Source organism: Anser brachyrhynchus (genome assembly GCF_964034855.1).
Source record: "Anser brachyrhynchus genome assembly, chromosome: 3".
Taxonomy (NCBI): domain Eukaryota; kingdom Metazoa; phylum Chordata; class Aves; order Anseriformes; family Anatidae; genus Anser; species Anser brachyrhynchus.
Genome location: NC_137696.1, coordinates 25,917,953 through 25,990,041, shown reverse-complemented (window position 1 = coordinate 25,990,041; position 72,089 = coordinate 25,917,953). Strand labels below are relative to the sequence as shown.

Sequence of the window (72,089 nt, the reverse complement as noted above, 5' to 3'; positions counted from 1 at the left end):
ATGACTGAACTTGCACAGATGTTGAAGAAAGACTTTTCGTTCTAGCGGGGTTTATGTATCCTTCAAAGACTTCAGAAAAAAAAAATAGTACAGTTTAAAAGATATTAGACTTCAGTTCTTCATTAAGTTTGCTCGTATTTTGTCCTTTCCTTCGGAAGGTGCTCATAGAAGGTATTAGGTTGACAGACTAGGAGATGATCTTCCCTTTTTATCCAGCTGTCCTGACAATGTACTTCTTCCCTAAGAGACCATTTTGAAGGGAACCAGAAGGTAGGTTGATTCCTACATTATGCTTCTCTGCCAGTAACTGCTTATAAGGAGATGACTTAATTCTGGCTATGAAGGTGATGGGATTTTGGTCTGTCAAACTCATGGCTGCAAGTTGAGCTTTTAGTAATTACATTAATCTTCAGATAATATGCAGGTACTTGTTTGGTTTAAGCATACAGAGAAATCAAATGCATACAGAAATAAAATATATATATTTTTAAATGCCATGTTCTTGCTTTGTCTTATAGTACTACTTGCTCTGTGGGCATAGCCCATGGAATTATTATCTTTACAGCTATTTTGCAGTCATGACACTGTTATTACCATGCAGGAATGGGAAAAATATTATCTTTTTTTTTGTGTGTGTCAGTTTTCATTAAATTGCTAACATTTTAATACCAAATAAAGAGTGGAGACTGTCAGCCTCTTCACGCTTTATTATCATTGCTAGGTGAACATGAGAGGTTTTTTTCACAGATATTGAACTGTGAAAAATGATTTTTTTTAAAGGATAAACAATTCCTGTAGAACATTCAGTACATTAATCCTACTGCAGCTTGATGTAGCTATACCTGAATTTGATCATTTCTTTAAATCCTGAAATCAGTTGGTTCTAAGTTACTTTTCAATGACATTTAACAGTTAGACTTAAAAATACAGAAGAATGCATTATAAGTTTTACCCAAAATGATTATGGCAGTCATTTGAATAAAATACAGATTTTGCAAGCTGTAAAGCATATCATTATACTATATACTGGTCTAACTAAGGTTTGGTTCACAAACTACAGTGCTCTAACCAAGTCATTAAATCTATCTAAAAGGGCCTCATTTGAGAAGCAATAAAATTTTTAATCATTTTATTATTAAAAGAGTGTTTAATATGTAGCTAATTAAATGCCAAAGGCAGGTTATCTGAGTTTAACCTTCAAAAAGAAAATGATGTATCAAAGTCTGCCTCTGGCATCATGGGATAGAAATGTCATCCTCATAATCATTGCGTGACAACTAGCTGGTGGCCTTTTCTAGAGCTATAGTTAAATTACCTGATTAAATTAATAGCCATTTAGGTGTTTTAGGAACTGCACAGACCTATACTAAATGAAAATTAGGTCCATTACATTTTCTGAGTGGGCTAGATAGACCCTAAAATAAAACACGTATGCCATTGTCCACATTACTTAGATTAAGCAATTAAAAGCCCTTTCTTAAAAGCTACTAATTTTCCATAATGTGCCAAGAACCAGGTTTACACTAATGATCTGAGAGAGTTTTTCTGCTTTTTCCCCCACCTTTCTTGTTTATTTTACTATTAAAAAGTCTCAGGGATTTGTGTATACATGTTAAATATACCTCAAATTTACAGGTATATGTGGGTGTTGTGCTGTATAGGCTTCTCCTAAAGCCTGACCTCCTGGGAGAGGTGTAAGGGAGGATGTTGAGTGTTTAGACAAAGTCCCACTAAAATCTCCATGGTCTTTTCAATATGGGCTGGAGTCTTCAGCACTGGACTTGATCTCCGTGAGAAGACAAGGTTTTGTCTGTCACAGTTGGGTGAAATGACAGGTGAAGAGCACAAAGGTTGGTGTGCTAGATGAGGTGCTTTCAACTACAGCAGACTGACTTCTAAGACTCCAGAAAGGGTATTTATTTTGTCTTAATATTCTGCTTGAGAGACAGAAAGAAGAAAAAAAAAAAAAGTGTATTCATTTTAGATAAGGTCTAGATGGTATCTTAAAATTTTATTACATAGTTATTTGCAGATGGCTCGATTTGTGTGCAATATTCAGTAGGAAACAGTTTTTTTGCTCATTGTTATGCAAGTTTGGTTTAAGGGGATAGTAACTAGAGAAGGTGGCAGGAACTCCTGCAGACTGGCCCAGGCTCTGATGTAACACCAGTAAATTGTAGCTGTGATTCTGCATCCTTGAAAGTAATGAGCGGCCTTGGCTCCCTCAAGATCTGGACCTGGAAAGCCCCTGTCTGCATGCCCACCTGTAAAATGAGCATGGCTATACATATTCCACTGGGAAGATGGCTGTGAGAGATGACTCTCTATTTGAGCTTACTGAGACCAGTCTACATTGTTGCTCAGTTGCTCATTCAGTTGCATCTCTTCATAAAATCCTAAATGATTTCCCAGGGAAGAATGGTTCAATATAATATGATTTAGTATTTCATTTTTCTATAACAATTAGAAAGGTAATATTAAAATATTTATAACCATTCCAGAAATTTTAAATTACGTTTATATTTTTGTATGTATTTTGGTTTTGAACTCTGCTGTGTAAGTAACTGTTTTTACCAGTGATGTGTCAGTAATATAAACAAGAGGTTCCTACAGAAATGTTTCAACTTTGTGATAAATTATGAACAGTATGTTTGTAGATGTTCTTGAGGTAAATTAATTGTGCAAAATAGCAGCAGTAGGTTTACTTGCCATTTAAGCTTAAGTGAAGCTTAAGGACTTCCAGAAGAGAACATTACTTTTGAATCAGTGTCACGTCTCATTGCTACTGGATTATGAGGACCACAAAATCTGGTCTGGTCAAGAAAATCACCATCCTGACCTCCCATTGTTATGCTGAATCGTATTAGGACTGTATGTAAGTAAAAATATCTGTTTAGAAGCACTCTCAGTACTTACAGAAAATGTCTTTTAGTGTCTATCCTTAAAAAATGAAAGCTAACAACAACAAAAAAAATCCCAATACATTTTAGGTGAATTTACCTTGCTGTACAGATGCTATGGTTTTGAAGGCTACCAGGACTATCACTCAGTAAATGGTGATGGGTATCCGAAGATAGAGGTACAGGATAAGGAACAAAGTTGGACTGAGAGTGGATAGGTATGAGAAAGGGTGAATCTTTTCTCTTTGAAATATTTAAACTGTCATCCCTCATTTCAATGTTTTTTGAGCCAAAGATTTGTTGCTGTTAGTTTTATTGTTTCTTTTGCATGTGACTATCTATATGTGAATATGTGTTTTACAGAAGAATAACATGACTCACTCCCTTTCGATTATTTCTAGGAGCCCATAGAGTAAAAATTGTTTTTGACAGTGATGATTAAACAGTGTCCAAAGCAAGGGTGACCTCCACAAAAGACAGATGCCTCTAGCACGTCCCTGGACAGGTATTGTCTCAGTTTTTGGCTCCAAGCAAGGATGCTTCTTTCTTTGGTACCTGCAGCATGACTCCTCATCTCTCAGTACTGGCTCTGTTATTATCCCACCTTACAGAAATATAAAAACATGTTGAAAGGGGTGTAAAATAACATCTGATGCTTCAACATCAAAAGCAAAGGAGTTGTTTCCCCAGCCCTATGGGTAAATGCCTGTCTCGTTGTGCCCATGTCCATGGTACAACAACATCATGGGGATGAGGAAGGTGCTGTGGCTACCTAAAATAGCTCAAATAGGCACTTGGACAATGATTTTGAGTGGGCAGCATGTCATAATACATATAGCTGGGATTTGGCAGAGGCTGTGACCCTGTCTGATTTGAAATGGACATTGTGTAATTCTTAGGTTGGCATTGGAGCTAGATGATCTTTAAGGTCCCTTCCAACCCAAACCATTCTATGATTCTATGACTAGATCTTAGAGAAGATGAAACTGCTGGATAAGATAAAAGTTTCAAGAAAGCCTCCATTTTGAGCTTTTGAAAGACCAATATGTAAATTAGTTGTCCCCATACTGAGCAGTGGATTTACTCTGATAATCCGTATTAGCATCAGCATGAACTGCTTGTTTAAGTGTAGTTCTGCACTGTGTAGAGAGATGAAGACCACCAAACTGCTCTGATCCTGCTGCAGGAGATGTATCCTGAAACACCAGCAGCAAGCTGTGCTAGTGGTAAGAGGTGAGATAAGTTTGTGTGATGAAGATTTAATGTACAGAGCTAGCTGAAGCTGTCATAAAATAGCAATTTTGTATTGGCATTTCTTTCATCTGGAGAGCCCAACATGTTGGGAGAACATTAAAACACTAATCTTAACAGAATTTAAATATTAACCCTATTTTAGTGCTCTTCCTGTCATTGCTAGCATTTAAACTAAGGCATAGATATAAATGACTGTCTATTAAAATTTTGAATCTTTTGTAACCCAAACTTTAACAGAGACTCACTCCACAGATCAAACAGGCAAAGACAATGCCTTGCCCAGGGCTCTTCACCATCCACATACAAGCTGCCTGATTTTAAATAAAGGAAATGAATTTCTTAGAAAGATTCAAGACAAAGGATGAGAAATACAAAGTAGTGACAAAGATGCAGTGGTGTTTTTTCCTGTTAAGAGACCTGTGGGAGAGAAGCAGTCAAAAAATCCTGAAGGAGAGTATCAAACACAGGTCCTAGCTGAAGAAAGTACCACAGAGAAAAAAAAAAGAGTTTGAGCAGTGTCAGTGCTTCAGAAATACGTATTTTAGGTGATTTTTCTCTAACAGTAGCTGACTGATGTATGCTGTGCTCCTTAAAATGGCTTTAATTCTTCTGTTAAATTCCCTACTTTGTGAACTTTTTAGTTCTAGCCTGTGTTCAGTGACATCCGGTAAACACAAAAACATCCCACAGGCTTCTCTCTGATGCTTTTGGGTTTGTGTTAAGTGCTGCTGCTCCACTATCCACTAAGATGAAGGTGAGCCCAGTTTCAGCTTTTATGAAAATAGTTACTAATCTTTCTCTGGAACAGTTCCTACTGCCCTTTGTAGAAAGTGAGCTTAAGGATGATAGCAATAATTAATTTTAAAGTTTTCAAAATTTTCTCTCTTCTTTGGTGAAGAATCATATTCCTGTGCTATACTGAGTCTTGCCATATGAAGTAAACCATCCCACTGGCTTCACAGGAGCTACTCAGAATGAGATAAAATGAAAAAAATTGGGCAGCAAATCATTATTCTGGCTAGGAAAATGTGCTTTAATCTGTAAAATATTAACTGTAAACATGAGTCAATGAGTTATCACTGCTAGACCATGATTTTAATAATAGGATATTAGACTTGATAAGCAATGCAATATGCCACAACTGATGTGTTAAACATTAGAAAAAATGCTCATGGAAAGAGAACAGTGACAGATCTGTTTAAAAAATAAATACATAATTTTTAAAAAAATGAAGAAAAATTGCAGAGTGCAATTGAATGTTTAGGATATGATTGGAGGTCACTTACTACCACCAGGGTACCGAAAGTGCTGAAATAAAAACATAAGTGATTTTAAGTGTAATTATAGTGATTCTGTCAGAACATCTCATTTTCAAAGCCATTGCACTGTTAAGAAAGAATTGTCTTTTCAATGCTAGTGGCAGCTATGCTATCCAAGTTTCCAGGTATTCCTGTTTTTCTCTTATGAGAGGAAATACATAAAGAAAAATCATACACACAATTTGGATATTTGGATATTTTTATTTCTTCCATTGATGCCATTAAGTAATTCTGTATTTACAGTATTACAGCAGAGACCTGAATATTTCTGTGGCACAAGAACAGGTCTTTTGCTCATTGACCAAATCCCTTTAAGTTTATAAAGGACGGTGTATGTGTGGTCCAGATACTCTGTACACGCTAACCCATGTCATGGATTTTAATGGAGAAGGTCTAGACAGAGTTCATACAAACAGAAACATGAGAGCATGGGAGCTTCTGAAAGGGTGGTGAGCTGGGAACTGCATGTGGTAAGAGTTGTGCCAATTATTCCAAAGCGCAGATCTACATTCCTGGTTGATATAGCTAAGACATTATCAAAGAGCTGTCAGTGGGCATTGTACATGTCCGTATGGGAACATAGTATGTTAATCCTGACCATTTCCATGAATAGAAGATGCTTGGTCTCCACAGAAGAGACCCTACCCCATCTGTTCCTATGCTGAAGCCATCCAAATTTGGCACAGAGCACCCAGAGATGCTGCTGAAACCTGGCCATTCTTCATATGGCTGGAAATGGGCAGGGCTTTTTTTCAATATTTCACTGAAATAAGCACACTTTCTTCCCAATTGTCCCATGGGTAGAGTTATTCAGCACAAGGAGGGGGTGAGAAGTCCGCTGTGCCCAAGAATGCCTAAGAATTTGAGTATTTACTAAAATGTCCTAACTTTTTGATTTTGCCCCATCTTTTGGGAAACTCTATGTAACTAAGCTCAGGGGGCTTCTGAAAACAGACAGTTTTCTGTGCTAAATAGAAACAGAAAGTGTAAAAGTCCAGTCACAAGTGTTTCTGAACTGTTACAATAAATTCCACCTTTTTCAGAGTTTGAAGTTATCTGGGTCTTCAGCATGAACCCAGTAAAAGCAATGATCTAGCAATGAAGATCAGCCCTGGGTTCAAACACACCATGCCACAAATAACTGGCTTTGGGTTTGGATCTGCTCCAATAGGGGGTAAGGATTTTTTGTTTGCTCTTATATTTGGTCCAGTAATTTTCCAAACTTCCATAAAAGGCTTGTTTTGATGTTGGCAGAAAGTTCTGGGCCAGTTTCTGGAAGACAGGGTTGTTTACTTTTAGTTTGAAGCAGTGGTTTATCTCATCAAAACTGCAATATGTATGATTAGCTACCTTTCTTCTTCCTGATGCAGAATAGTGTTTTATTTTAACCTTTTTTTTTTCCTTTTTTAAACCATAGCTTTTATTTTTTATTACTGTTATTTTTAACACAGCTTTTGTTGAGTGTCTTGCCTGCTCCTTTAAATACTATCTGGGAGATACAAACATGCATTACCTATCACCATTTTTGAACAGTATATTTATAATTTTTATTATTTATGTTTCTATCTTGCAGTGTTGATGCAAATATATTAAATACAGTTAAGCCCTGTGTGCTTTAGCATCTGTGGAATATCATCACACCTCCAAGGCTAAGCCTGAAGCTAAAGCATTTAAGAATTTATATGGCCATTCTTTTTCTCTCTCTGTGGCATTAGAGAGAGGAAAAAAAAAAAAAAGGCAATAATGGAATGCATAACCTACATCCATAGAAAATATTACTGGCCTATTTATGATTATGATTCACGGTTTGGTCACTAGAAATATACTGTTCTGCAGGTTATGCCTTTAGCAGTTATTTGTTAATGGCAACTCCTACACACATTTTCCTGCAAGTGTTTTGGATTTCAGGAGAGAAACTGTGTCCTTCAAACAAGTTATTTCTTTGAGGGATCTTCCTGTAAGTGGGTTCCGCTGTGTATTGACTACTCATAATATTTTCTGTTATCATCTTGTCAGGGTTCAATTCATTACTCCATTCATTATTCAATTTGTTGGGCCATGAGCATCTGAATAATTGAAAACTGCAGAAGTATTATAAATTATAGTGTCTCCGTGAAATCCCAGTTTTAGGGTTTATGACTTGACTTTAAGAAATCACTCTCTGTTGAAAGTTGGCATATGAGGTCTCATCTTTAAAGCAGAATCTTATCAGTGTGGTGGTTTTTAATATCTTTATTGTTGCATACTTAAAAACTCAGGTTGCCTAAGTATATTAAATTATGGACTTTTTTTTGAACAGTTTATCTATTTTTTAATTACTATTGCCATCTCAGTGATGTGGTCTGGGGACAGATAAAGAAATTAATTTATTTTGAGGTTAATAAGCAATTTACAGCTGTTAATTAAAATTCCTTTATTTCTTTTTTTTTTTCCCTCTTCACTAAGTAGACTTAATATAGCCCCACCATATTAAAGACAAAATATTTTTGTGGTCTTTTGCAGGTCAATGATGTTCCTATGCAGGAATATAAGCTGACATTTAGCTGTTATTTTAAATAAAGTGCAGTATGTCTGACTCAAATGTGTTTTCTGATTTTATTTTTAGCTGCTCTGTTTTGATTTGGGGTAATATATCTCTATTCTCTAGATAAATTATATTAAATAGCATCACATTTATTTAAGAGAAGAGCTATTTAATTTCTAGAAACACAAATATAAAATAGCCTACATTCTTCTCTTGATTATGTTCCTGAAAGATCAACAGAGTTGTACCACGGCTGTCTGTATTTCTTGCTCTTAATTCTAAAGATTGCCTGTCATTTAAGCATTGCGTACATTTAGGTTGTAGGCCAAATTTGGGAAGAAATGCTTGAAGCAATGAATTTGCTTTCTGTGTGGCTCTGACATTAAGGTTACAAAATATTTTTTAATTTATTCCTGTGCTGATTGTTGCTAGCCTCATATGCTTCAAAAATGACTACTATGATGATCTAATTTTGCTATTACAATATAGGAAAATTTTATTATATAGGAAAATTTATAGTCATGCTATTGGCAAGCTACAAGATAGCAAGGATGATGTGATGAAGACACATATATTAATTATATGAACCATATTCTTTGGTTTAGCCACAACCTTTTGCAGAAGACAAGAGAAGGACATTTTCCTGAGAAGACAGTGTGATACCCATTGTCAGCTATCAGAGCTTGATTTTGTAGCCCAAACCTGAATGCATGGCACCCTTGGAGGTATCTTGTCTGTCTTGTACTCCTCTGGCTGTTGGTCCAACAGGGTACAAGGCTCCTTAGCTTTATCAGCCCTCTCTGTGCAGGTGCCTCTACCTTACAGTCCAGCTCTTGGCCAAAGATGTGAATGTGTTTTGCCACAACATTAAGTGTTTGCCCATTGCGGCATGTCCTGCCCTTCTTTTGACCACATGAATCTTTTCACTGTGCTCTGGATCTTCTGTACTTCTCTTTGTACATTCCATCTTCCCATTCTACCACCTCTCTTCACTGCTTCACTGGTAGCTCCCAGATTTTCTAACAATTATTTACTTTCTCACTTTCTGAATTCAAATGTCTTCCATAATCAAATAAAAACAATAACAACTCTCCCATAGCTAAGATTTTTGATGTTACATTTACACAAACCTATATAATATAGAATCATTTAGGTTGGAAAAAACCTCTAGGGTCATCGAGTCCAACCATTAATCTACCAAGTCTACCACTAAACCAGGTCCCCAAGCACCACATCTACACATCTTATGAAAACCTCCAGGAATTGTGACTCAACTACTTGCTTGGACAGTACATTCCAATGCCTCACAACTCTTATATAATGTGTACACACATTATGTACAAGTCTTCAAACAATTTCTGCATATGCATATACATATTTGTGTATGTATATACTCATAAAATGCTTATAATCTGGAAAACACGATTCTGACCAAATATCATCTAATGCAACTTTTATCTCATCTTCCCTTAAAACATCATTTGTTTACTTTTCTTGGCCTTTTAGGTCTGTAGATATGTGGCTGTGTATTTCTGTATCAACTAGGGTGATCATTCTCCCATCAACTTGGAAGACTTGGGGTCTCTTATACAGCAAACAGCTGACTGCAAATTTACAGCCATAAAATAATTCACCTAGAAGAAGCAAAAATGGAATTGCACAATGATTTGTAGAATCTGCGTCTCTCCACAAAGAGAAAAGTAAAGAAATAAAGTTGCTACATACTTATTTCCTACTGGTGTCTATTGCTATTTCTCCAACATGGAAGAAGTAAGTAGAGAAGTAAATTCATCCGTTTGTGATTTAAAAATTATGAATTCCCACTGTTACACAAAAATTGTATTAATTATTTGCCACAGTCAAAGTTCACATCATGGAAAAACAGAAAAAAGCAGCTCAGTGTTGGTGTGACAATGGCAAGTTATCTTAATGTGGTTGTTGTTCTTGTGCCTACAGGACTGCCTGCAGTTTGACCTTAGGAGTTCTGAGCCTGCTGGAGTTTTGCTTATAAATTTATCAGTTCCTGAACTTCCTTCCTGTGGTCACACTTGTGAATCACTGTGAGAGGCAGCACCAAAAATGTCTTCAAAACTAGTCAGCAACAATATACTAAGGACCAACACAAAGAGAGATGATGCCCATGGTTTGTTGTGGGCAGGCACACAAAGGCCGGGTAAAGGTTTAATGATGAGACCACACAGGAAGGTCACCATAGTCTGTGTTCTGCTTTTACTTAGCTAAATAGCTGAATACATGTACAGATGCTCAGCAGTCCTCTGCACACTATCTTCAGTGAAAGTGAAGCCAGCAGATACCTTTTGTATTTATATATATATGGTAGGAAAAGGGCAAGTTTTCTACCTGCATCTGAAACCCTTATGGGCAACTTGATGGTATTTTTGTTTGGATATGCAGTTGGTGGGTCTCACAGATCATGGGAAATATTCTAAGTGACTCTGTTGATTTGGGAAAAATGCTAGGGAAACTACAAGAACCAGATGGGGGACACAAGTAAAGACGTGGCATCAGTTTGAGCCACAACTTCAGTTACCCCTGCCATCCCTGCATTGCTTAGGGACAGTGGCACGGCGCAAAGTATTCCAGCATAACCATACCCCAGAGTCTGCTTCTCAATATTAAGCTTAATATTGAACACCCAAAACGATAGAGGAAGAAGAGTGATGTTGGGAGTGGTGGGAAGGAACATGTGGGCATGTGCAATTGCAGTAGGATAGGAGATGGCAGCCTTGCATAAAGAGGTTCCAGGTGTGGGATCCCATGGGGTAGGAAGTGGAGGAGATGACCTCCCCTGAGAGGGATAGGAAGGTTGCTCAAAGCCCCTGGAGTGGAAATTCGTGAAGGGCTTGTGCACATTGCACCAGAGTGAGGGGCTTAGAAAGACATTCAACAAGCTCATGATGTATAATAAAAGAGGTGTGACAAAATGAAGGTTTCTGGACCTGTGGAGGTACAGGTGGGCTATGCCATGGGGAGTGACCAAGTGTAAACCCAGTGTGGAGCTGGGGAGTGTATACAGCATTGAAAATGAAGCGGAACGGGAGGAGGGAGGTTGATGAGCAATGGAGAGGGTTAAAAGGTTAGCAGTGAAGTGTGCAACATCCTGCTTGCTTTATTTTCTGTCCTGTTATTGACAATCTTATTTCTCAGTCATTATTTAATGGGCAGTTTGTCTGAGTGAGAAGTGAGACTGATTAGGTGTAGGAAGCAAAGTAATTAAAGCTGCAGGATAAAAAACTGCTTTAGGAAATCTTCTGCCCACTCACATTCTTTATATCAATGACATTGATATTAACATTTCCCAATAAAATAAGGGATTTAATCTTAAAACTATTTTTCTTTCTTGCTTTCCATACTTTTAAAAATAAACTCAGGCTCTTCAAAATGCATCAAACCATTCTACTGTTGGATATCTAGTTCTATAATCAGTTCAAACTTGTTTGACAAAGTCCAGCTAGGATCTGCAATGAGTGCTTTTGAGACCTACCTGGATTTTTATTTATGAGTTTTACAGAGTGCACAAAACTGGGTTTGCAGTGAAAATATATCTTTAACAGTGGGGGAGCAGCATTTGTGCCACAAAACCACAGAACGTAGAATCATATTTAATAAAGAGATATTTAGTTTGCTATTGGAAAAGGATTGCTTGTAGGAAGATATAAAAGCTACTTAGGTATTTTTATAGAACTTTTGCATAAATCTTTTATCCATAACCTGATCTAGTGACATAAATATTAGCAGCTTGTTTCTATTTCACCTGCTGTAGAACCACTGCTGTCCTACAGCAATAACCAGCAAGGGAATAGAGCTATTTGCTGCTGTCATAAATAAGAAGGGGTGTCACAGCTGTTTTCATTTGACTGAGCAGTAATGGAGTTAATTATACTTCCAGTCTCTTTGTTTTTGATCTGTGTTTCCAAAGTCATCTAAGCTTCTTGAATTCTTGCATTTTTTTAACCCTTTTTTCTACTCACCTGTATTAGACTTTGTCTTTGGTTTGGAGGGGGTTTTGTTGTTATAATTCTTTTTAGTATTTATCCAAGCTTTTCTTATTAGTTAAAATTTATTATATGAAAATCTCTACTAAAAATCAATGTATTTATTTGTCTGGTACAGCATAATGACAGATAGAGACCATGGTCTTTCTCTAAGAGCAGGCTTATAGACTTACCTTTATTGGAAAATAAGTCTGTGTTAAAATCCAACAATTCACATATATTGCTTTAAGCAAAAGAACAACAAAATAAAGCTGTGCTTTGATCAAATCAATCACATTGTTAAAAGAAGGTTGTAATTAAAGAAGTCAAAAGGATGGCCAGACCTGCACAATTGGGGTAAAAGACAGTTCTTATTTAGGAGCACTAACCCATAAAGCCGCTACACAGCAACACATCTAGCAAAATGTATTGGAAGAAACCTCTGTGTTGTTGCTCATTTGTAGCTTTGTCTGTTACTTGCATTTTTTTTGGTTTTGCCCTCCTTTTTTTAATGTATAGAATAAAGATAAGAATATATATAAAAATAAGAATAAAGATAAGAATAAATAGAACGAAATCTTCATTTATAGATTTTATTGGAAATTTCTTGAATATGGCCAAGTTTTTCTCAGAGAATTCAATACATCTGTAGTCATGCAAAGAAACAGAGGTGTTGAAATGACTATGGTGACTCTGATTCTGAGACAGGTTTATAAAGTTATTGGTTTGATGGGACTCAGGCACTGAGTGTGAGCGAAAACCACAGTGGACACTTTTCTGAATATCTGCATATTTAAAAACATCTCTCAATATATACTCTTAGTGATTTGCAAATAAATATGTGATTAAATGAAACAGGAGAGCAGCAAGTGCTACAACTATAATTCTCTAATATAAATCGTCAATAATAGTTAAATCTCAGAAATACCTTTGAGAAGGAGATAAACAAGGAGATAACTGTAACAAACAAAAACATAATTGCTTATATACATTTAAAATCAAAGTTACTTGAAATTTAGTATGAGAAAAAACATTTTCAGTAATATGCACCAGCATAAAAAGTCTATGATAAGTAATGTCACTCTCGATGTATTTAACTAGTCCTCAGATCCAATTGCTATATTGTTATTACAGCATTGCAAGACTGAGAATTCCATATTATTTTATCCCTTTGTTTACTACATTGGCAGATAATTAACAGACAGGGTGAGGTGAAACAGATGAGATAAGAAGAGGTGAGATATACTTCATAGCAGTCCTGCCAAAGTGCCCCTTTGATGAGGTCAGGACACACAGATCACCATGTGCCAGAGCGATATCTCTTATGTAAGCTTTTAGCAGGTTGCCCTCTATCTCAAACTAGCCCAGTACTGCTCAATAGTGCAGATGTTGAGCTGTTACTTATCTGATTTTGTAGGTGAGGAGTGGTGCTGACATAATCAAATCTCTTCATAGAAGACAAAAAATGGTTTTGGAGTGGGAAGAATCCTTGTTCTCTGCTGACTTGAGATTAGTTCAGACTAGAGAGCGAGGTCGAGTATTTTTGTTTTCCACTGCCAAAAACTTCAGTCAACTACCCCACTTAATGTGGCTATATATGATCTTGGTAGCATTTCCTGTTGATGTAAGTTCTATTTACCCTTTTCTGAAAAGTAGGGAGAAAATCTGATTTGTTTTTTTTTTGTTGTTTTGGTGTGGTTTTATTTTATTTTATTTTATTTTATTTTATTTTATTTTATTTTATTTTATTTTATTTTATTTTATTTTATTTTATTTTTAATTTTATTTTATATTTTATTTTATTTTATTTGAAGCTGGGCAAAATTTAAAACCCAGATTGTATTGTGAGATATGTAAAAACTCTACTCTCAATAATGGATTTAGCCAAACTACAGCCTGTGCTACAGAAGGTCAAATCTTTCACTCTGAAGTCTTTCAGACTCTGAACCCAGTTTGCATATTGAGCTCTCAGAACTATTTTCAACTACCAAGGGCATCTGAGCATGAAGAACACATTTCTTGATGTCTTTAGTTACAAATTGGCACACAGATGGGCTGCAGTAGCATGATGGGGAGGGGGTTCACATCTTAAATCCGCTCTGTTTATTACCCAGGAAGTTTTGATCAAGTTTATGGTGTTAAAGACTCCAACATATCAACTCCATTGAAGAACAGGACAAGCTATTGTAAATATGAACCATCAAAGCATTAGCCATTTCAAAGAAATGAAGCAAATCAATTGTTTTCTATAAAGGTGCCTTTCAGATCTCCTTTTTCAGGTTCTGAGATCCCTTATCAAGTTCAGCATTATTAAATGTTGGACTATGGACTGCAAGAGTAATTTTTTTAGGACTTCTAAAGGGTCACTTTGCTGCTAACACGCTTGTCTTTGCATTTATTTTACTTGACCTAAACAGGGTTACACACGCACGTACGCACACACACATACACACACAATATGCATAAACCAAGATTAATTCAGTTGCATATAATACTTGCTTGAGCCCTAACCCAGCAAAGAATTTGAGGACTTATAGAAGATCAAGAATGTGCTTGAAACACTCTCATCAGATGGGGTTGATATTTCCAGTGAAACACATTCACTAATATAATGATATAGTTTAGATTCTTACTGTTTATATGCAAGAAAAAAAAATACTGCTTGCACTGGGGAAATGTAGGATTTCTTTGTAGTACTCCATATGCACTACACATATGCACCTGTAAACAGCTACATATCCAAATCAGTGGGATAGTTTCTTTATTTGAGTTGTCCATCAGCTGCTGGAAATATGCTGCAGAAACATTGTGCTGATGCTCTCCATATTAGGGCAACAGGGATTGTTTGTACAAGTATTCAAGGGATGGAAAATACTCAATCCATTCTGCCTGTTTTCTGCTCAGCATAATGGATGTGAAAATATTTTGATGTTAATGTTGTATTTATAGCTTTTATTCTACTAACTTTAGGGAATTTCTACACAAAAAAAAATTCCAATGAAATATAGGAATTACTTAAATTCAAGCATGGAGGGCATCCATCTCAAAGCACATGCTTGAATTTAAATAGAAGGTTAAATGTCTTCATAGAATGGAGTCAATATTTTCAGCCCAGTTAGCCTTTCCATTATGCCTGGTAATTGAAGGCACCTGACTTCAATGTATGCTTTCTTTAACACACCAAAGCACTGAGCTGCCATGTTTCAAAAAAAAAAAAAGAGGCTAGAATGAATTTCCTTTTCCAGTAAAAAGTAGAATTTCCTCTCCAAAATTACATTGGCTTGAGTTCCATTATGCCTTATATACTTTCCAACACCAGTGACAGGTTTAAGATCTGGTATTTGTGATGCTTAAGAGCTAAAAACATATGATTTATATCTCTGGAAAGTATGTATTTCTCGCTTTTTAATGGGACAAACAGAAGTTGCACCTAGTCCTGGAATGTCCAGAGTAGTTGAACCTTAAAGCTATAATATGCATATAAACACAAAAGTTATTTCAGGTCATTTTAAAACATGATTTTAAATTAATGAGTTATATCTTTCTCAATTTGAAACCAAATCTGGTAATAATTTAGCAAGATGGATTTTGGACGCAATATCTATCATACATGCCTGCTTTCCAAAGCATGCAGTAAAACACACAGTTTACTGTAAATTGCTTGATTGCTTTACTTTCTTCCAAGATTCAGCTTAGTGGAGTAACAACGATACAAAATTGGTGAGAGAGGAGACCTTTCCTGTGCCTCAGTGACAAAATTTTTCATTTTTTTCACTTTCTTGTAAACCTCATCTTCTAATCCTGGTCTCCTTTTGACCCTGCAGGAATCAGTCAGGAGAAAGGTGACAGAGGTGACAGGGTCTGTTTTCCCTTTTTTTCTTTTCTTTCTTTTTTTTTCTCTCTCTCTCTCTCTTTTTTTTTTTTTCTTTTAGAGCAAAACCATCTTAAAAAAAAAAAGAAAAAGAAAATTCTCTTTCACAGTGTTTTAAACTGTGTATATGAATAGTGAACATTTCTCTAAAAGAGGAATGGTAATGCTATTCTGACATAAATGTAAATCTACTTTTTCCTACAAATTAAAGTTTCAAAAATGATGAATATATTCTTGCTGAATACTGATATTCTCTCCTTCTTCCTCCACAATTTTTCCTACCCTTTACAACTCCCTAAATTATAAGGGAATTAAAAGTCCATTAGATAGTATACATTAACATATGCTATTATGGTTCTAGCTAGTGAGCGTGGGCAGAAGCTGCTGTGTGACAGGATTTTCCATTACTGTGCTTTGGAGGCAAAACATAATATTGTTTAATGTTTTGTTATTTTTTTTTAATAAAGTGAAATTTCTAAGCTATGTCATGTGACCTAAAATAGGTAAAGAAAATACTTGTTTCCAAAATATTCTCCCCATCAATTACTATATTGAAAAGAAGCCTGGTTCATTCCAGGTTTCCAGGCCATGTCAAAGCAGCCTTTTATAGACATCTATATAATACCCTCTCCCAAGGAAATCTGACTTTTTTTTTTCTTTTTTTTTTTTTCAGTAGACATAGTTGCCACATGCTTTGAAGCAAAAATAACAGCTGTAAATTTTTTGAAACATAAAAACATATAGTTTTTAGGTTCTGTTTGCCTTGAGTCTGCCAGATAAGCCTCCAGGAGTAAGTGGCTATGGGCTATATGTCCTTGACCAAGTCGGCTACCCTTGCTATATCCTCATTTTGCCACATATACGATAGCATAATGCTTCTCTACCTCATGAGATAGAACTTAGAAATTATATTTAAAATTTGCAATGTGTTCAGAGAGGATTTTTCAAATCTGTAACAGGTTTAATTGGAAAGTACTACAGCTGGGCAAAATATTGCACATATTAGTGTTATGTTTTCTACCAGTTCAAAAGACTTTATCATTGTGCTACCACAGATTTAGGGCAAAATACCAGGTATAAATCTTAACAGTCAGAGAAATTTACTTACAGTTACCTTTTTTACTATTATTGATAACAGATTTATATCTGTGACCAGGGAAGAAGTCATCTGAATGCAGTCATGGATGATTTTAAATTAAACATAAAGTTTAAGAAAATTCTGGCTAAATGTCATCAAGATCCATCATACCAAGCTGTCTGAGAGGCTAAAGGGCATGCTGTGAGTGAGATGAAGGGCAAAAGGAGAGCTAGAGCCAGCATGTGCAGGCAGTGTGGTACGGGGATGGTCACAGGAGCCATCTGAGGAGAAGATGGTCACTCCATTTGTGTGACCAGCTTCCTCCTAGCATCTATTCCTCTGCTCCATCCCCTTCTGCCATTTCTATGCAGGCAGTATTGTGGGCTTCTGAGCAAAGATTTATTTATTTATTTTTCTCTAAAAATCCAGCTATAATTTACAACTCTTCTTTCTGTGTTTACCATAAAAGGAAAAGTCTATATTTGAAATCAAATTTTAATGTGAACTGAAATTTAATATATGGAAGACATGGAATATTTATGGCCATATTGTTTGTATTTGGGGATAAAAATAGTCTTTTCATGAAAAACACAGTATTGACCCAAATTCCATTGTTTCCCCTGCAACACATACGTTAAGGAGTCCTAAGTGGATAACAGGAAAGAGCAATAATAAGGATAACAATAGGTTACAGAAACAATTAGGTAAGGAATAACATGACAGGTAATCCAGTGGTAAATTTATAGGTGTGCTGCTCTCTCCTTGGGAGCCCTGTGAGACACCAGGCCAAAGGCCAAATACATTCCCAAGGAATGCGTACAGAATCACAGGCCTGCAGACTGCTTGCTATTATTAGAATTGTAAAATGTTACTGCTGATTTTTTTATATCACACTGTGTGGTTAATTTAAAAATGTGGCCAGGCAATTTATTGTGTGTATGGGATGTCTATTTTCAATACAATTTTCTTTGATTATTTTAAAATGTGTTGTTAGATTTAATTCTTTTTAAATGCATTTTCAAGCCCCAGGAGGACTGTCAATGAGGCTTAAAAAGCTCTCAGTACCTAGGCTTTGTTCTGGCATTTTGGTTTGACACTCAACCACTGAACAGTAAATGTTTGTTTTCAAGCTGATTTTCCCCAACCTAGCAGCCTTTTTGTAAACCCAGCCAGTGCTGTGCCAGTTAGGAAAATGCAGGAAAAGTAATTTAAAATTAGCAGTGGCAGCAATGGGCTCACACACACAGCAGTACTATGCCTGTGCTCCTGCATCAGCCAGTCTCACCTGCACTGCCTGAAAGGTCTCCCGGGTCTGAAGCTTCATGCTGGGACACTGAGATGCCTGCTTGAACAGTGTTGGTGAATAAAAAGGAGATAAGTACATATTGTGCTGCCCAGGGCCAGTAATGAAGGCTTAAAATATCTGGAAAATGGAGTTTTGCAGCATTCTGAGGAAAGCTAATGGCTTTTTCTCCTACCTTTGAATTGCTGCAAGATGTCTGTATCTGAAAGTTTTTATATAGGCAGAAGAACTGTTTCAGATTATGAATAGAATCAGGTCTGATTAATTATAACTTTCCTCCCTAAAACATAAGGCCGTCCCTTCTTTTGCAGTTCTAGGGAATAAACGTGAGATATAATAAAATAGCTGTGATATTCTGGGTTTGTTATTTCAAACAGTGAAATGAAATAAAATGAAGTCCAAGACAGAGGGCTTCATGTTTATCTACATAAGTCAGGAGAAATCTTGACGGTTGTTTTTCTGCAAATTCTGAAAATTCTTGCAGAAGAATTTGTTTCCAAGCATTTCTCTGAGAGCAAGAGCTCCATTTTCCTTGTTCTACACATCCATGCCCTTCTGCTAGCCTACATACCCTTGGTAGCCAGTGCTCTAAACCCCATTTATTTATTTATCTATTTATTTATTTATTTATTTGAGGAAGCTCAAATATTTAAAGGAACTGATAAAGGTGTGTAGGTTTCTTAGGGGAGGGGGAAGAAGTTAAGATCTAAATATTAAAAGTGACCTGCAGGTATTGAGCAGATAAGGTGTAGGTGGGCCCATCTATGTCTCCGCAACCTTTGAAATCATATGTACTGCAGAAAGTGTTCTAGCTGAATACCAATAGTTCGTGGTGCTTCTTTCACATTTGTTCCTGTTCTTCACTCTCCTATACATCAGCACATCGCACTGCCAACATATCTTGTCAATAAAATACCAGTTTCAAAGGTGATAATATTATTTGGTATTTTCAGACTCTCCTATTTCATCGCCTTTAAATTTCAAACCTTTCAAAGCTTCCACTTTGTCTATGGGAGAATGTGATCAAGACATAACCTAGAAAGTATAGTTACAGTATAATTTTGAGATGTGTCTCAAGTGTTAAGAAGCATTACTAATTATCCAAAACAATCATACAGGATAATCTGAGATCCATTCTCTTTCAGTAAGGTCCCACTTGATTTTAACCATTTAAGACTGCAGTGGGCTTTTTCTGCAGAGTAACTACTTCTAAGGTGAAACTTCTAAAGTTTCGCTCACTCCCTTTTTGTCACGTACCATCTTTCAGTTAGGAATTCTCTGTTGGGAAAGCCTCTTGCAAGGATTTCTACAAACAAAACAACTTAGCTCTAAGAATTCTCCTTGTGGCTTTGGGGAGAGTAAATCAGACTACATTTGTTTTCAGGGGAGGGATGAGTGCTATCAAAACTCAACTGTTGCTGTTCCTTGTGGCAATTTTCACTTCACTCCTGGAGCTGAAAGGTAAGTGTGTTCATTGCATTAATCACCTTGAATAAATTAATGATCAGATTTTCAAAAGGTCTTAAGTAAAGTGGCCATATTTTAACATATACTTACATACAAATAGCCTTCTTATTGGCCCACATGAAAGCCTGGATATATACAGTATGAGGAGCTGAAACCTTTAGCAGATCTCCAATACTTCACAATAACATAAGTCCCCTTAGACTAGACTCAGAACAAGAAGCTGCTTCAGTGTGTGAACCAAGAACAGCCATCAGGAGCTCTCAGTTAATAGCTTTGTTGCCATGCTTGTAGCAAAGTGAAGGCTTAAAATAGTATTCCATAATATACTTAGAAACTATGAGAATAGATGTTCTGGTGAATGTTGGCATTCTCTGGTTCTCTGTTTTACTTTCAGATTACTGGTATGCTATAAAACCTTTGCACTCTGCAGAAATCAAATGCATTTTGACAGCTACTGTCAATGGTAAAACACTTTATCTGTCATCAGAAATAGTAAAATGTTTTCAATGTGAGTGGTTCTAAAATTGGAAGGATAACACAGACAACTGAATAGTTTGGCTTAAGGATTGTTTGCATGATTTAGAAAGGAGTCCTTTTATATAGAGAACACAATTCACTCTCAAAACAGTAATTTTTCAAAACAAGACATTTGGGGTATTAAATGGTTAAGACCAAGTAGGTGGGCAGCTAAAGTATCTGCCACTTCTGAGAGCAAAAATAGCATGTACCTTATTAAAAGCAGCCTGATAGGGTCAGTAGCCCAGTCTCAGAATACCACCCAAGAACAATTTCAATTTTAATAGCTTCTACTATGTATTTCATAAGCATGCCCATTGAAATTGAGTCATCAAAGCCTCCCAGTTCCTCCAAGACAGATTTTAGCCTGAGAGCTCGGAGTAATTATCCCACTGGATGTTAGCCTGTGTAGCTATTTCAACCTCGTTCATCATTTCAAACAGCTACATACTCTGCCTGCTAATTTCATCAGATGGATTAGCCTCTCTTACTTGTCTATCTTTTTTCTTTTTTTTTATTATTTTTTTTTTAATTTTTTTTTTATTATTTCTGGGGGGTGAAATATTGCCTTCTTCCCCTGTTTTAATAAGCTGAGCAGGCATGCACCACTGCACCGTTGCTGCCTCCTATTTCTTTCAGCTCAGAGAATGATCTTCTGGGGGAAGATCTGGGAGTAAATGTGAAGGTGAAAACTTGGCCACTTTTACCTGCAGGCTGGAACCAGCTGCTTTCCACCCATGCCTAAAAATACAGTCCTCAGCCTATCTGAATTTATCTGCCTGTCTGTTTATAGGGTATTCTAGGCAGGCCTACTTTTCTGCATATCTTTCCTTTCTTTTACACTGAGTGTCAGTGGTTTTCCTAGGCTTCACATGATACTGTGTGCCTGCTAATACACATCACAGAACAACTCACTCAGTGACAGGAAATCATCAAGCCCACCCGATTGCCTATTACATCTAATATTTGCAAGTAAATGCACATATAAATAAAAAGAGGGAAATGTGCGTTAGAAATTTTGTGTGAGAATACTACAAGAAATTTTGAAGGAATTCACATTCTTATGTCATCCTGTGATAAGAAACAGCCCTATCTTATCACAAAATGTACTTTATATAGTTCTACTCAGGAACAGAAATAAAGTGGATTTAAGGCTAGATCACTAAGTTGAGTGAATGGTCCTTTTCCATCCACACATGAAGCCTTTGTTTAAATATTTCTCAGATGTAGGTTCAGATGAACATGTGGTTAATACCTCTGGTACAATACAACTGGCATTTTATTTGTTGCCTCAATTCTCAGCATGTTTGTTTTGGTGCATGATGTTTGCAGGATGGCAACATTAGCCTTTGGGAAATGACAGAAAGCTGCATCTTGGAGGCAAGGTGAGCTTTTAAGGGAACTCTTCTGCCCACTTGTCCATCAGGGTGTCAGCATTCAACAGCTGCTTACAAGCTGGGAGTGTGTGTGGGGTCTTATCTGGATATGGGGGGGATGGGAGGAAGCAAGGTGACAGAAGATGTTTGCTGCAGGAAATATGGTTCATCATGGCTCTATGAGCACATCTAGGGCTAATGTAATCATGGGGAAAATGCTTTGTTAGAGTATTTATCAATTATATCAATTATCTTCTTTCAGAGTAGTAAACCTATGGTTAGTTTGGTGGAGGCTGCTAGGAAATGATTTTTCCTTCCTTCACAGATTGTCTGAGGAGCTAGACAAGAGCCATATCAATTCAGAATGACCTTGGTGTTAGGACACATTGATATTTTAGGCAATGTTCTTTTAATTTTTGCAAATTTGTAACATTAGTTATGGTTCAGTACCAGTATCAAGATCATTAGTATTAAGTCAAATACTTTTGGATTCACAAGGCAGTAATTGCAGTAGCTTTTCCAACTATTTATTGGTAAGTTTTATTTCTATTTTGCCATCTTCTCAGAGTCCTTTGGCCAAATCTTGCCTTCACTAAAAGCAGAAAAAATCCACTGATCTTAATTTCTGCTCCTCAGATATGGAAGCCAAACATGTATCCTCCATGATTTCATTGACTTAAAAGTCCAGTCCCCTGGAAAAGACGCCATTTCAGTGAAAGTTGCTGTATTGGCATAAAAATGATGTAGACTACACTTGACACTTGACTTGAGTGGATACATTTTGGCCAACCCAGCTCCACATCTTTTTTTCTAAAATATATATATGTCCATTACCAAAGAACAAGACAGTCATAGGACAAATCTGAATGGGTAGCTAAAGAACAGTAGCTACTGAAAGATCTTAGTCTTGTAACAATTGCAAAATAACACTTTTTCTCAAGACAGAGAAAAAAGTAAACTTTAAGCACTAGTTGTTTCAACTCTATTATTTACTAATAGCAACTCTCTTAGTTTTTAAGAAATGTCTAACAAAGAGTGATAGAGTCCTTAACAGATAAAAAGATACAAATTCAACTTGAATTCAATGTAATATTTTTTTATAGTATCTGTAGCAGCTATCTGATTTTCATGAGACATAACATTATCTTCTTCCACATATGTAACAAAAAATATGAGCCTGCAAAACTGTATAAACCAAGAAAAATACATCAAAGCATAATGGACAGGATGGAGTTCTTCTAGTGCTGTTGATTGCTGAAGAGAAAATAGAGAACCCATTAGGAATGCCTTCCTATTCTTTAATTCTTTCCCTCCCCCCACCCAGCCCCTCAACCCAACCAAGGCTATTACACACATGAGGACACACATCCTCAATCATTTCATATCCTCCCCAGCACTCTACAAGGCATACTTCAACCTCTTGTCTTTCAGCACCATATATAAACAGCAACACATATTCCCTCAGGACAGTACACAACTCTGTTTCCTCTCTCAATGAGAACCACACAAAGCAGCTACATGCTACAAGCCACAAGCAGAGTCAAGGTCACTTGCATGTCCTTAGGACCTCTTCCTTTTTTTCTGTACTGATAATTTTCTGTTTGGACTTTGTTGTTTATTACTATGATAGCTGCACTCCAGCAAACTGGAATTCTTATTTGGAGAAATCCCAAGAGGAAAAGAATTGTATATATTTTTCTCTAATTCAAAGATTGTTATTTTTAGTACAGTGATGATTTTTTTTTCTTCTAAAATCCAAATCATATTCTGAATAACTATGCCTCTTACATGTATAAGTAAAAAGAGTCTCTCATTGCTTCCTGTCATCTCCAGTATTCATAAGCCCTATGTTGTCCTTTAAGTACTATCATGGAAACCATAAATTCAAAGGATACATAAAGTAAATATTGTCCTGATTGTTCTTTTGAGCTAAGGTAGTCCTAAAGAATGTCATGAGCAAATGGCACTCCCAGGTTGGCTCCCAAGAAAATTTATCCATGAAGTATTTCTAACATATCTTTCAGTGGCCTGTCAACCCTAGGAAATATATTTTATTGGCCTTTTAAGGGCAAGATTCGGTCCTAACATAATTCTACTAATTTTGGAGTAAGAAGTAATAGTTTATTTCCCAAAAATCATGGGAAAATGTAGGGTTTAGTGCTGTCTAGAATGACAGGGAGACTGTTTGGGAATCATTTTTTTTTACAGGAAATAATCCTTGTTTTGTGAATATCTATGGTAAAAATGAAGGTTAGAAAATCTCTTGCATCAATGTTGCTTAGAAAAAGGACTGGTGAAGAAAACTAAGAGCTACTTCATAAGAAGACCATACAAATGTTGACATAGCCTAATGGACAAGCAGACACAAGTATGAAAGTAATTAAAATTTTTGGCTGTACTTAATTTTCTAATTTAATTTATAAACACGATAAGTAGTATAGTCTTTCACCCAAATAACTGTACTGAAACAAAGGTAACACAATCTTTCTGATTATGTTCACCAAGAATCGTCTTGACTCAACAAGACAGTCAAGAATATGAAGTTTTGGATAAATAGAGTTGGTATAGATAGATCATTTACATTGCTTACATGCTGATTAGAAAATAAAAAACACAATTTTTGTAATTAACAAAGTAAGCTCCAAGAAATGGTTTATTATCCCATCTTCTTGATATTAAGTTATATCTGAAAAACTAATAGGTTAGCCATGTCTTCCCCAAAGTGTTTGATTTAAAGTTCAAGCTTTTTTAAGTACTATATATTGCCATTAAGATAAAATATTGGGCAGTGCTATCTCCTGGACACCATATTTTTAAGAATATGTTTCATGCCTCATTTACCAGAAATGTATTGAGATTTTCCTGAGCCAACATTCAAAGAATAACTTCACATTTTTCATACCAAAATGCCATGTTTTTGTCTTTTCTTGTTAATTCCTTTGCTCCCCAGAACTGCTATCTTGAGTTACTATTAAATATATATGGTATACCATTTAAAGCACAAGCAGAATATATTCATGTACTGCATATACAAAATGTATATGTAAGAATACGAGTTTCCATACATTACCTGGTGGCAGCTGGCTCTTGGGAAAGTCTTGATTTCTGAAAAATGACAAGGGAAAGGCACAAGCAAAGCACAGTTATGATATGTGATGCTAGAGAAGTGGTTGCCTCGAACAAGGGGATGATTCCTGTTGGGGTGTCATACCTCAGCTCTGTGTAGCCAACTCACTTGATAAAGCTTCCTGCTCTCCTCCTACTAGTGCATTAGGCACCTGTAGCCTCATACAAGATACATCTCTTTACTATCGGACTGAAGTTTAGACTGAGTTATTACTGTGAAATTTGAAAGAAAGCATGTGTGTGTTGGAAACAATTTAAATAGAAACAAAAATCAATTCTACCAGAAATCATATAGTGTCAGTGGCTTAGTATATGGACTAATGTAAGTGGTTTCAAGAATGAAAGTCACCCTGAAAATCACACTCTTGGAAAGCCCTGCAGAGGCTGCCATGATGGTTGCTGCAAACTGTACATGGTCAAAAGATCATCATTGTAAAACTGCAGAACTTGTTATGTGCTGAATGCTTGGTACTCTCAGTGAATGTACCATTTGAGATATAATACAGGAGGGTGGCAAAATAAGAGTTATTGGTTTCAAGAGTATTATTTACTACCAAAAGATTGCATGCTGATAGAACTGCACAACTTCCCTTGCTGCCTTAGCAATCCCAATATGTTTTTTAACAATTCTGCCCGACTTCTTGCCTTAAGTTTTCTGTTACAGTTGGTGATACATCCCATTAAGATTTTCTCATTCTAGATAAAGTGCCAGGTTTCTCTTCTACTCTATGCTCTAGAGCAGGAAATTAGAGGGAGGGACAGAAGAGAGCAGAAGTTCTTGAAGATATATAGTGCAAAAGTTTAAACCAAAGGAAACAGAATAAGAACAATTCAGAACGTAGTGTGTATCAGAATGCATATTTTGAGGTGTGTATGTTTGTTCAGGATGTTTATCCAGACTTGAGCTCATATACCCCACAGCTAGTCCTATTGACTTTGGTAGGGCTGCATATATAATAAGCAAGGCAAGGTTCCTTGTCTTCTTTCCATTCCTTCAGGACCACCAAAAAAAACAAACAAACAAAAACAAACAAACAAACAACACACAAACCACCGCCACCACCAACAAAAGTCCAGAACAGAAGGAAAGATAGCCAAATAATTTTAATCACATCAAGCTTATGTCCGTATTTCCCAAGAATACATGGATCACTGAGTCCACAGTTAGGAGCAGAGATGAGATTCAAAAAATCTCGTCAGCATTAGATGAATTGTAAAGCAGCAATTCACACAGCATAAACTACTACTGACTGTGAAGACAGAATAAACAGTAATGAGCACTGCAAACAAAAGAAAGAGTTAGGGTTAATTCAGGTTCACAGTGGGCTTTGGATCTAAACTAAAAATGTGTCTCTTAAATGCAAATAAAGAAAAATGATGGGCTTTTGCATGATTGACAGCCTTTTGAAATAGAAGTGTTGCTATAATTAAGCAATAATGTATGAGTGAGTGTACATTATGACAAATTGGAAGCTTGGTTGATTAGATTGAGCATATAAACTGTCAGTATAATTATCACATTTTAATCATTTTTCTCCATTTTTTATAACAGCATTGTCTTCAGCCTCATTTGGTGCTTATTAGATTGATATTCTAAGAGGAATTGTACAACATAAAACATGTCCTTTAACAGGATGAACTTTAGATAAGACTTTAGTTACATCTATAAATATTTATAGTGATTTCTGTTGTCTCAAATTTTTGCCGCATCTTATATGTCAAATAAAATTATTTTAGATCTTTCTTTATTATGATAAAATATTATAAACTGAGCATAGTTTATCTCACTAAGTACTCAAGTACACTAAGTACTTAGTAGGTATTTTAAACTGTCACAGACAAAACATCTCACATTGTTACAGCTGAATAATGAATTTGTGATGAACATTGCAATGGTTCGCAAGATGTTGAGTCAATCCGTGTAGGAGCAAAATTTTTCAATTTTTATGGAGCTATGCTGAAATATGAGTAATTTTTTAAACAAGAAATTGTTCTGTGCTAATGCCCAGGAAATCAACATTTGAAGTAATTCAGTTTAAAAGGTTTAATTTTATACCAGGTACATTTCTAAACTGTAACTCACTGGAGTAACATGCCCATGAAATTATAATATAACAAGGAAACCAGAGGTTCTTAACATGGTTATGCTCTTACAGTCCTACTCTATCTCACATTAGATCTGAGCATTTCTTCACCACTGTTGGAATAAGAAAGTGGAAGGTGGATTGGATGTTAAAACACAGATCTGTAAAACAAAATTTTCCATGTGCTTTCACCAGCTCTGCCACTGATTTGTTACTTGGCCCTGGGCAAGATGCTTACCTGCTCCTCAGATCAGTGGCCCCTTGGGAACCAGCGAAGATTATCAGTTCATTGGGAAACAGAAAGAAACAGAGATACCCATGTGTTCTACAGGGATTACTGGAAAATTAATGTGCTCTAACTGTCAGTTTACAGATGTTAAAATTCACATTGTGTAGAAGACATACTCAGGACTTTGCAGCTGCTATAGCGAGTGTAGAATTCATGTAGGCTTTTCAGCCTTACTAAGGATACCTATCAAGGTTGATAGTACATTTTTTTCATTGAGGAATTACATAGAACTAATCATAGCAACAGAAGGGTCTTAACGTTACTTAGATTACTGAAAGGTATTCAGTAGCAATGGTTTAAATGTTCTTTACTATCAAAATTTGGAAAAGAATATTAGAAAAAAAATCCAGGCAAAATAGGTATATTCCAGAAGTGGTTTCCTCCTAATCCTCTTCAGTATGTATTCAATAAATTGGAAACATTATATTTTCTCAAGGTACCTTGTAATATCAGTCGTGAAATTTGAAATACCAAGTCTTCATTAGCTTGTTATTCTTAAAAACACAAAATTGCTGAAAAATCCTGCTTGAATACTTTATATAGTTTGCTTTGCTGTTTATTTCCATTCCTATTTGTTCAACAAATTTTCTTTAATTGGATTTGATCCCAGAAATATTCTCAATATATACATATATATATTAGGCCTAATTTGAAGAATATTTGCCAAAAGTTATTTTGAACTCAGAAATGCAAATATTCATGTAAGAAACCTACTTTTTGTATAGGATTTTATCTATCCTTTGAAAATTTACCTTCCAACATCAGTTTTTAACTTCGCAGTCCTTCAACAAAATACTTAGGCATTTCAACAGTCTACCCTAAGTTCAAGGTGAAGATGTTATTTTAAGTCTTGGATATTGCTGTCTGCGCAGAATAATCTCGTACAATTCTTAATTCTTCTGCTACTACTTCTAATGACCCAATTACCAGTAAAATGCATAAAAGCAAGATTTTAGCATTGATTTTTCCCTTGATTTTCTCAATAGCTTTCACAAACCTGAACTTAACATGCTTTTTATCATAATTATAAGGGTTTGATATTGGGTCTTACTAGGTTTATTTAGTGTTTCAAAGGACTCAGTGAAGCCCCTTCCATGAACTTACCAGGGTATATCAGTTACGTAAGTGTGAGAAGTAAAGCCTCATTATGGTATGAAAATTGTGCCAGAAATATGGAGAATTATGAGTAAATGGCCAAGTCTTGACTGGAAAAAAAATCTTCACAATAGAGTACCTCAAAGTTCAGTGTATTAATGTCATAGTTGTTCTGGAGATTTACTCCACTAAGGGGCTCTCCGATGTAGATGAATAGTGAGGTGGGAAAACATGCTGATTGAATCCATTAGTTAGCCTAGTGAAGCTAAAGGAATCCTCCAGGTATAGCTTCATATGACAGAATTCAACAAGGGACAGATAAAAGCCATCTGCCCCTGCAGCTACAGGCTCTCTCCTTGCATTTTGAATTGCCTTTGGATTGCTGCATAGTTCAGTGACAGCAGAAGTGCAGTAAAGATAAGAAGTGTTGTGCCTCGACATTACCAGCTCTATGGGGGCCTTTAAGCCAGTGCAAGGATCCTCTAGGCAAATTATCATTCCCTACTAAGAGAAATAGAACATTTTCATTACAGTGTGTATCACTGGATGAGAGAGTGTTTTTTTCTAAACATTTTTCTGAGTTGATAGTTTGAATCATTAAACCTTCCTACTTTGAGTGGCTAGGCAAGATCAGCAACAGAATTACACATCAGACCAGCATTCCTGCTCATCCTGTGGAAGGGTAAAGGATGATTTGCAGAAGCAGTGCTGTGATCCATGCAGGAACTCATCCCATAGGCAGGCAGGGCAGGTGACCAGCACAGAAGAAAACGAACCCCACACCTTGCTGGCCTTTGCGCTTTGTCAAATGGAGTGTGCAGGTCTTTGTGATACACCTCGTGATGTACAACCATGCTGAGAGCAGAGGGTATGGGCTGACAAACCAAGGCAGTGTGCATTACCTTGTCTCTGTGCTGTGGCGAGGTGATTGCATGGCTTCCAGATGAGAACTGGCTGGTGTCCAGCTGCCAAGGAGCATGGGCAGAGCAAAATTACACCTGTCGGTATGCATCTGTGTGCACTGCCCAGCCAAAACACACTGGCGCTCTCAAGGACACTTTCTCCCAAATGTCTGAAAGTGCCACACAATTACAATTATCTAGCTCTGTTAGACAATACTGTTTGGGGATGCCACAGAAAATGGCACTTGGGTATTTGTGTCCCAGCCACTAAAATGGCTGGGACAGGTAAAAAGCAAGAAGAAAATTTAGTTTTCAAATGACAAGGGGCTAGTTTAAGCCCTGAAAGCACATTCTTTGAATTGCACATATCCCACCTTACACCAGTGTTAGTGAGGTGGAAAGGGATGTCGTAACCTGAAAAAAACATTCATGTTTACTTTGGGAGAAAACAGAACAGGGGATTGGATCTCCTATTTTAAGCATTCTGCTTTGCCTCTCATGGTGTTAGAAGATTAATTTACTTTCCTTTTGTTTCTTGTCAGTATGTAATCCGTAGCATTAATTTATTCCTCAAGGTCTGATAACATCAGTTCTGTGTCCATTGTCATCAATGTGTATAGGTGATGTGTAGAAATGTTAACAAGGTTGCATTTTTTCTGTGCTTGATGCCTATTCAACAAAGCAGCCTAAAAGCATCCTTTTTCTGTTTCTCTATTGCCATGTCTGCTGGAAGAGCCTGAAATATCTTTCTGTCCTGTGAAAAAATCCTTTCTGTAGTGAATTTAGATATCAGAGATATGCTGACTTTCAAAGATAGCAAATACCTATTTCTGTATGTCTTCCATGCGTGCACATTTTGTTCTTGCGATTATTTAATTCTTTTTATTTTTGTCATTCTCTTTTCACTTCTTATACACTTTGTAAATTTTATCTAAGATTCCAGCTAGAGAAAAATATTTTGCCCCAGTAATAATTCTGGAAAGCTCTTCAAAAGTCTTCAACATTCTCATACTTTAGCATCAGTGATTGAAATCTGGTAATAAGATGACATTTATGTAAGATGCATGTCTTCTGTTGTTCAAGTGAGATGATGTGTAAGCCTCTCAGAACAAACAAACAAAAACCTTTTAACACACAGTGTAGATATTTCAAAGTTGATGGCAAAATTTCCTGGTGATCCAGCCATTCTGAACAAAATTGAAGAAAAAGCCAAGCAAGGCTTTTCCTACAATTGTAGCTTTGGGTTGCTGAGGGAAATTTTAATTCTGCCCTCTGCAAACTTTGCAGATTAATGAGGTTTAATGGAGTTTTTGTTTATGTTGTACACATAAAAAGTACTATTTTAAACTTACTCAAGATACTTGACCTCCTTGGTTCCAGTTTAGTCAGGTGCTTAAGTTTAAGCTACTAATTTTCCTTGAACCCTAAATATAACTGAAACTTTTCATGTGACAAAATGTCTGTGCACCATATTCAACTAGGTCTTTGGTCCCCCAGTCCTCAGACAAATCCACAATTTCCATATTCAGTACTGAAATTGTATTTTTTCTGCTCCTGAATGAAGGTTACACTGTTCATGCTTCTCCATTTCTGCTAGGATTAGCCAGGTTGTAAACTGGCAGAAATTATCTTGATCAGTGGTTTGTCTGAACAAACTGAAAGAGAAAAAGGAAATATGAGATCATTTTGAAATATATATACATATATACGTATATATACACATGAGGAATGAGAAAAGCTTTGTTCAAAGTTTAGAAATGCACTGTTTTGTCCTTTTTTTTTTTTATAAGTGGGTTTGAAACATTTACCTGTTCTACACAGTTTTAGACTAAAGTTTCATCTCTCATACCTTCGCAGAAGTGGAATATATCTTTCTAGAAAAATAATTTACTTTATAGGAGTAGAATTTGCCATTTGTAAATGTATAGATACAAAACACACGTGTTATGCAAATATTTGGGAATTGTGCATCTTTTCTGCGTGTGTATGTTTGAAAGGCATCTAATTCGTGTGTAACTGTTCATTTCTAACTAGTTATCTAGAAAATGGGATTCCCTTTTCCAGAAGCGTGTTTTTTTTTTTTTTACCAGAACTAAGTCACCGACAAGTTCTCTTTTCAAAGCAGTTTCCAATGTACTTGTACAACATTATTCCACAGATTTGCTATTGAAATGAAATACTGCAGTGACCTTTTTAATTCCCCTGACTTTTTACAATCTTTGAAATTTAGCACAACAGCAGGAGTTTAATCATATTCACTGATGTAAAAGACAAAATAAGGCACCTCTACATTCAGATAGAGATATGACCTCAAAGGTGCAGAGCCTTCAGAGACTCACTGGAGATCCCCAAGGACAACCACAGAAGTCTTGCTTCCAGTCTTCCTGCAATCTCTGACTTTGCTTCCTGATAACACTAACAGAAATTTTGCACTTACAGCGTTACACTGAATCCTGTTGTTTTCCTGTCGAAGAATAATCTCATATTTACTTTCTCTACCTCTTCCAGCTTAGGCCCATTACATTTGCAACACTTTGCAAACTTGAACTTTCAAGGTCTTTGATCCTCTTACCACTGTAAAGGTCCACAGTATGAAAGTTCAGCAGCAAAACTCCTAAACCAATCTTCTATTGGCAGTTGTCTGTTCTGTCAGTAATTATGTCATTTCTGATTGATGCCAGGTGGGCTGAAGGAAGGCCTTAAGACATCCCAACATGCATATCCGTTGTCCCAGAGTGAGGGGGCAGATCGGCTCTCTTAAATCCTCCTCTTGTGCAGCCACCATGGCCAGGGTAATTGATGAAGAACACAGCAAGCTTTGAGATGGTTTTAGAGTCAAACTGCAGCTGGGGGAGCAGCACATGCTCTCTCTGTAAAAGTTTTTGACAGCTTAAAAGTACAATGTGTATGCTTTTGTCTCTGTGTTTACACATACCTGTGTTCAGATGAAGAATGTGAGCAGTTCTACACCATGAGAGTCCTTTTCAAGCACTTAACGAAAATAAAACCTGCTGCTTTTCCTTTAAAAATTAGATGTTTTATGCAAGTAAATTTTGTAAATGACTTTAAAATTACCTTTTCTTTAAAATTTATTTATTTTTATTTTAGGTTTATTTAGTCCAGCTGACCTAAGAAAAAAGCTAGATCAAAGGAGAGTGAAAGTAGAGTGAACAATTACAGCAGAGCCTTTAAACTTTTTATTTTTTTTTTCTAGATGGTATCGCTGTCATAAGTCAGAAGATCAGCACGGACCAAACAAGTCCACAACACAAAAACATAAGTTTTGTGTTGTGGCTATTTGATGACCTCTGTGAATTGAGTGAGTCAATAACTGTAGTTTAGTTAATAAAAGACAGAGAAAAAAAAAAACTACCAACATGAGTTGGCAGCCATGGCAGAAATACAGGAACTTGAGGTGTGTCAGCTCCTTACCCAGTTCTACTAGGCAGACAAAGATTTGCATTATAACTGTTTCTGATGTAACTCTTTTGTTGAAAGAGACTTTAATTATTTGGGAAATTATTCAAGAGTCAGTCATGAGCGCTAAAGTCAACAGTTTGTTAAGAAATCAACCTTACAGCATCTTAAATCTTGTTGGACATGCTTTTCATACATCATTCTCAATAACACAAGCTTTTATTAACTTCCAGTGTTGTTGAAATTAATAGCAATATTAGATACTTCATGTAGAAAATCTTGCAGCACTATTTTCTTGAATTCTAGAAATGAATTTGCTTGTCTAGAGTTTACCATGTCTTTATTTCATACAGGTTCAGACACTTTATATAATATTAAATTGCATACATCTAGTAGAAGCTTTCTTCAATGTTGTGGTTTTATCGACTCATTTGATGAAAGTGTATTTCAAAGATGCCTTTGTACTTATCTGTCAAACAATATATTTCTCAATGTACATTCCATTAAAAATCAATGCTTGGCATCGAAAACACAAAACTTATCTGAGTGGTTTTAACTGACCTAAACTCTACAATGAACAAATGCCAAGTATTCTTAATGTGGGCATTTTCCAGTTAATCCACAGTCTGAATAGCCTGCATAGTCTGAATAGTGAGCAAATGCAAGAACTCATCACTTGCTCTAAGAGTTGTAGAAAAAGAGTTTAAGTACACTGGGTAAATTATGTATTGCAAATTATTTGCTTAGCTCAAGTTCACAATTTATGGAATGGGGCTTCAGAGATATTCAGGTGGCTGACCTGGTCAGTTTACTGCTAGGTGGTTAACCTTCTGAGAGAAGCCAAATCATGTGTTCAGCTGAGATGCTATTCTTTGATTAACAAATGAAGTCATTTATCCAAAGGCACTTGTTCCTGACAATATTTTGTTTGACCAAAACTACTAAAAAAATACATTAGGCTAGCAATACTTGCTGTTAAACTTGACATCCACATAGGGATCTTTAACAAGCCATTTGTGGCCCTTCATTACAAAATTTACTGCACAATTCTTTATGTGCTTCCATATCCTTCACATAAAGCACTGTACAGTAGTTTCAATAAAATTTGTGTGAAGCGCTGTGCAAAACTCAATCTTGGCAATAGGATTCCATCAGAAAGACTGAGTGTCACAGTATTAGACTTTTATTTGTAAGGATTTTCCCTGTAAATGACTAAATCGTTATTCAGTTGAGAGATAACTTACTGTAAACAGTGTATTGCTTCTGGATATATCACCTGTGATCAATAGGCTCTCATTCTGGCTCAGCACTTGTTAATATTGTATACAGGTTTGATTAAATGTTTAAAACCATTTTTTAATTGGCAAAATTTAAAAGGATGGACTCATTACCCAAAACACTCAGCTTTTAATGCAACACTCAAAAACATTTACTGGTATTGTATCATTTTAGGATGTGATCTAATCACATCTAATAACTTATGTCAGACTTCCCTTCATTAGTATGTGGGTAGAAGACACATGATCCAAGGGAACTCTAAATTTTCTGACAGGTGGCACAGATGCCATCCCACCACCTTGTGATTGATTCTCTTAATTCAACATCGACTAGAATTTCCTTTTATTAGCTATTACAATAAGCTCCTTTTGCTATATTTTTAAATTATTTATAAAACATTTTTCCTTGTGTTACAAGACCCAAGTTCCTGTTTTCCACAAAAGAGCTATTAACGCTAAGAACGTACAAAATTGTGCAGGCAGTCCTGCTCCTTGTGTTGTCTAAGTGACAACCACAGACACTTCCAGCTTGATTAAGGAAGTGCCGGTGTTGCTGGATCCCACAGAACAGTAATCTAAGGTCAGTTTTGTGGCCAAAGATTGCAATAATTTTGGTCTGTGACATTAACCACTGAAAGAAGGTGTAAACCCTCTATTAATTTATTTTTTACTCCTCTTCTGGATCCACAGACATGGTACCACAAACATACCGGCAAAGGAATGTCTATAAGCGTGCACGTTCCAGTGCTCAAAGCTTGGGTAAGGCAATTCTCTTCTCCCACCCACATTTGGTAACAATTCAATTTACATGATCATGAGCTGTATTTTCTACAAGACTTCTGCCTCTCTCAATGCACAGGCAGCACAACGCTCACTTAAAAAGCATCTGTTTAGCATTCCTTTTTATCCTCAGTTTTCAGTGTATAGCCCCTTGCTGTAAGTACACACAACTTCAGTTTGACTTTACAAACCTGGATTAGTTTATCTTCACATATTCATGGTGTAGTGACATTGTTATATCCCTGTTATTTCCTGTGGAAAGGGAAATGAGGCACAGATGGATTTAATTTAGATACTAAGGGCCTGATTTTTTTTGGTGTATGCAATATTAAATAATGCATCGTATCTCTGAAGCACATCTCAGTTGGTTTCAGTGGTGTCTATGACTGGTCAGTGATTCAGTTACCAGCTAGCAGCTATGGGGAAGAAGCTGGATTTAAGGACTTTGCTCAGTAGCATCAGAAATGCTGCAGCGGAAGCAGAGACAAAAACAGATTTCTCAGGCAGCACTGGAAGAACTTTCCTGTGAACCTATTTTTTTCTTTTGTTGGAAGCCCCTGAATGTCCTGGTAAACACTTTCCCATTTTGATTGTAAACAAGACCAGACCATACTTTATGCAGTTTGGCAAATCAGTTAAATGACATTTCTGTCACACAGCCTCTTATTTGACTTAACAATTAATCATATCAATGTGGAGAATGCACATCAAAATATTATTGCCGAGGCTGGCAAAATAGCTCAGCTTGGCTTTGCCTTTGAGGCTGGCATTTTAAAGAGAACAGACTCCTTTTACCATGCCAGCTCAAACAAACCCAACACCACTGCCAGAGGCAAGCAGCTCACACATACTATTCTTTGCCCCAGCCTTCCCTCTGAACATCTGCTTTTCCTTCATGGCTTGTCCCGGTTGCCCTTACTTTACCTTTTATCCTTAGAAAAAGCAAAACTAAAGTAGAAAACTCCCACTATATTCTTCTCCCAACCTACTTTTTTTCCCCCATATCCATTTTCTATTTTTTTTTTCCTTTGACATTTCAGACTGACTCTTAACCTCCTGAACCAGTGCCAAGAAACGTAGTCACTAAAATACAGGACAAACATGTTCCCAAGCATGCCCATATTCATTTGTCTGGGCCTGGGCCAAAGACAGCCAACTCCACTGCCCTTTGAGGATGCTGTTTACAACTTGCAAAGTTTGAGTGCCCAAAGCGAGCAAGCAAAGGAAGACTCTGAGAGGGTTTAGCTGCTACATTAAAGTGGGGTGTCCTCTCAGATATAAAATGTGGCCAAATGGGTGATTTTTCAATAGAGGGAGTAAAATGCTCCTTTTTAACAAAATAAACACATATTGTCTGCCAATTATTAAAACATTCAGGAAAAATTCCAAAGGTTGGTGTTTTTCAGTTTCACTCCTTCTGTACTCCTCCTCCTCTCTTTCAGCCAAACTGGTCATTAATTTCTTCCAGTGTTTATCTGTAGTCCCTGTTACCAGTAATAGTATCTGAGATGAAATGTTGGGATAGAGTCAGAAGGCATCTCCAAGCCAGTAGGATCTTTCCTCTGATCACCCTTGTGCAGGGTCAGACCCTCTCAGATGCATCCATTCAGAGACACTTTTTTACTACTTCTCAGATCATTGTTATTCGAAACCCACATGATTCCTCCTCTGAATACTGAAATGCTTATTTTCAATAATGAATATTTCAGCTGCTGAGATAAACAGTTCTCATGTTACAGAATTACATATAGAGATTGATTGCACACGCTTCACTTCCAGGTGCTTGCCAAGTGCAAGGATGGCTGAACTTTACAGTTCAAAAGCCACAAATCAGGCCCTGAAAGTCAGGAGATTGCCTTTAAAATAATAGAAGCTCAAAGAAGTATCAGTGTTGGTATTTTTAATTTGCTGTCTGGTTTCTAAGCCTTTGGGGGTTATATTTTCCCTTTGCAAATCCACAAGGACAGAAACTTTCACAATTTTTTAATGAAAGAAGAGAGGGGTAAGCACAGGGTAAAAAGCAGAGACCATGAGAGTTGACAAGACTGACAATGGCAGGCATGCTCTGCAAATACAGTGAAAGATGAGACTTGATGTCAGCCTTTGTGGCTTGCACAATACCTTCAGAATTCATGCTGTTCTCTACAACAAGCACAATTCAGAAACCATCTGCAAAAAGAAGTGTTGAAAATCAGCCCCAAATTCACTCAGCTGTCTTGATATGCAGCAGAAGTATTTTTATGTACTAGCATTTACAGCTCACTGCTAGCCGTCAACACAACATTGATGTTTGTTGTTTGAATATCTGCCTGATATAAAGCCCATTTCTGTGACAGTTTCCTCATTTGTGAAAAGGGGAATAACAGAGAACCACTCTCGAGTTTATGAAAGGTCGTGTTGTGGGTTGATCAACATTAACATCCCTTAATAAAGGTTCTTCTGCCTGGCTTGTGTCATCAAAAGCATCACTCTAGAGCTGCTTGGAAGCCAGCACTGCTGCCTGCAGAGTTCTTTGTTCATGGTGCTTCAGCCAATCTTATCGGCATTTTTCTGTCCCATGCTGCTGTGAGATGAAAAATCCCAAACTGCCCCTTCTACTGGAAAGGAGATAATGATTTTCCTGTTTCTCTACAGAATGCATGTAACTGAAACATTTTCAGGAAATTTTATTTCAAAAATAACAATAAGATCTATTTTTTTTCTTACTGTACAAACACAGGGCAAATCTGTAAGATCCTTGAAGCAGTGCATAGGTCAGCCTATTCTATACATTCAGTGAAAGCGCAGCACTTCAATGGTACTCCTTTTTATTGTACTCAAAGTGGTTCTATGTACTTGACATACATAAATAGTTGTGATCCTTCCCTGAGAAGCTACATGGACATTGTACAAATTACAAAAAGCAAGCAACATGTAAATACATAACTACTTGTATTATTTTGTTTTCCTTTAAGTTACTCTTTTTCTTTTGAGTTGCTCTTTTTTTTTGTAAAAAGAGTGACATTAGAAAGGTGTGTTTAATAAATACTTTGGGCTGAGTCTTCAATAAATGTCTTTATATTTTATTTTAAAATGCAAACAAACAAAAAACAAAAACAAAAATAAAAAAAAAAAAAAACAACCAACCAACCAAACAAAAAACAGGTCTTCAGGGAAGCTCAGGGGCCTGGATGTGGAAGAGATCTGGCATGTTGATATATGAAGGTTTTTAGTACTATCTAGAACTTTTTTGCAGCTCAGGGGAATAAACTTTCCGACTGGATAAATAACAACTTCCAAAAAGCACTAGAAAAAACATCACATAAAGTATAATAAATGAAAAGAGATCAGCAAAACAACCCCTGGCTTTGAAGTCCAAAAGTCATGCTCAGTTACACCTTACAGAGACTTAAATTATTTATATACTGAAAAATATAAACTTGAAGACCTGAATCTGCTCAAGTAATAGGGCTTGACTGCAAGATTTTGCAACTGGGACAAAAAGCAAAATATTGGAATACATCTATATTCTGTGTGGGACCAGGCACTTAAAAAATAGCTAATGTAAGAAGGCAATACATTTGGAAGACCTTTTTTTTCTCCCTTCTTTTCATGAAAGCCTCTACAACTAATTTTGAATAAAAGAATAATTCCTAAAATATGGAGGCAAACGTAAAATAGATTGACACACATCTTCTTCTCAAAGAATGATGTGTGCCCACCTTATCTTTGTGTTTGATTTCAAGACAAAGGAAATACCAGAGATATAATCCCTCCAAACTTCAGTAAAGCATCCAAAAGTCTGATGAATGGGAAATAATAATAGGTTAAGGAAGATTGGTGTTAGTAGGAGAAATTGCAATACAGGTGAAGAACTTGCTGAAGAGTGATGACACCAGTCAGTACTGAAGAGGAGGCATTAAGTTGGAGGAAGATTACTAATGGAGCTTCTCTGAGAACATTTTGAGATGAAAAGGTGACCCAGGGATACCAGGTCATGCAGTGTTGTAAACTTGTCCATGTTACAGCCGTGGAAAAAGCATGACAGCATCAAGAGAAAAATTTTCCACAAAGAGGGAATTCATACCATTAGTGTTAGCTTAGGAGATTTCTTACGTGGAACACCATGTAATTGTACCTAACGCTATTCAAGAAAGATGACTGAAAAGTATACGTGCTCAGGGAAGAGCTAGCAAGGTGGTCGTGAGAACAAACAATCTGGGGAGAGGAGGCTAAAAGAGGCTTTTGTCACTGTCTATAAATGTGTATTTGGTACATGAGTGAGTGAGAAGAGGAGTACTTAAAGATAACTTGGAAACTTAGCAGATCATTCCTGAAAGGGATTACATTAAGTTACGGCACGCAAAAGCAGGGAATGGACTTGGTATTTCCAAGGGTCCTTCCTTCTTCTGTGCTCCTTCCCCACACAGACCTTCATGGTCTCTGCCAAGTCAGTGCTCTTCGAGGAAGTTGGGAAGGAATATTTTTTTTTGAATTTATTTGTAAGGTGACATATTCTTATGATTCAGCACTGGACAGAAGAAATTCCTCTTTCCTGGAACGCTGCACTTAGGTCTTGGTCTCCTAAACTTCTCCTAATTCATTTCCAGTCTTACAACCACTATTTTTTTGGGAAAATGGTATTGTCTCATTCCGTCTTCTGTTGAGTGTTACAAGAGGCATTATCTGACATTCAAAACTCAACATAATTCTGAATATATACAATTATTTATCTCTTTGGGAAGTAATACAGATCTTCTGAGGGGAGAACAAAAACCAAGCTGTGGCAATGGGGGTCCTTCAGAAGCCAAAGTTCTCCCATATGCATACACTGGAAATAATTATCTTATTACAAGAAGATGAGCTGGTTCGGGCTTTAACCGTCGCGTTTCTTTTTTGGAGTGGGCTGCCATTTCTTCTCTGCACCACCAGATGCCACACTTTTACTGCAAAACTCTATTCCTCCACCTGCACAATGGAAACGTTTCTTCTTATGCTTTTACATTTTCATGAATCTCTTCCGTCTTGTTTTCTGCAAAATGCTGGTAAGCCTTTTAAGCATAGAGCTTCATGCTTATTTCTAAGCATGTACTGTAACTCTTTAAGATAATTTGTAAACTACTTGCAGGTAGTTACTGAGAAACAACCTCTTTGTAAACTATTTGCTTCTCTGAGTAGCCAGTGGTTCAAACCTGCTCTCTCAAAATAATGAAAATGTGGAATTGAAAAAAAAAAAGCACTACTGAAACATACAAAAAGCATATTCGAGCACTTTATGAGGAGAAGCAACAAAATGTTTGAATTAAACAACACAAAATCAACTGCATTTGACAACTACCTTAGATAAACAAACATCAAAATAATTACAGCAGAAATATCTGCTAAAATGTTCTTATCTGAAACGCTTATCCTCGTATTTTTACAGTAATTGAAGATGTAACTATTTTATAACTTTCCCTTCTGGTATACACATTTTTAATCTAAATGTAATGGTTTCCAAATGTACGTACTTATGTTTGATTCAATCTAAAATTTGGATATTGCAAAATTATGCAATCGTGGTTTTCCTATTAGAATTAATATCATTCTCATTCCTCTTGTTGAATATATTATTTTAAAAAACCATGCACCACTTTGCAAAATTTATATTGTATTAATTTGTAGTGAATTGACTGTTTAGTGCAGAATGAAAATATTGAACTATGAATCTATATTGAGCCAGATACATAGTGCACTGTGCCATAAACAGGAAGAAACATACACGAATACAAATAGAAGAAATAAAATTTTGATAAAAACAAAGCAAGGGAAATGCAGCAGTTCAGAAAAAGAAAAAAGCACATAATTTTGTTAAAAAAAAAGAGATTTTTTTTTCTTTTCATTCAAAGTTATTCTGTGTTATTTTCAGAGAATTTCAAATCATAAAGTCTAGTATTATTGCTTTTTTTTTTTCTTTTTTTCCTTCATCCCAGTGTATATAAAGCACCTCTTCATCAGTATGATATCAACTGTTAAAACCTTCAAAAGTAAACCTTCCAGGTCAAAATATAGTGATATGCAAGAAATAAACACATATTCTGCTGTACATTCTATCCCTATATAAAGGCAAAGAGTATGCAAATATCATAAGACATTTATAAAATATTCTGACAGTTAAAGCAAAGGTGTTCATTAATAATTAAAATCCAAATGATGACAGAACACAAAGCCGTTTTCTATCATGAAATGATGTTGGTCTACAATTATGATAACACTGCTTCTCAATTTCACATTATTTTGTGCATATTAAACAGAAAAAAATGGAAAATACAATATTGTTTGGGTACTGGCAAAGAGAACAAAGTCATATGAAATATTTACCATAAAGGCTTCTCCAAAAGTTATTGACGTATAATCAAATTAAAAACATTTCCATTTTCACAGCTCAGCTATGATTAGAAGTTTGAATTTTCTATCTAAAAATATCAAATACAAGAAAATATGAAGTACTACAGAACAGTGCAAAAGTGCTTTTTTTCATAATCTCTCAGAGTAGAATCAGGATTTATTTGAACTTGACAGAGTTACCCATGGATAGCAGAAATCTCTATTTGTTCTTGATTCGAGAAGAGTCTTTTTCTTGACATGAAAATGTCAAAAAAAATCATAATGATAGTTTATGATGTCATTATAATTCTTCTCCATTCTTTAAAAACAGAACATTAAGTCATTCCATTACAGTGCCTTACTCTTAATCTTTCCCTTTTTCTAAAAAATTGACATATTTATCATTGATTTTTCAGCAGATGTTGTACTGGATGCCCTTTTTAAAAAACTACCTCAGTTAATCTGACCTCTCTTAATGATTATTCACATGTTCTTTAGTAAGTGAATAAAACTTTTCTTTTGCAGATAGTAGGTACTTAATCCTCATTATTGAGAATATGCTGAAACCTTGAATACTTGTCAAAGATTCATTTTATAATCCTGAGGTTGGTTTGCCATCAGTGATTTACACAGGGGCTGCACTTGCAATAATTGATTAATTCCATACTTAAAGTCTACTGCTGTCATTAAAATGACAGTACAACACTTGCTGTTGCAATCTAGATTTACTTTAAAATGGCTTAATTCTGCCCTGGAAATACATGGTATTGACACAGAAGAAATCATTTTGTGTAAAAATAAAATCAGAAAAACTTATTTTTATTCTACAAATACTAAGATAGAAATATGTTTAAAACATGGACTACCTTTTATGAATGAAAGTTGAACCAGCAATCGCATGAATTTCAGTTCATGTATTTTTGTTACACTATTTTGGTTCAAAGAACATTTTTTTTTAACCCCTTTAAAAATCTGTGGATGAAATTGAATTTTAAGGTATAGCTACTACAACTAATTAACAACTCAGACAAAATTCCCATAGATGCTAAGCTTTTATAATAAAGCCAATTACAATTCTGGACCGTCTGTGACAGTGTTCGATGTAAAAGCACATATCTATTTACAGTTATTTCAGCTTTAAGCTATGCAGACAGCATTCTTCCACCATGCGTTGTCTTTTCTGAAAAAGGGAATCAAATGAGAAGTGTTTAACCGATTCCTCACACTGACAATGTGACATGCAGCTTTCATTTTCCTGAGTGTGTTTGACTAGAGGATTAACTAAGTGCCAAGGTACAGTAGATCCCTCTAAAGGACATGGCCGTGTTTTCCCCCTTAGGTCCTAGCTTTGTGAAGCTGTTGAGGAAAGAGTTCCCAGTGAAAGCATTAATTGCTGCCTGGCAAACTACCGTAAGTTAAAATTTCTATTTAATAGAAAAATTAAAAGGTTATAAATGAAAAAGATTTTGCACAGCTCTGCCAGTAATACTGTGTCATGTTAATTTTAATGAAGCTTCATTAAAGTTCTCAGATAAGTAAGAAAGATAATTGTCGTTCATTAACATTGTGGCTCTACTCACAGCTGAAAAACATGCTGTAAAATGTTAGCAGGAAGAAAGACTCAGATATGACTCATAAGGAATGAGATAGTGTAAAATAATTAATTAAGCCACAAAAACTGCATCATTGATAGCTTAGTAAACTACCAGCAGACAAGAAAAAAATTAAGTTAGAGTAAAATAGTATCCTTTTCAACCTTGATATGCCTAAGTAGTAGACCACATGCAAAACCGTGAGGTCACTTAGGACCGAATCCTGACCGTAAAAGCAGCCGGTACTCCTCCCACTGAGGTCTCTGTGTCTGATGTTCTTATTCAAGGGCAGAGCAGGGTCTTCATAATTTAGGACATCTTTTGCACAGTGTGGTTAAAGATAATAATTTGGCCAAAGATCATTCTTGATCTGAGAGGGTTAAATTAAGTTCTGACTATACTGTAATGTGGTTTTCTGCTGTGATAAACACCCCTTGTTTTCACTTCTGTCATATCAGGCACGTGAAAGAAAAATTGCAACTATCTCAGTATTTTCACAAAGATTAACTTGACTTTGGGCATGCCATTGTTCCAATAGGTGATATACAAATATTATTGATATGACAAGAAGAAATTGACTGATTGGGTTATTTTGTTTGTTTGTTTGTTTGGAAAATAAACTCAATTTTGCTTGTTGTACATCTGAATCCTACACATCATCATAATTTCATTTTAATGACTGTAGCTCTGCACACCTGTATAGAGAGCAGGTTTAATATACTTTTTTTTCTTTTTTCCTATGCCTGACTAAGTAATCCCCAAGAATTCTTAACAGATTTAAGTATAGAAGCCTGGATCGATTGCTGTTACATCTCTGAACAATTTTTTTGTGTGCACTTATGCCCAACCATGTAAGTGTATGAACTCCAGAAGCAGATCTTGCATAGGAAGTTTCAGTTTGGAGAAAAACATCTCTGTCAAAGTTATAATCATACATGAAGAAGTGACTATAATAAAAATCACTGCTGTCAGGAGTGCAAGGGGTGCTTAACCACTGCATTGCTTTATCATTCTTTAGCTAAAATCTTTTATAACTAGATATTCACTACAATATCAGATATTTCTTATAAAAAAAAAAATAAACTCTGACTAAACCATCTAGCTTTGGTGTATTTACAGGGTTTTGGTGACTGACTTCAGTATTTCCCTTTAATCAAATCTTCTATTTCTGAAAAGATAAAAAGTTAAAAGTAGCACATATCATTAGTAGCAGAACTAAAAGACCCTATGTAATGGGGCAAATCAATTTATTGAAAGAACTGGCAATCAAGAAAAATAAGTGTTTTGACATCAGGTTCCACAAGACATTGAATTTCATTTAGGAAATCTTCTAAAGAAATCTGTTAATTTGGAACAAACACTGTCTTAGACAGATCTGTTCCTATTTCAGTGAAAATCCCAAAGTGTTTTCTTGTTTTTTTCTTTTTTCCTGAAATTTAGGCATTTGTTAGCCAAAATTAAAATTAATTTCTGCTAAGATAGAATTTTAGGAAATGCTCTTAAAGTATGTGCAAAGATAGATTATAAAAAATATGAAAGGCATCTGCAAATTAACTGACTAAAATTACTCTTTTCATTTTTGCAATTAAAGCCCATAACTAGAAAATATTGTTGTCATTTAATTCTCTAGGAAATGTTTTGCTAACGTGCAGTTAGTAATAATAATAATCCACTGCTTTCTCATTGAAACTCTTTGCTTTCTTTTCCTCAGAAATATCAGTAGGAAACTTGTGCTGGAGTGTTGCATGTGGTGTTACAAACATACTCTACCATCTGCCTTTATAAAAAGACAGATATACACATTGCAGGAAAGTTTAGGGGGGGGGGGGGTTGTTGCTGTTGTTGTTTTTTACTAGCAGCTGAAACAAACATTTGCTTTACATAGCAGCTGAGTTGTGCATTTTATTTAAGGACATTATGCCTCTTTTTAAAATGTATTAGTTTGAGCCTGAACTACATTAAAAACTTGTGCATATGTGTTGCCATTGTCAGTGCTTCTCCAATATGGTTTGCAGAAGCCGGCTGGTTCCTCCTGCCCTACACAGTGGTTTTATAACTGAAACATTTTACAAAAGGGATTGGAGGTGGTAGGAGGAAACATCTCTTTGCTACTGGCAAACAGTCTCCATATCAAAAAAGTTAGCAACTTATTGCTATAGGAACAAAGATGCTACACAGTACAATATGAAGCAGGACTTGCTGTGTTGGTCATAAATCACAAAGTAGCCGAACAAATCTGCAATGAAAATGGCACTCTAATTTTCTGTTGAAAATCTAAACAGCATTCTCACCTTGCATTTCACTGTGCTGGTGCTGCTCTACAAAGGAGAATAAAACTGATTAGCAAATTGTTAATCCAATAATTGTAACAAATAATTAGCTTTGTAATAATTAGACAGAGAAGCATTTAGAATAAGAATTACATAAAATATGAACTCTCTCTTCTCTATCCTCCTTCCCCATCCCCATCATGTTCATGACTATTTTGGTAAAAACATCTTTTATATGAGATGCCAGACAGTGGTTTCTTCTCTTCCAATGAAAACATTAAAAATAAATAAATGGTAAGCCTAATAAGATTGTGAACTTAACATTAAATACGCATACCAAGGCCATGTTGCCTTTTTTTTTTTTTTTTGACCTTCTCTTCTTCTCATCATCCCTTTCTCAGGACATTCTTTTCTTGTTGTGAGCCTTTGTAATTTCTCTTTAATTATAAATTGTTAATATAAAAACACTGTAGCCCATAAAGCCTTGGGTATGAAAATGCTGCTCATGTCAAAACTAAAATCATATTGACGTGCCAGAATAAAACACTTTTAAAACTGGTGAATATTCAGCTCTGGATAGGATTCCCTGCTGGTTCGACCAGCTCACCTCAATATATTTTTAGGTGCTTGCCAGCTAGAGCATCTACTCCTTGCAATTTTAAAGTTTATTATGGCTCACTTAATTTTTTTTTTTTTATATTTCAAAATTATGTGGGTGTTTGTATTTGTGTTGAAGCCATGGAACATGACCCAGAGCTGAAAAGCATGCAAAATGCTTAAAGCAGAAACAAAAGAGAGCTTATTCAACTGAGGGGGACACAGCCAGCTGGTATCAAAGCTGTCCAACGAGCCCTGGCTGGATGAGGTGCACTGGCAATGCCTTGGGTGTCTGGAGAGACCCTGTGAGCAATGGGACTGTGGTGCCTCATTTTGGGCCTGGCTCTGCGTTTGGGGCTCTCAGGACTGTTCTGTAAAATCTTTTAACCATTCCTTTGTAAGCCCCCTCACTGAGATCAGACAAACTCTCCAAGGTACAGAGGGGGAGCTGTGACCAGTCCCTACCTCACCACCTCCAAAAGAAGCTGCTTTGGAATCTCCCCTCATTTGCATGGGGAGATTTAATTTCCATCCCTTAAATATGACGAATTGCTGAGATTTCCTTCAGTTAATGCTTTTAACAGCTCCCAATAAACTTCATTAATCAGGCCAGCTCTAGGCCCAACGTGCAGCCTGGAAGCAGCTAATTTGCCTGATGAGCCCGCGACTTTAGTGAATAAACAGGTGGATAAGCTGAGGGTTTTATGGCCTTAATTACACTCTAATCAGTTCAGCACTTGGCGGGCAAAAGGGAAGAGGGAAGTAGGAGGCAGCAGCAGTAAGAGCAGCCACCTCTGTGCCTCAGCCCTTCCTTGCTTCTGCTTTAAGCTCCCCTCTCCTGCTTTTCCTTACCAGTAGTCACTTCTCCCCTCCTTCCTCCTCTATTCTTTCACATTTTTCTACCCACCCCTTCCCACTTAAGCTGACATCTGATGGAGAGGCTGTTTTGTTCTGACTTCTTGCTGCCTGCTGCCTCCCCTTTCCCTCTTTCTTCCCCTCTGTCCTCCCCTCGTTCCCTCTCTCACCTTTCCCCGTCCCTGGCGGCTGGGCCCATCTCCCCCTGCTTCCCCCATCCCTCTCTCCCCTGCTACATATTCTCCCTGTCACAGTTAGGCCGCCTGACAAATCACTTCAAGGGCAGCCTAACTTTGAAGGACAAGACAAAGCTTTAGCATATGGTCCAATCCCCAGATGTTTGTCTCTCTCCTGCTCTCTCTCCCTCCCCTCTAAGACCGGCTACTTGGGAAGCCTGGCGTGTTTTTTTTTGTTGTTTGTTTTTTCTTTTTTTTTTTTTTCCCCCTTTTTTTCTTTTTTCCCCTCCTCCTCCAAAGTTTTGCTGGGGGGCTCTAACTGGCAGCGAGGGATGCTTTTCCCTTTACAGCCTCCCAGCAGACGAAGAGGTGATGAGGAGCGGGTGGAGAAGCAGCACTGCTTTTTTGAAACTTAATGATGGTTTTTACAGCATGGGCAGGGGCGGTCTCAGCCCCGTGGGCCAGGGAGGCGAGGGACAAATGTCACCTCCACTCTCCTTTGCCACTGAGGCATCTCTTCTGGCATCTCTGCTGCCCCTCCGCCCCCTGAAAAGCGGTGGGGCCCTGCAACCCAGGCCGTGGAAATTGAAATGTCTGCGCCCGCATACACTGCGGGGATGGGAAAAGCTGGTCTGGAGGTACGTGCCTGATGGTGAGGCTGAAGGAAAAAAATGAACCAAAAATAACAACAACAAACAAGGCATCGCTGCTGCTTTCAAAGCAACGCTGGGTCGTGGAACTGGCTGCTAAAACTGGCCGTGGGACTTAGAAGCAAACATATTTTTCCTTTCAAAAAACTTATCGTAAGAAGGATTTGTTTGAGCATTTTATCTCAGCTGTCAAAGACACATTAAGAGAATAAAAGATGGTATTCTCCAGTACACCCTTCTTAATACAGTTTTTCATCCTGTACATGTAACAGTACTGAGACTTAAAAAAAAATGAACTGTCACAAGAGGAAAATGGATTTCATCTTCATCCATTTTCAGAGGGATTAAAACATCCTTGTTATTTTGGAGGCTGACGTGATTTTCACTTGAAATTTGCATGGATGTCTTTAAAATAGCTCCTATTTATTTATTTTTTAGGTATGCTAATTAGCATTTTTTTCACAGACATAATAAATATCTGCACTGTATGCTTCAATTCCATCTTTAACAAACAAACAAACAAAAAAACAAACCTTGGTTTATATGACCAGTGTACATATTATAAAAGAAAACCCCCTGTATTCTTTGCAGATTAATTTAGAAAGTTTTTCCTTTATAAAAGACAACACTTCTTGCTTACATTAATTTTTAAATAAAAGAATTAAAATTATTAACCTTTAACTGCCATTGCTTAAACCATTTTTCCCCAAAATAATTGTGAGGCAATGACTCTTTCTTAAAATTGTCGGTGTAAAGAATACTTCTGAAGAAAGTTAGACAATGACCTGTCTTTTCATATTCAGTGTTTTATAGCTGTAGGAGCCTCAGGTGTACTTAGTGCTAGCTTTCTGCCTTGCTCTTATGATAAAGGGAAATGCTGACACTTAGTGTTTGGTCTAAGGGAGAAGAAATAGATGGCAAAAATTGGCAGTCTTTACTTACTGTATTCAGATTAAATTACTTGCCCCTTAATAAAACTACATTTTGCGTAGCTATGTTGCCTTAATAAAACTGGAGCTCTTGCTATCCTGCTGTTCATTTTGAGGTTTTTGTATTGCCTTACTGTTAGATGATCAAACAGAATTAAGATATTTTTTTTTAAATGTGAGAGACTTTGTTTTTGTTTTCCCCCAAGTTCTGCAAATTCTCAAAGTGGCCCTGGAGAAATACAAATGCACAAAGCGACAGGCGAAGCCGGGCCCGTGCTCAGCACTCAATCATCCCTTGTCACAGGTGCAGCCACTATGCATTATCCTGCAGTGATTGATAGAGTGGGTTTGTGCAGACTGGGGGAGCTGGGCATGGCTCAGATGGGGCCCTGTCATCCTGGCTCCATTTCATGCTACCTGTAGGGAAAAGGAAACTTTGCTGCTGGGATTGGTGTTTCAGGGCTGTTCAGAAATGTTACTTCTTTGCACATAATGTAAAGGTCATATTCCCTATAAGTTAAACGTAGCTTCTAGCTTTACATGGTAATAATAGGTAGAAAAGAAGTCCAGCGCTTGCTTGCATCAATAATAACTTCACAAATTTGCTTTCTGTGTCTCAAGCTTTTTTTTTTTTTCTTTTTTTTTTTTTTTCTGTTTTAATTGGGAACTTCTTCAGTGGGCAGTGTACTTGAATACTTTCCCTTATCTTTAGACTAATTTATTCATCAGAGTTACCTGACAAAAGGAGCACATTATTGGTGCAACGCTGCCTTTTTAAGGCACATTTGGTGTCAAAGTTACTGGTCAGAAAAATAGCATAAAATATACATAAGCAGATTGTTCCATGTAAAACTCAAACTAAGTAAAATTCTATTCCCACTATATAACAGGTGACCTGAGAGTCTACCTAAAGGAACTATTATTGCTCTAGGACATAATGTAATAATTTATACAGTTAGAATCTTTGACGCATTTTTGTTCAGCCGGGGAAAAGAGTTTAGGTTTCTTTGCCTATGATCATTCAAGATCTTGACTAATTTATGTAAGATCAAAGATGACAACAAGCTCACCAGTGTTATGTAAAACTTATAATATCCTCCAGTTCCTTCACTTCTTCCTGAAATGGCCAAAGGCAAAATAAATTGCATAAAAGGTCTCCAGTTTTAAAATGGAAAATATCTTTCATTGGGACTTTTATGTGATCCCCAAAGATTTCTACCAATGTTTACAAACTTAATCAGAATGAACATAAAAATATTATTGCAAGTGGTTCTGGGGGAAAACAGAGCCTTGTTTTGTTTTAAAATATTAAGGAATTACAATAATATGGAATTACATTTAAAAACAGGATTTTGAGTTCACATCTAAATTTGTAATAATTATTTGCTGAAACGGGTAACTCTCGGATATTAATTTATGAATTCTAATTTATGATCCTGTAGTCTCCCCCTTCCTCCATTTCATTTCTACAGGAAAAAAATATGAAAGCAAGGAGGCTGTATGTTTTAAACCAATAAAAGAAATTGTGAAAATTGCTTGCTACTACAAATTGTTCTTTTAAATAGTCTTAGTTTATTATTCTGATTTTATTAGTTTAGCGCCTTTTTTTTTATTTTTTATTTTTTTAATACTGATAACAAAAAGTAGAATGAATGATCAACACATTTTACACTATCTACCCTGTGCTGGAGTGCATTTAAATAATTTTCAGGGAGTTTTAGAGACCATGCCACACTGGCAAGTACATTCCCACATCCATGCTCTTGTGATTTTGGAAAGATCACATTTCTTTCATGAGCATTTTAGGTAAGAAAGCAGTATCTTTTAAATTATATCTGAGGTCTTTCAGAGAGGAAGAAAAGTAACAACTTGGCCATATATTAGTGTAGGTATTTGTATATAGACACTGATTTATGTATAGCACACTTGAGTACAAATTAGTTTCCCTATTTTGTTTTTAAAATATGGAAAATATGCCAGATAACAAGATAATTCAAAACTTCATTTCTTTTCCTGCCCCTTGCCTATCTTGCAGCATTTTGAAATATGGCCCAGTTAAGCCTTTTTTTTTTTTTTTTTGAGAGGATACTTACCTGTTGTTTAAACCCTGCCTTTGCAAGTGTGTTTTACCTAAACATGTAAAAATATGAAACAGCTACTTAAAAAATGCTTACCACTATAGCATAATTAACATCACCCTGGAGTAGTACATCATAGCTAATTCAGTGAGCCCTGCTTTACAGCTGCCACAAAGCAACAAGCAGTAGTTATAAAATGCTCACATATCAGGATATTCCTTTAACACCTCATTTATTATTGTAACATGAAAAATGTCCCCTTCCATTTATTATGATCTCACTGCATTAAGGGTCTTAGTCACAAAAAAATGATTTGTATACTTGCACATATAAAGGTGTAATTTTCTTGTGAAACAGAGAATTTGTCTAATGAATTATCTTTGATGCAAATGAAATGGATGTTTATTGAATAGAGGATGGCTAAAGCTGAAGAAATAGAGTTGTATACAGAGGTAGATGACCACTAAATGAGTAGTTAGGAGACAGGGCTTTTTTTTTTTTTTCCTTTTTTTTTTTTCCCCTGTGCTTCATGCATATTTTCTGTGTAAAAATGCAGGCAAAAAGCAGCTATAAACAAAGATAAGAAATACAGACAAACAGACACACACACATGAGTGTAGGTTGACAGTCCACTGCCTTTATAGACATATGATAGACCCAGAGGCAAAACCAAAGCTGCCAACACAACTACTAAATGAGTCTGCCAAAGAGCCAGATGCTGCAGCTGGAAAAGCATTTCATTGTCTCAGCAGCTGCATACTGCAATTGCTATCGCAAAAGGAGGAGAAGGAATTGGGAGTGTGATTATAGGAGAAGGAATTAGGAGTGCGATTATCAACTAAATGGTACCCAGTTACACTTCTCTATATGTGTGCATGTGCATAGACCTGCATACACATAATTAGGACAGCAACTATTTTTCACTAGTGAGTGAAAGGTATTATTTTGTTTTGTCAAAGATACTAACAGAATTAATTAAAATGTTGAAGATGACTAGTTCAGATTTTGTATTTTTTACAGCTGTTGGCTGACAGAGGAATGACTAACTCTTACTTGTGTGCGTTTTGGGAGCCCTCAAAATACAAAGCTTTCCCTCTCACATCCCTCCCCATCCTGTGAATAAGGGATTTTTTTTTTGGGGAAAATGAATCAGAGCAGTCCAAGAGTCATTAAAGCACTGTTTAATGTCTACCAGGCTCAGCAAGGGCATTGTATCCAGAACCTTAGGAAGCTCAGGAGATGATGCTGGAACCTTCACTCATGCAGGCACTTCATAAGAGCAGGGATGACTCAGAGAGCCTGCATGGCTTGCTGCTCCCAAGGCTGCAGGACACAATTTACCACGTCTGAGTTAAATAACAAAAAGATGCTGAGCAAATCTGCCCTTGCAACACAGTCCTTCTATCAGGATCAAGAAAAGAAGACTGGTGGTGACCATCCCTGCTCTTCTTGAGAGGCAGCCTGAGGTCTGCGTGGACACAGTGCTCAGTCTGGCTTGTATGATAGCTGTGCAGACCCTTCTAGCATGAGGTTATATACATGTGAATTGACAGTGACTTGTAAAGACAGATGTGTGTAATTTATAGAACTGTCCCATCTGCAATCAGAAAACATGGTAGCTGGACTGATGTTCACATTCTTTTTCTAAGCAGCAGCATAGATTTGTGTGCTGAACTAAAGAAGACTTTATATAAAATTAGAGATTGGGAATGTATGTACTAAAGCCTCCTTGGCTAGATAATTACATTTTTATCATTATAATGACCTGTCATACTAACAAAGTTTTTTGTTTTTTTTTTTGTTTTTTTTTTTTTTCCCCACAAAAAAGGTTAATCAACCCTGTAAGTGAGGGGACTAGAAGAGAAGATCAGTTGAAATCATTATTTCACAGGCTAGATATATTTTAAAATGCTACCTATTAAGTGGCTGTGTATCATTTACATACTATTTGTACTATTAAAAAAAAAAGTGACAAATTATTGAAAGCCCCAACCTAAATGAACTAATATAAGTGCTGATCTTGGCTGGCAGACTGTGCAGAGAGTGCCTATGTGTATGTATATATAACTGCTTTTAGAGGGAGCAGAACTATGCATGTGTTTTTGATATTAAAATATAGAATCTGAAGTAATGTCACATACACTAGCTTTCAAATATGTCTCGAGGTTGTAGGACAAGAGAGAGAAAGAACTCTGCAAAATAATAGTTGCTCACTTTTCTGTTATCAGTTTTTACTGGCAAACAATGATGTTCAATATACAGTATGGTGAGGAGTAAAAGGTTATCTCGTTAAAATAATTTTGTACTGAGAATGTGGGCTCCACCACATTTAGAGACAAAAATTTTCTGTCTAGCTGTCTAATGGAATATGCATGAACAGTTAAGAGACTTTCAATGAGAAAATGCTGTTTTCATACTTTTGCAAGAGAATCTATTTTTTTTCTTTTCTTTCCATAGATTTAGTCGCCATTTCATTTTGTTGCCCTTAAGTCAGCTGTGGCTCAGACCAGTGGATTCAAAGAAATAAAACAGCAAGAGAAGGAGAAGGGAACGTCCTCCATAAGAAGTTGCAAGACAGATAAAGAACTGCTGTTAGCCGTTGGGTGGAACAGTTGTGTCTCCCAGTAGGCTGAACAGGCTGGCTGATACATCCAGGGGGGACGGGTGTCAGGCTGGTGCAGGTGTCAGTGGCTGCCGGTGAGTGATTGCACCATCAGCCTCCTACCGTGATCCATCATGCGGGCCCAGCCGGTGAAGAATCACAGCCTCAGCAAGGTGCTGAGCCCAGCAACATATCATTAAACAAGGTTACCACAAGCAGATTTGTTCCCATGATCAATCTGGTCGATAACCGTTCCACCTCGCTGTACATTTTCCCCCTTTTAAAGCGTAAACAAGTATTATGAAAGTGGTGGCAAAACAATGTAAGGCTTGAGGAAGACTTCATTTCTCCCATGGCAAGTTGCAGGTTTCTTGTAAGTCCCTTTAATAAATCATGAGAAATAACCCTTTCTACAAAAATTTGTCCTCAGACTGATCCTCTCAGCTTATTCATATTTTATAACATGAGGTTGGTTATTTCTGACTCATTATTGGATGGATTTTTTTTTTTCTTTTTCAGCCCCCCAAAAGAAATGTGTGGATTTCTTTTATGTTGTAGGATGTGGTGTGTTGTATAAACCTATGTCAGTTTAGATTCATCCTTAAGCAATCTCCCAGAAGAGAGAAATAGGACACCTATTTCTGTTATTGTTTCATTTCAATTCTAGTGTCCTATATTAACTCTTTGCCAGATCTAAACAGACCTTCTCCCACCCTGCCCTACCCAGCATCCCTGTGCTGTGTGCAGACACCCAGGCCTATGAAGGTCCCTATGTTTTTATTCCCCTGAATGGAGAAGTCTCCTCTGTGTGCTTGAGGGGCTGATCAACCTTTCTGCCGTGGTGGTGAGCTGCAAACCCCTGGAGAGAAAGTGGGGGTTCCTCCCATCCCCCAGATGGCAGGTCACCAAGATGGTGCTTATTACAGTCATGTTATGAGTGATGGGGGCCAAATCAGAGAGTTTTATAAACTCATAGGCAGCAACAACCAAGTTGGCTTTCTCCACAGCAGGATGCTGAGCTTTGGGAAATGTCTGCTGCAGGGGAACACACAGCTGCCGTTCTTCCATCAGCTCTTTTATTAATACAGAAAAGTTTTGTACTATGCAGAAACACAAATACATTTTGTGGAGGGACTGAAAAAAATCTATATGTGTACTGGAAATGGCAAAGTAGACTGAAAATAGGTGTCTTTTTATAGTTATGCCTGTGATCACATATTAAGAAATCCCCTTGCAACTGTGCAGTTTGTAGAGCAGGATAGGATGTTACATCTTTGTGTAGTAGTACATAGATCATTGAATCATAGAATTACAGAATCATTTAGGTTGGTAAAAACCTCTAGGATCACCAAGTTCAACTGTTAACCTAGCACTGCCAAGTCTAAAATGATAGATGTTAGTAAAGCTTGCTGTGCACTGGAAAAAAACATAAACCAAGTCCCTAACCCATGCATTGGGTTAAATTGTAATTTAAGAAAAATTGTAATTGTCATGTTAATATTTAGTGGGGTCAGAATCAGACTGTATAGTGATAATATTTCATTTCAGGTATTTCCAGGTGGATAGAAAGGCTCAGCTAAAGTACTGCCTCCAGAAGAAAGCTGAAACTTTCTGCAGAAGAAAATTCCAGTTTTCACCTAAACCATGATTTTGAAAACAGTTTAAGTTAGTACAGAAGATTTGTGTTGTATGTCCTGTTTTGTTTATGCCATATTCCAATCAAAAGGATAAAGAAGCTAAAACTGCAATGAAAACCAATTCTGAGATGACTGTTTCAATTTGTGGGACTAAATTATCTTTAAAAGTTTTTCCTTGTAGACAGGCTGACCATGTCTGTGAATGAATGGCTGTTGTTAAACCTGTCTGACCTTCTCATCAATAAGGGTGAGTCTGAGGTCTCAGGGGAATATTTAACACATGGTGCCCTCCTCTGCTTTGCACTTCAGGTCAAAAATTGCCTTGGATACAATGTCAGCACCTACATCCAGTCTCCACAGCTTCCAAGCAGTTGATGCTCCATTGCTGCTTCAATCCTAGGGGCTTCTCAGCATTACAGATGCCTCAGTTACAAAACAGATGCTTTCCTGGGTACCAGGAATCTGTGCTCCTTTAAGGGGACCCCAGACATCTGTCTTGCCATAACCATAGCTTGGTGCCTGCATCATATCGTTATGCTTTATGCTTATAACAATAAAATCTTGCTATAGGCCAAAAGGATATGGAAAGCCAAGAATTGATTGTCATCATAACTGATATCATAGCTATCTGATCAAATGATTGTTATTAGTATATTGGACCATATTCCATTGCTACAGAGAAAAGTAAGCAAGCAAGCAAGCAAGCAAGATGGTGATACTGAATATTTTCTTTTGGTAGAACCCATTTCTTTGGACCTAATAGCAAGAAAGTACCATCATGACTCTTCTTCTTATAAGGTAACTACTCATATAACATCTTTAGTCCTGGTCTCTGCAGTATGACAGTATCTGGCATGAACTAGGCAATGCATAAAATAGTCTTTGCAGTACAAGCTGGTCTGAAGGTCTTCACTTTTTGTCTAACTTCTGAGGCAAGAACAAGTATGGACATTTCTTTACTTTTCTCAAATGAATACAATTTTGGGGAGAAGCAGTTTAACAGTTTATAAAGAAGACAGAGGCTGTTCCAGCCCTAAAGAGACTTCAGAGGCAGTAAGACCTCCCCTTGAGGAGTGATTTTAAAACATAATTTCATCCCATTTTAAGAAGAAGGAATCTTAACAAGAGTTTCATTCTCTACCAAGTGAAGGGAGATACTTCTCCAGGAGCTGTGTAATGCTAGAGAAGAATGTAGGGGTTAGGATGAACCTTAGCTGAATCATTTCATCCTTGGCAAGACCAGGTATTTCCCCATTCAATGGGCTGGCTATTTGGGTCCTGCTCTGAGGCTCACACTGACAATATGGTGAAGCTAGATACTAAAAGTTATGGGTTGCAACACTCAGAGCTGTGATAAAACTCAAAGCATGTCACATATTTTACAACCCAGAAAATCAGTTCTGAATGTAAATTGCTGAATAGCCCTTAGGTGAGGAGAGTATATACAGGGCTTGATTTATACCCTGAAATCAAAGAAGAACCTTCACCAAGCTCATAAATGCAGAAACAGAGTAAGTGGATTAATGGATTTTTGAAGGTGTAGTTCAATACTGAGGTATGGGTGGTCACAGAATCAAAGAATCATCTAAGTTGGAAAAAACCTCCAAGATCACCTAGTCCAACCTCTGACCTAACACTAACAAGTCCTCCAAATATCTTAGTAGTTTTAGTCAGGTGGTTTACACAGTTCTAGTATCTGAGCTGCTCCTGCAAGACCCGGTGACTTTTACAGTGACCAAACTGTACAGAGGCCAAGGAGTCAGCAGTATACCCACAGGTGTCATTGAAAAAGATCTTGGCCCAGGGAAGTCAGTGGACATCACCACAGATTTCAGGGAGATCAGGATTTTGAACCTAGCTCCCAGCAAGGATGTAACAGTATTTAGACTTCATCCTGGTTGTTACTTAAATTATTAATCCCTACCCCAAATTTTTGTTAAGTCATCATGTATAATATAATAATTTCCTGTGACTGGAAAGCATGGATGTCTTCAAGTCTAGTCTGATAAGGTACTAACAGTTTCCTAGGCTAGCTCTTAGACAGAAGTCCCACCTACGTATTCATGAATCTCTGTGTTTCTGGTGATGCAGAACCAGAATTAGAAGTTGTTCCCATGTCTCCTGATTCTTTTTTTTTTTTTTTTTTTTTTTTTGATCTTGATGTTCATGAAAATGACAAGCAGTTTGGGAGCATTGCTGAATGTTTATGGTAGTCTGTTTTTTAAGAGTTTCAGAACATTTCTTTTTTGAAGTTCACTTCCCTAATATGAAAAAGGATTTTATCACATTCAATATTTCAAAATAACATATTTCCTTAGGTTACAGTTCAAAAGTGGGTCATACATGTATGCATTTGTGCATTTGAAAGGACCTCATATTATCATATTATGGAAATAAATTCATGGTAATAAAGAACTAGTTAGTTATGTGTTTTTTGTTTGTTTGTTTTCCATGTTTGTTTGTTTGTTTGTTTAACCTACAGTGAATTCAGCTGTGGTTATCATTGCTGGTAAAGCCTGTATCAAGACCTCATCCACATGATCTGCCAATAGTGGACTTCTAGCGTGTATTGATATATGCACTAGAGAATTGATTGCCTGCCTGGGTAGATAAGAACATATATTGTTCTTCAGTGGGTGTAGTGCATTACTCTTTCTTGGCTAATGTGATCTCAGAATCCTTCTCAATAACATAATTCCACCAATCAAACCAGATGACAAAATATAAATTTTATGGACTTGTAGTCCTCAATTCATAATCCTTTGTAAAAGACAAATATGGATGAGTGAAGTTTCCCATAATGGAAAAACCATAAAATTTCACAGTCAGCCAAGGTTCTCTTTTTGATGTGTTTCTTATGTTCATTCTTTTAGCTTTTCTACAGATTTAATTTTCTTCTCCTGACAGTAATCCTGTGATAGTAGATCTAATTTTTCTGTTAGTTAGTAAAGAGTAAGTCGCAGAACTAGAGAAGCTATTTAATGTAGTTAACACCTGGATGAGTTATGGCTTCAGTGCTGCATCAGTAGTACCTTCCTAATAGTCATGGGTGGTTCTTATGGTAGAGGAATATTGAAGATTGAAAGAAAGACTAGTAATTTTATTTTTCCAGATAACAAATAGTCAATAATTCTGTAAAAGCATTTGAAAAATAAAGTATGGTTACCTACATATTGTTACTAGCTTTTTGTTGTTGTTACTAATTAGAAGGGGAAGGACATTATAAATTTTATTGAAAAATACATTTTTCTCTGTATCTCACTGTTTCTGCAGATATCTGTATCTTTTTCTCACTGTACATACGTCTCTCCACTATGAAGTTGTTACTAACTCTGCTTTTAAAAGATGGATATCTATCTATTTACATCCAGATCCAAAAATGTCAATACACCTTTAAATCTGCAAAAATCGGGAACTTCTTTATCCTATCCACTTGAGCATTATTCAAGGTCAAGCTAAAAATTCATTTTCATATAGTCAAAACAGTATTGCTGCATACCTTAACTCCTTATTGTAAACCTGAGTAATATGCAGTTCACAAATCAGAAATTCTTCAAGAATAACCTAAATACATCTTAGATAAAATTTATTCTCTGTGGAAATTTTGTATGAAAATCAATCAAGGAATTTTGCAGATTCAAATGGCCTCTGCTGCTCACCATAAATTTAACCCTCATAGAATATGATACGCTCTGCATGGTGTGTTATCCTATATGTACAACTGTTTCCTTAAAACCTTGGTAATAGAGAGTAATTATATGCAGTAACAAAAGGAAGTGCAGGAAATTATTGCAATTAAGAAACAATTGGAACCCACAATTAACATTCACAATGAATTTCTATGTTTTTACTATACCTTCTGAAAATAAATGTTTATTATTGGAAAGGGACCATATTATTCCAGCAATTTTTTTTTAAAACTAAATCCTCATAGAAGTCAGTGGGGAGTTTTGCTGAAAACTGAATGGACCAATATAGTCCATGGAATGAGCTGGCTGAGGAGGAATATTACTGTTTATTCTGGCCATTTCACAGCACTTGTCATTACCTTTCAGTGGCAATAAGGTTGCAAAGAAGCAGAGCTGTGAAAGATGTCCCTCCTGAAGGTGGTACGTGGCTCCATGCCAGGCTTCACAGGCTACTACGTCTGTTTTGTGAACTGTTTCTCAGACAAAGCTAGCCACAGTCTTTTTTTTTTTTTTTTTTTTAAGAATCAAAATCCACAGATGTTGTCTATCAATGACATCGAGAATTGAAACTACATGACTCAAACTCACTCCAAATGTTCTAATTGTATTCATAAGAATATAATGGTCAGTCAGCTGCAGGACTGTCAATCAACATTCATTGAGATGAGTTTTCCTTTTTTTTTTTTTATTTTCAGAATTTTGTTCTAAATCAAAAAAATATGTGTTAGTAACAGTGAACAGTTATCCTTTTTACTCTTTTTACTCCACCTCTTTTTCTGCTTTTCCCAAAATTACTTAAATTTGTTAGGGTCTTTGCAACATGTTTGTTCTGAGATTCTCTTCAATGTTGTCAAACCCAGTTTTAATTAATCATTTTCTTAAATATCATAACTTCTATGAAAGCCATGAAGTACCACAATGCCCTTTAGTCATTACAGAAAATTAAATGAGATTTGAAAATCCAGTGTCTCTTCAGTGTTAAGTGACTTTAGACAAAAGTATTATTCATATCTGGCTTCAACACCCAAGACACATGAATTCTGATGTTTTCATAACAGTGAGACTGAAAAAGAAAAATAATGAAACAGTATTGAAACAAAATCTTTTGAGCATAACAGGATGAACATAGGAGAAATATTTGGCCAGTTTAAATGCTCTCTACTTACATAAAATAAATCCAAATTCACACATCCCTGGATAAACCTACTGATATTTTGGCTTGCATTCCAGTTTTATAAAATTATTTTCTATTCCCTTTTACTATTTGGGGAAATGAAATATTCCAGAATGAACAAAATGTGCTGGTATGCCATAATAACACTTCAAGCAGATATACCAGAATCTCCCATGGAGAGCATTTGCAATGCAATAACAGCATTCAAAATTCTGTACCAATACCTCTGAATTCCCACTTCAACCACAGCTCATACTTGTATAAGCTATGGACTGATCATGAGAAAACAGTAAAACTGACTGTACACAAAGTTCCCTGTAGAGGTGAGTAACCTGAATAAAAAGAAAATGCCACATTTACCATTCATTTCTTTCATTTCTAGTAACGATGTTACAAGAACACAATTTATTTTCAGAGTTTAACATGCTTTAGGTGAAATTTAAAAAGCCTGTAAAAACAGATAACTGTTGCAGACACATTAATAAGTCAAATGTCAGCTATCGATTGCAACCCACTAATTAGGAATAAAATTCAGAAACGGCTTTCTGGATCTGGTACCTTCCTGTTCTTTGTGCTGTGCTGCCATCATATTGCTTCTTGTTTAATTGAATGCCATTAGTATAAGTGGGCATTACATATGTGGCCTCATAAACAAAATAAAACTTGATGCCTCATGACTGAAAGAAATACAGATTCTCCTGATGATATCAAGGCATACCTATTTTCACATAAATATTTTATTTAATAGCTTATTTAATGTTTTGCTAAGGTCATTTCAATATGTTAAAATACTATACAATATTGATGTTCAAGATAGATGAGAGATTGTTTTTTGAGATGCAACTGACGTGACATACAGTGGATCCCCACAGACTAAAGTCAGGATTAGAAGACTCCCACATTGTTTGTAAGAAAGGGGGATGAAGAGTTGTGATGAACCCAAGCAACAAAATGAGAACACCAGAGATAGGAAACAGGAAGCAAATCTTGGAAAAAAAAGTACATGAGAAAGAAAAAACACACAGCTCTGAGCATAAGTGCCTGCGTTTTGAGCTTAAAAACTATAGGTAAGATCTCGGCATGGGGTGGTTAAGCAAACGTTTGACATATTTATAAAAGAAAGCAACACAGTGAGTTCACAGATGATCGTAACCAAGGGGTACAATATAATAGTTTGAACAAAAGAAAGGAATACTCCACAGTTAATATTTGTATCTCAGAAATATATAAGAACCTCAATAAGAGAACAGGACCTAAATATCCTAGACAGGTGACAAATATATAGCATGCTGCAAGGCCCAGGGAACTCCCAGTCGAACTACATGTAAAATACAACAGCAGAAGGAAATAGAAGTCAGAGAGATACCACAACAATCTGGGACAGTCTTAGCCCCACTGTCGAGGCATGAAACACATCAAGATGTGTCAAAGCCAGAGCACCTTTTGGATTGAAGGGCATTGCTGCCTGAGGGTATGGGACACATTATGGGATGCAAAAGAGCAAAATATATATACACAAAAACAATATATATACACCCATATATATATATACACTAAAACAATATATATACACCCATAGAAATGAAGAAAGCAGTTACAGATAAAAGGAGACTCTCAGAAACATATAAATCATAAAATCATTTGATACAAGGAAAGATCCCTCTAAAAATAAAAGCATATTCACTAAAGCCAAGATGAAAATTAGGTGTGCAAGCTGAAAGCTGAAAGCAAATAACAAAGATATTACCAATGTGTGAGAAGAGGGCACCTGGAGACTGAGGTCTGTTAAGTAACTACGAGGACCTGAAAACAGAACAGAACAGGCTGAGGACTTTTGAAGGCTAAATAATTTTGTTATGAATGAAGAGAAAATGAATTAACAGTAATACTAGACTAGATAATGTACAAAGGATTAAACCTTACAAGTACTACTACAAGGCAGCTGTATATCAATATGGTTCATCTGTGGAAATTATGGGAAATTCTAGCTCATACAGGGATACAGGAGCATTAAGAATAGAGAAAAAATGTTTGAGATTCAAAGGGAAAATGGAGGAAATAAGTTCACCTTAGCACTGAGCAAAGAGGGGTTTGGAGTCATGAGTTACAGATAAAACTGGAAAATTTTGAGGGTTCATTGATTAGTTATATTCAGTTGATTTAGATTCATACACACACAAAGACCCTACTGAACATGAAATATGGCTATGCTTGTACATGTAGAACTAATGCTGAGCATATACTCGGAGCACAACAATTTGTTGCAAGGAAAAACAATGTTTCTGTGCAGGAAAATGCAGAACAAGATAAAGTTATGGGAAAGGACATTGAAATGTAAATGAACAGATATATCTTACAGATGACAAGTGAGTTCAGGATTCCAGTGAGGGAACAAGAGGAATAATACAGGGTTGATGTCTGGGATTCAGAAGGCATTTAATTGCTGAAGGCAGAAACCTGAAGTTTTGAGGAACACATTTAAACCATTTTTTTTTTTCAGAGAAGTTTCTCAGAAGTGAAGGACAACCCTAAAGAAGTAAAAATGCAGATGCTCTGACTTACAAAAATATTGGTTATTAACAGCCTTGCTTATTAAGATGCTCATCCTTATGGCTTTCTGTGAATGTTTTTCTGACATAATATTCAAATATTCTTGTGTCTCATAACAGAGAGAGCCACAAGCCTATCAGCTCAGTGCCCAGCAACAAGACCTTCCCTGGCTGAACAATGTAATACCAGCTTGGGGTTATCAGAGTGTGTAGGTATAGCCAGGTGGCTTATCAGAGACCTTGAACGTGGTACATGGTTAGAAAGACTGCTTGATGCTTTTATCACAGATGTTTCTTTGCTTGGACTGTTCTTCCTGACTTGGCATAAATTCTTTTTAGCAAATTATTGTATGTACTGATTAAAGTCAAGCAGCCTATTAATGATTACAATTTAAATTTGAGGTACATAATAATAAAAACGAATTCATTATTATTAATAATAACTATTATGAATAATTATTAATATTCAATACATTTAATAAGTTTTATTATTATTAGATGTATATTTAATGAGCAAGATATAAACAAGTTTGATATTTGGTTTTGTTGATTTATTGTGCAGACCTTCACAACACAATACAGGGGACAGAGCAAACAGGGAAGCAACAGCATCAGGGAAGAGAGGTAATCTGCTGGAGGTAGGAAAAATGACTATTTGTTCATGGCAATCTTAAGCAATGTTTTGAAAAGTTCACCAAAAATTTAGAGGTCTATGCAAATGACCTGGAGACATTGTCGTTGGTGCTGCTTAGGCACAGTTGTCTGTATACAAGAATGGACCAACATAGTGCTGTCTTTACCACTTTAAGAACTGATAATATTGCACCACTGACTTGTTTGCATAATGTGCTTCGTGCTTCTCTCATCATTTCTATGTCATTCCTCTTCCTCTTCCTCTTCCTCTTCCTCTTCCTCTTCCTCTTCCTCTTCCTCTTCCTCTTCCTCTTCCTCTTCCTCTTCCTCTTCCTCTTCCTCTTCCTCTTCCTCTTCCTCTTCCCCTTCTTCTTCTTCTTCTTCTTCTTCTTCTTCTTCTTCTTCTTCTTCTTGTCTGCTTGCTTCATCTTTAAATTTTGCTTTTTGAATATTTACATACCTATACAACACACACAATTATATTTGTGTATACAAAATAAAAACAAAAATGCATATGAGTTATGAATGAATATAAAAATGTATATACTAATCATATGCATATCATAAAATCTTCAAAAATTAATGTTTTATATGATACTTCATACCATATATGAGTGAATGGGTGACAGACTTCTGATTAATCTTTCCTAATACAACATTTTACAAGGTGGGAATTTGTATTTTGCAAAACCATCGCTGACTGAAAAACAATAATAGAGACAAGAAAGCAAATTAATACAATAGTGGGTCATAAGACATATTCAATATCTGCATTGAATAAAGAGTGCAGTTAATATTCATGGTACTTAGGACATTCTATTACCTAGTTACCTTTTTTCTCATTTTTCTAATTCATCTGTGAAACTTGAAGATGCAGGATACATAGGAAAAACAAAACAAAACAAAACAGTTGACTAATATTAAAGGATGAGTTAAATCACTTTTGAAGAATGATAAAAACAGAAGTTGACGTGGATTGAATTTATGTGGACTTTGCACCTACATATTTAAGGCATGAACTGATCAACAGTTGAGGTCAGAAAATCAAATCTAAATTCATTTGGTATTATGTGACAATTTGGTGGGTATCCTACTTCTCAAACTTTCATTTCTGGCAATTCTTAGAAGATGTTTTCAAGGAGTATGTCATTAACCTGTTCCAGTATGTAAATTTTAATGGTGGAAATCTTTCAACATTTTTTAATATTTATTGGAAACCTCTACACTATTTAAAATTCTTGGAATGACAAAGTAGAAACAAACACTGAAATGTACTGCTGATTTAAATGCTCCCTGAACACAGTATAACATCCTCCCAGTCCCAAATATTAATGATTATGGGTTATCATGTTGGTCTTCTCCTTGATGTGCTCTCACAAAAAACTATCTGCAGACCTGCTTCCCCACCCCTGGGTACACCACACTAAGGGCAGAAATAATTACAATGGGTGGTGATAAAGAGAGCTCAGCATGTTTAGAAGAGTTTCTTATGGAGTTTTGCTCACATGTACAAATCACATTTGCTGACTATTCAGCCATGCTTTGTTATATCCCTGATACTGTAAGTCACAGAGGAACTCTCCCCATGCTTTTCCTTGTTTGTTTTTTAGGAGGCAAAATCCAGGCAGCTGGTTCCTGTCCTGTGATCACACTGTTGGCTGTGTTTTTTCTCTGTGTCTGTATGCTGTGCCAGCCAAAATTTACCTACTACTGCTTTCACACAGATCTCATAATCACTTCAGCAACATATGCCAAATTTTAGTGCATACCTTTTTCATGAAGCAATTTCTCTCTGCATTCATCCAGTCCATATGTATCTGCCTACCACTGAACTTCAGAGAGCAGCCTGGTCAGTCTCAGAGTTAGGAATGCAAAGTTCACTTGAAAACGTGATATAAAAGTTTCAAAGTTACTGAAAGTGTAAAGACACATTTCTGATTGCTTTTGGAGAACTTCAGTTTAAATGCTTGTCATTAGATCATCTGTAATTCAAACAACAGAAGAAAATATCAGGTCTCTAATTCAATTTAATGGTTGCTTTTTACCTAATCTAAATTTAAGATTCCAGCATGTAGGATTGAGTGATGCTATAAATTTTTTTTTTTCTTTTTCTGACACTCTTACAGGAAATGCATTCTTCATGTTTTACAATTTTATTGGCTGCTAAGTCTCTTGTAGTTAACATCCAATGTTTCTTGGCTATTTATAGAGTGATCCTTTTTTAAAGCAATATGTTTTGCCTGTGATCTCATCTACCTGAATCACAGACTTTCAAAACCACTTTTTCACCATTTACATTGAAATTATAAGTTGTTTTTTTTTGTTGTTGTTGTTGTTTTTGTTTGTTTGTTTTTAGTATCTTTAATTTAAAATAATTATTGCGTCCTCTTCTCCGCATTTTTTCTGTATTTTCTACCTATAGATATATATGCAACTGGTTTTCTTTGACACTGATTATCTTAATGCTCACAACCTCCAATAATGAATTCGTAAAAACTGAAGATGCTCCCAGACTAGAAGGTCCAGATGATCCAGATCTAAATTCAAATCTTTCTTCAAGAACTGAAGGCATTGAGATTTGAGGAGTCATAAAATTTGACTCAGAGATCCAGAATACCAGGTATTAAATTTACATTGCAAGTTAAGGATAGAGACCAGGCTGTGAACAGCTGCATTATGCCCTATAATTTTGCTCACATGTTCAATGTAGCAGATACTTCTCCACTTCTCCAAAGAAGACATCCATGCAAGTGGCAAGAAGGAGCCAAAACCTGCCCTCAGGTAGTGAGGACCCTTATTTGATTGCTCCAAGGAAGGTGTAGACACATACAGGCTCCGTTAATTGGTATAGGTACCTCTTGTTTTGGAGGACAGAATGCCTTTCTCCTACATACTCAGAAGAAAGAAGGACTGTCTAAGGTGCTCAGCCTTGCATCTCATTTTAGCAAAGAAAAATGTGGCACTGTAGTTCTGATGGGAACATAATTGCTTACATGAAAGAGGATCGTTGAGATACGAGATATGCTGTACTGAGGCTGTGGAGAGGTTAGAAGTTTTGACTTACCAATAAAAGCTCTGTGTAAAAGTGTTTAGTTGGTATAAAAGCCATTGATGAAAAATCTAAGAAAGGACTAGATGTCACAGTGGTTAATCCTCCTCTCTAGTATCTGACCTCTGTAAGGCTGGAAGTAAAATAAGTTAAATGAACTCTGCATAATTCCTTGTGGTTATCTGTCACAAAGTCACCTCATGATTCAGCTGTAGTGTCAGACTGTCTGGGGGAGGCTCTGCTGCCAGAGCAAAGGGCAGCAGCAGATCAGGACCAAGGCATCACCCACTGGCAACAGTGGGAGAGGAAAATCTTGCTGCACTTGCATACACTGTCTTTTTTCCTGCTGATGCTGTTGGCTCCAAATTCTGTGTGTTTGAGAATGCAGTTACTTAGTTTGCTCCAATTTTAAGGGAGAATTTTTCAGTTTTTGACAAGACCCTTAAAATCACATTGCAGAGGAAAGGGTGTATTATAATTATAAATATCAATAGTAATAAAAGTTTATTAAAGGTCATTAAAATGAAAGGGGATGGCTATAGATCCCATCACTCTGAACTGACTCCCTCCTCTTGTGTTAATTAGAAAACTCAGATAATGGTTCTATGGGGGAGTGCAAGGGAAATTTAATTACGAAAGTTTAATGGGCCACTATCTACTTTCTGCCAGATTAAAAACTGATGATTTACACTATTTTAGATACTAGTGTGGGCTCTCTAACAAAATATGTTGCAGAACAAAGAGTAGTGCAAGATTCTTCACACAGAACATTTTGCTCACTTTTAAAACAAAGACATAAGACATCTAAAAACTGAGCAGCAATGACAAAGCTGTTACCACCAAAACTGAAAGGAAATACCTAGTTAGTTTCTTAAATTTAGAATTTATTATAATAAAATGAAGAACATTTTTGCATGAGCATGAACACACATCCTGAAAAATCCTTCCCACTCCCCTGAAAAAAATAATAATAAAATAAAGTAAAAAGAGGGAACAAAGAGAGAAAGAGAGAGAAAGCGAGAAAGAGAGAGAAAGAGAGAAAGAAAGAGAGAGAGAGAGAAAGAAAAAGAAAGAAAAAAAAGAAAAAGAAAGAAAGAAAGAAAGAAAGAAAGAAAGAAAGAAAGAAAGAAAGAAAGAAAGAAAAAGAAAGAAAGAAAGAAAGAAAGAAAGAAAGAAAGAAAGAAAGAAAGAAAGAAAGAAAGAAAGAAAGAAAGAAAGAAAAAGAAAGAAAGAAAGAAAAAGAAAGAAAAAAAGAAAGAAAAAGGAAGGAAGGAAGGAAGGAAGGAAGGAAGGAAGGAAGGAAGGAAGGAAGGAAGGAAGGAAGGAAGGAAGGAAGGAAGGAAGGAAGGAAGGAAGGAAGGAAGGAAGGAAGGGAGGAAGGAAGGAAGGGAGGAAGGAAGAAGTAATACCAATTTGAATTAGCTGTAAGGTCATTTATCAGGTATTGAGAAAAGCTGGAAAAATGACATTGTTAAATTTTACAAATTTTTGGATTGGGCTTTGCATTCATAAACATGCAGTTAAGTTCTTCAGGCCATGGTCTTCATCTCATAAAAGCTTATGGCCATTTTTAATAAAACAGACCTTTGTGTGTATGTGTCTTAAAATGTGTTAGACTTTGAGAAATCAAAATACTTAAGGCATACATGTGAAACTGATAAAAACTGTTGGCTTTAAGTCCTCATGTTCAAGTGCCCTAGACACCCACTTTATGGGGAGTTATAGCTAGTCAGAATGCCATGTGTATATATTTTTGGATAATGTTGAAACCTTGCACCTGAGATTAGTGGCTATTTTTGAAAAATTAGTTTTAATCAGCTCATTAGGAGTGATACTTCAGAAAAATATATATATATCATCTCCAGGAATCTTTCTTCAAGTATCCAGTACAAACTACTGTTTCTATTTAATATTATTAAATTTAAATAATCTCCTTAAAAAAAACAAAACAAACAAACAAAAACTTTAATTAAATGTTTAACTTTAAGGCATTTTTATCAAAAAAGAGGAGGAAAAGATTTGATGTATCAAATGATTTATTTTTAAAAAGAGGATAAAGGTAAGAGAAGAAAAGAAACAGAATAAGAAACAATGTCCAAAAGCAAAGCAAAATAAATAAATAAATAAATAAAATAAATAAATAATAAAAATAAAATAAAATAAAATAAAAATCTAATGCACTTTTTTCCTTTTCTGGATAGGTTTTGGTGTCTAAAAGTTGAGAACTCAGCATTATAAACGCAGGGCTGGTTGTCAGCTCTAATTTAGGTAGACACAGACAGTTTTATATAGCAGCTTTGTGGCCTGGAGCTGTCTGTCTTGCAGACAGAGGCCCAGTGTCAGCTGCATGTCCTTGAATATTTCAGGTAGAATGTAGCTCTGGGAATTGCCATCCTCCTGAATTTCAGGTGTGTAAACAAAGTCTCCTACCTTTGCTAATTTATTGCCATGAAATGAAACAATATTAAAAACAAAAACAAACAAACAAATAAACAAAAAACATCAAAAGACAGCTCTGTTCTTCATATTCTTCAAAGGTCTTAAGCCACCCGGGTGTATACAGATTGAGCAATACTCATTTTTCTTGATCTGTTCCACAGAAACAGGGTTTGCCTACCTGCTCTGCAGTTTAGCTCTCATCTCTCATCCATATAGCATAGCTGCCTTCAGAAAAATCTGTTTATGCAGTGGATATGAATTAAAACTAAATATGTTTGCACACAATCTAACCTTATCTGAAAGTAATAGCAACGTTTTGAAGGTGCATCTAAATTTATAAATAGTGTAAAAAATATGAGAAGGCACTTTGAATGTCTAGACTTCACTTGTCTAGATTTCAAATATGTAATGCTGAATAGATATCAAAATATTAAGTAGACATTTTTAGATATAATTAAGAATAGCATGCCCAGGAATGTTCACATGGTTTTTTGCTTAGTTTCAGTGAACGATTCATGGCTAAGCTCTGTAAAGTATTACTTAGTTCACAACTTTATAATCACAAAACCTCAGAAAAAAAAAAAAAAAGAAAAAAACTTTATCTTTGCAAAGTTACTGACTTCATTAAGACAGCTGTTATAACTATAGGACTTTATTCCACTGACAATTTATATAAAGAGAGAGAAAGAGACATTAAAAAAAAGTTTATTTCAAGTGTGTTGTTAATTTTTATTGCAATCCTTTATATGATTAAGATAGCGCCATAATTAGTCTCAATGCACTAATAAGTTGTTGGTTTCTTCCAGACACTTAATAAGGACCATTCATTCTCCAAGGGGATCACAACCTGAAATCCTGCTGAAAGGCTGGTGCTACAACAGAGGTCAAAGAGAGAGGAAAAGAGTTGAATTAACTGGGAAAAATGCCAATTATTGTCTTGATCAGATGAATGACCATATGCTAAATGACACAGTAAAATGAATGGATGCATACTGTGTTGATGTGGTTTCCTTCTTTTCCCTTTTCTTTCTTGTTTGATTGTACATGATGTAGTTGTTCCACATGGCAGAAAATCCACCTCTTCCTTACCATGTCCATCATTGTAAGAAAAACACGGGTGTGATCTAGTTTTTGAGTGACACTTATTTTACTAAAATAAGAGATTGGAAATCCTACTAAACGGATACAGAGCTATGAATTAAAGGCTTCAGCACCCTGAAATGTGATGGGCCAGATCTTCAACTAGAGCAAATTGATGAAGCTTCTTTAACATCACTAAAACTATATCAGTGGATTTGCCTAGTAACAAAAATTTGGATTAGCCTGAAAAGAGAAGCCAGTGATCGTTTCTTGGAAAATCCTGAAAAGCTGGACAATTATTTGAGCATAAATGTTGGTCTGGCAATGTTTGTGCTCTGAGTTCTGTCAAATCTTGGGATAAGGATCTGATCCTGCAAGATGGAGGGCAGGACTCATGTACTGACCAGTGTGGTGGGCTCCTCCTGCCAAGTCCACACACAGATGTTACACACACTTCCAGCTGAGGCTTCAAGTGGAAAATTACAAATGCAGAGTTTGGCAATTGCAAGCTATATCATAAGACGCAGAATCTGTGCTCTTTTTAGCAGAAGAAATCCAGAAATCTGGATCTAGTACCAAAGATGGAAAAAATATCAAACTATGACTAGAAGCCAGTTTTATTGCTATAGTTCTGAAGAAGTTTATCTCAATATTTTCAGAAGTGTCTACAGTCCCCTGTGCTTTCTCTGTAGAATACTTTTTGTTTGTTTGTTTGTATTTTATGTAAATAAATAATGTTAAATAGATATCAAAATCAGATTCAGATATTTGCATATCCATTTTTTAAGCTGATTCTGTGACAGATGGCAAAAGAAAAATGAATGCACAGATATATACAAATATAAGAAATGACTATGAATCTGTTCTGCCTTCCCAGAGAGGAAGTAGTCAAAGAAAATGACTCCCACATAATTCCAGATTATTTAAGCTGAAAACCCTGTATGGGAAAAACTACTTTTTGTTACATGTTTAAGTCCAATCACCACAGTATTGCCAAAAAGGACTTCATTGTTAATCATGAAAACCAGGGCTTCTCAAAACTCAAACCACAGGAATACTGTTTCACTGCATATTGATTTTGAACAAACAAGTTACCAGACAATTGAACAGGTTAAACAAAAATTATATTGTTTCAGGCAATTATCCAAATGTGCTGAGCTCATTTGGGGAAATAAAGCATTTCACATTTTATTACCCAAAGTGTCAATGAAAAATTATACAGGTGATATCTCATTAATGGTTTCATTTTCCCAAACATTGTACAAAGTCACTGCAACACAATTCCAAGTCGATCTACCCATTTGATCTTATATAACCTTCAGGGAACATTAATAAAATTCTGACTCAGATATGCCCTCTTTCAGTCTCTTTTTAGGCATACAGGTGCTTAAATGTCCTTACATCCTACTGAATGAGACTTAAGCTTAAATTTAACCACAAATGTCAATACTTTTCTGGACAGAGATGCTTCCTGGAATGAAGGCCTCTGTATCAGAATAAACATGCTACTTGGTAAGATTATACACAGAGAATTTTGATTTGGGTTTACACAACCTGTGGTATCAGGTATCAAGTTAGAAAATCAAATTGCTAATGCCATTTAGCATATTCTGTACAGATACCTGTGTTCTACTGTTTGCAAAATTTCCTTCTTTTTAAGAGACTCAACATGCGTTATAAAGTAGTTCTAAAGATTTTTAAACATTTCATTCAAGAACTGAGTTTTGTTAGTGAAAATGAAGAGTTTTTACAATTCTCTTGCAATTCTCTTGCAAAGGTATTTAGGACTCCCAGAGGAAGACTGGAAAAATCTATCAGCTATTGTAGAAAGTGAATTATAGTGGAAGGAGCTTAGCATGAAGCACGTGCAATCAATGATGGGATACTTGAAGTTTGCTTGTACAGTTAACTCCTTAGGGTTAGTATTCTGTAGGTGTTGAACTGCTTTTTCCGAGATCAAGAAACCACAGAAATAAATGACCGTGATATATATATATATTTATATATATATATAAAGTCCAGAATGAGAGTAGAGGATTGTGGTAGACTGTTCCTGATGGCTGTGATTTAGAGTCTCCGGGGCAGCTAGAGCGGTTCAGCCACTGGACATGCAGATTTTCTCAGATCCCAGGCAGGTAAAAGTCAAAGGGGACTTTTGAAGTGTAATGTCCTCTGTTTTGAAGGCATTCCTTTTGTTTTGACATGTTCCTTTGGCTAATTCAAGTAACAGGGAAAGTACCACTGAAAACAGTTCACATAAGAAGTTAATTTTCCTGTTGTCACCACATAGACCCCTTGGATCCTCCTTCCTTCTACTAGCAAAACCTTTGTCCTGGTCAGAAAAACAGGGCTGCCTTAGCTGAGCACCTTACCAACTGACTACTGAATCTGGCTGTACATTTATTACTTTTTCAGGGTTTTGGTGAATCTTGTAGTCTTTTCTGCAGAGTGCCTTTGCTTCCAGAAAAGTGGGGAGGGTTTCCCTACCGATTCATGTTCAGAAGGTTCTCATGAAATTTGAAGATAATAAGGTTTTAATTTATTTGTATAAGCTTTTTGTTTCTGTGACATAATGTCACCCAAAATCCATTAATATAAATAAAAGACCAACCCTCCTTTTTTTTTCTTTCTTTTTTTTTTTTTTTTTAAGTGTTTGACAGATAGAAGGTCAGACTTGCAACCTCCGCAGCCTTCAAATGCCATTTAAAAAAAAAATGGTTAAAATGATGTTTTCTTTGCTCTCTATAACTTCCTAAGGAGGGGAAGCGGAGAGAGAGGTGCTTATCTTGTCTCCTTGGTGACAGGACATGTGGGAACTGTCCTCAATGCCGTGTCGGAGAAGGTTGTGACGGTTGGACTCAATGGTCTTTGTAGATCCCTTCCAGCTGAAACTATTCTATTCTGAATATGCTGTATTTTCAACTTGACTGGAAACAGTGCACTTTGTGTCTCATCTGGACAAAATTGTTGGTGAGGTAAGAAATAGACCAGCTAGGTCAGTGTCCTGTTTCAGAAAACACCCCATGGAAGGCTGCTCATCTAGAGTTTCCAGTATACGTGAATGAGAGGAAATCAGATCATCAGTTTTTAACCTCTTCCAGAACCTAGAATAAAAGTACGTTCTACCTGATATCTCTTAAATTACTAGAGCCTGGAAAGGACTAAAAGAATT

At 36.3% G+C, this 72,089-nt stretch overlaps 1 protein-coding gene across 13 annotated transcripts; it reads left to right on the top strand.

The window, feature by feature from the left end:
* The first annotated feature begins 28,127 nt into the window (after positions 1–28,127).
* Positions 28,128–70,556, top strand: LOC308192003 (uncharacterized protein). Of its 13 annotated transcripts, XM_080585036.1 has the most exons (9): positions 28,132–39,597; positions 42,258–42,328; positions 52,523–55,102; positions 61,837–61,925; positions 62,279–62,354; positions 63,221–63,430; positions 63,960–64,198; positions 64,772–64,969; positions 68,644–70,551. In XM_080585036.1, exons 3-6 carry the CDS (start codon positions 54,941–54,943, stop codon positions 63,233–63,235), a joined length of 342 nt encoding a protein of 113 aa, XP_080441162.1. In that variant the 5' UTR covers positions 28,132–39,597; positions 42,258–42,328; positions 52,523–54,940; the 3' UTR covers positions 63,236–63,430; positions 63,960–64,198; positions 64,772–64,969; positions 68,644–70,551. The 13 variants fall into 13 exon arrangements, 7 of the variants coding, with proteins under 7 accessions (XP_080441163.1, XP_080441161.1, XP_080441162.1 ...); XM_080585037.1 differs by lacking the exons at positions 63,221–63,430; positions 63,960–64,198 and having other exon boundaries at positions 28,128–39,597; positions 52,523–54,551; positions 55,044–55,102; positions 68,644–70,556; XM_080585035.1 differs by lacking the exon at positions 63,221–63,430 and having other exon boundaries at positions 28,131–39,597; positions 68,644–70,549.
* Positions 70,557–72,089: the final 1,533 nt, after the last annotated feature.

Coding starts and splice junctions, on each gene's coding strand:
- LOC308192003 (XM_080585032.1), top strand. CDS start 54,941: ATGATTGTTATTAGTATATTGGACCATATTCCATTGCTACAGAGAAAA. Junction 61,926..62,278: donor GCTTGGGGTTATCAGAGTGT/GTAGGTATAGCC, acceptor TTTATTGTGCAG/ACCTTCACAACACAATACAG. Junction 62,355..64,771: donor AGAGAGGTAATCTGCTGGAG/GTAGGAAAAATG, acceptor TTCTACCTATAG/ATATATATGCAACTGGTTTT.